This window comes from Hemicordylus capensis, chromosome 16 (genome assembly GCF_027244095.1).
Source record: "Hemicordylus capensis ecotype Gifberg chromosome 16, rHemCap1.1.pri, whole genome shotgun sequence".
NCBI lineage: Eukaryota > Metazoa > Chordata > Lepidosauria > Squamata > Cordylidae > Hemicordylus > Hemicordylus capensis.
Genome location: NC_069672.1, coordinates 17,333,000 through 17,390,101, shown reverse-complemented (window position 1 = coordinate 17,390,101; position 57,102 = coordinate 17,333,000). Strand labels below are relative to the sequence as shown.

At 56.2% G+C, this 57,102-nt stretch overlaps 3 protein-coding genes and 1 long non-coding RNA gene across 24 annotated transcripts; 1 reads left to right on the top strand and 3 right to left on the bottom strand.

Annotated features, from left to right (window-relative positions):
- Positions 1–10,300: 10,300 nt before the first annotated feature.
- On the bottom strand, positions 10,301–20,332 carry LOC128338342 (uncharacterized). Of its 8 annotated transcripts, none has more exons than XR_008312582.1 (7): positions 20,169–20,332; positions 15,234–15,325; positions 14,514–14,655; positions 14,011–14,116; positions 13,834–13,927; positions 11,330–13,747; positions 10,301–11,151 (listed from the first exon to the last, which is right to left on the bottom strand). It is a non-coding gene; the product is annotated as an uncharacterized LOC128338342 (long non-coding RNA). The 8 variants fall into 8 exon arrangements; XR_008312579.1 differs by lacking the exon at positions 15,234–15,325 and having other exon boundaries at positions 11,330–11,419; positions 11,476–13,747; XR_008312577.1 differs by lacking the exon at positions 15,234–15,325 and having other exon boundaries at positions 11,330–11,404; positions 11,476–13,747.
- A 1,279-nt stretch (positions 20,333–21,611) lies between these two features.
- ZBTB17 (zinc finger and BTB domain containing 17) lies at positions 21,612–36,400 on the bottom strand. Of its 8 annotated transcripts, XM_053281435.1 has the most exons (16): positions 33,458–33,489; positions 32,915–33,005; positions 32,355–32,561; positions 31,444–31,635; positions 30,496–30,654; positions 28,457–28,579; positions 27,289–27,527; positions 26,168–26,310; positions 25,502–25,802; positions 25,286–25,373; positions 25,067–25,183; positions 24,443–24,563; positions 24,048–24,178; positions 23,714–23,929; positions 23,084–23,173; positions 21,612–22,202 (listed from the first exon to the last, which is right to left on the bottom strand). In XM_053281435.1, the coding sequence occupies exons 3-16, from the start codon at positions 32,557–32,559 to the stop codon at positions 21,922–21,924; spliced, it is 2,406 nt and encodes an 801-aa protein (XP_053137410.1). In that variant the 5' UTR covers positions 32,560–32,561; positions 32,915–33,005; positions 33,458–33,489; the 3' UTR covers positions 21,612–21,921. The 8 variants fall into 8 exon arrangements, with proteins under 8 accessions (XP_053137410.1, XP_053137413.1, XP_053137412.1 ...); XM_053281438.1 differs by lacking the exons at positions 32,915–33,005; positions 33,458–33,489 and adding an exon at positions 36,264–36,400; XM_053281437.1 differs by lacking the exons at positions 32,915–33,005; positions 33,458–33,489 and adding an exon at positions 33,907–34,260.
- On the bottom strand, positions 36,316–42,064 carry HSPB7 (heat shock protein family B (small) member 7). Of its 5 annotated transcripts, XM_053281451.1 has the most exons (5): positions 41,931–42,064; positions 41,188–41,362; positions 39,491–39,587; positions 37,629–37,762; positions 36,316–36,605 (listed from the first exon to the last, which is right to left on the bottom strand). In XM_053281451.1, the coding sequence occupies exons 1-5, from the start codon at positions 42,041–42,043 to the stop codon at positions 36,420–36,422; spliced, it is 705 nt and encodes a 234-aa protein (XP_053137426.1). In that variant the 5' UTR covers positions 42,044–42,064; the 3' UTR covers positions 36,316–36,419. The 5 variants fall into 5 exon arrangements, with proteins under 5 accessions (XP_053137426.1, XP_053137428.1, XP_053137429.1 ...); XM_053281453.1 differs by lacking the exon at positions 41,931–42,064 and having other exon boundaries at positions 41,184–41,305; XM_053281454.1 differs by lacking the exons at positions 41,188–41,362; positions 41,931–42,064 and adding an exon at positions 39,764–39,782.
- A 219-nt stretch (positions 42,065–42,283) lies between these two features.
- Positions 42,284–52,916, top strand: LOC128338683 (chloride channel protein ClC-Kb-like). Of its 3 annotated transcripts, XM_053281441.1 has the most exons (19): positions 42,284–42,793; positions 43,684–43,812; positions 44,240–44,368; positions 44,594–44,733; positions 44,969–45,046; positions 45,370–45,448; positions 45,906–46,031; positions 46,499–46,583; positions 46,690–46,791; positions 47,598–47,682; positions 47,774–47,950; positions 48,457–48,526; positions 48,715–48,825; positions 49,136–49,349; positions 49,652–49,785; positions 50,772–50,872; positions 51,054–51,137; positions 51,471–51,557; positions 52,696–52,916. In XM_053281441.1, exons 1-19 carry the CDS (start codon positions 42,613–42,615, stop codon positions 52,741–52,743), a joined length of 2,160 nt encoding a protein of 719 aa, XP_053137416.1. In that variant the 5' UTR covers positions 42,284–42,612; the 3' UTR covers positions 52,744–52,916. The 3 variants fall into 3 exon arrangements, with proteins under 3 accessions (XP_053137416.1, XP_053137419.1, XP_053137418.1); XM_053281444.1 differs by lacking the exon at positions 43,684–43,812; XM_053281443.1 differs by lacking the exon at positions 51,471–51,557.
- Positions 52,917–57,102: the final 4,186 nt, after the last annotated feature.

Below are 57,102 nucleotides of genomic sequence, written 5' to 3'. Positions count from 1 at the left end.
CTAACCCTAACCCTAACCCTAACCCTAACCCTAACCCTAACCCTAACCCTAACCCTAACCCTAACCCTAACCCTAACCCTAACCCTAACCCTAACCCTAACCCTAACCCTAACCCTAACCCTAACCCTAACCCTAACCCTAACCCTAACCCTAACCCTAACCCTAACCCTAACCCTAACCCTAACCCTAACCCTAACCCTAACCCTAACCCTAACCCTAACCCTAACCCTAACCCTAACCCTAACCCTAACCCTAACCCTAACCCTAACCCTAACCCTAACCCTAACCCTAACCCTAACCCTAACCCTAACCCTAACCCTAACCCTAACCCTAACCCTAACCCTAACCCTAACCCTAACCCTAACCCTAACCCTAACCCTAACCCTAACCCTAACCCTAACCCTAACCCTAACCCTAACCCTAACCCTAACCCTAACCCTAACCCTAACCCTAACCCTAACCCTAACCCTAACCCTAACCCTAACCCTAACCCTAACCCTAACCCTAACCCTAACCCTAACCCTAACCCTAACCCTAACCCTAACCCTAACCCTAACCCTAACCCTAACCCTAACCCTAACCCTAACCCTAACCCTAACCCTAACCCTAACCCTAACCCTAACCCTAACCCTAACCCTAACCCTAACCCTAACCCTAACCCTAACCCTAACCCTAACCCTAACCCTAACCCTAACCCTAACCCTAACCCTAACCCTAACCCTAACCCTAACCCTAACCCTAACCCTAACCCTAACCCTAACCCTAACCCTAACCCTAACCCTAACCCTAACCCTAACCCTAACCCTAACCCTAACCCTAACCCTAACCCTAACCCTAACCCTAACCCTAACCCTAACCCTAACCCTAACCCTAACCCTAACCCTAACCCTAACCCTAACCCTAACCCTAACCCTAACCCTAACCCTAACCCTAACCCTAACCCTAACCCTAACCCTAACCCTAACCCTAACCCTAACCCTAACCCTAACCCTAACCCTAACCCTAACCCTAACCCTAACCCTAACCCTAACCCTAACCCTAACCCTAACCCTAACCCTAACCCTAACCCTAACCCTAACCCTAACCCTAACCCTAACCCTAACCCTAACCCTAACCCTAACCCTAACCCTAACCCTAACCCTAACCCTAACCCTAACCCTAACCCTAACCCTAACCCTAACCCTAACCCTAACCCTAACCCTAACCCTAACCCTAACCCTAACCCTAACCCTAACCCTAACCCTAACCCTAACCCTAACCCTAACCCTAACCCTAACCCTAACCCTAACCCTAACCCTAACCCTAACCCTAACCCTAACCCTAACCCTAACCCTAACCCTAACCCTAACCCTAACCCTAACCCTAACCCTAACCCTAACCCTAACCCTAACCCTAACCCTAACCCTAACCCTAACCCTAACCCTAACCCTAACCCTAACCCTAACCCTAACCCTAACCCTAACCCTAACCCTAACCCTAACCCTAACCCTAACCCTAACCCTAACCCTAACCCTAACCCTAACCCTAACCCTAACCCTAACCCTAACCCTAACCCTAACCCTAACCCTAACCCTAACCCTAACCCTAACCCTAACCCTAACCCTAACCCTAACCCTAACCCTAACCCTAACCCTAACCCTAACCCTAACCCTAACCCTAACCCTAACCCTAACCCTAACCCTAACCCTAACCCTAACCCTAACCCTAACCCTAACCCTAACCCTAACCCTAACCCTAACCCTAACCCTAACCCTAACCCTAACCCTAACCCTAACCCTAACCCTAACCCTAACCCTAACCCTAACCCTAACCCTAACCCTAACCCTAACCCTAACCCTAACCCTAACCCTAACCCTAACCCTAACCCTAACCCTAACCCTAACCCTAACCCTAACCCTAACCCTAACCCAACCCTAACCCTAACCCTAACCCTAACCCTAACCCTAACCCTAACCCTAACCCTAACCCTAACCCTAACCCTAACCCAACCCTAACCCTAACCCTAACCCTAACCCTAACCCTAACCCTAACCCTAACCCTAACCCTAACCCTAACCCTAACCCTAACCCTAACCCTAACCCTAACCCTAACCCTAACCCTAACCCTAACCCTAACCCTAACCCTAACCCTAACCCTAACCCTAACCCTAACCCTAACCCTAACCCTAACCCTAACCCTAACCCTAACCCTAACCCTAACCCTAACCCTAACCCTAACCCTAACCCTAACCCTAACCCTAACCCTAACCCTAACCCTAACCCTAACCCTAACCCTAACCCTAACCCTAACCCTAACCCTAACCCTAACCCTAACCCTAACCCTAACCCTAACCCTAACCCTAACCCTAACCCTAACCCTAACCCTAACCCTAACCCTAACCCTAACCCTAACCCTAACCCTAACCCTAACCCTAACCCTAACCCTAACCCTAACCCTAACCCTAACCCTAACCCTAACCCTAACCCTAACCCTAACCCTAACCCTAACCCTAACCCTAACCCTAACCCTAACCCTAACCCTAACCCTAACCCTAACCCTAACCCTAACCCTAACCCTAACCCTAACCCTAACCCTAACCCTAACCCTAACCCTAACCCTAACCCTAACCCTAACCCTAACCCTAACCCTAACCCTAACCCTAACCCTAACCCTAACCCTAACCCTAACCCTAACCCTAACCCTAACCCTAACCCTAACCCTAACCCTAACCCTAACCCTAACCCTAACCCTAACCCTAACCCTAACCCTAACCCTAACCCTAACCCTAACCCTAACCCTAACCCTAACCCTAACCCTAACCCTAACCCTAACCCTAACCCTAACCCTAACCCTAACCCTAACCCTAACCCTAACCCTAACCCTAACCCTAACCCTAACCCTAACCCTAACCCTAACCCTAACCCTAACCCTAACCCTAACCCTAACCCTAACCCTAACCCTAACCCTAACCCTAACCCTAACCCTAACCCTAACCCTAACCCTAACCCTAACCCTAACCCTAACCCTAACCCTAACCCTAACCCTAACCCTAACCCTAACCCTAACCCTAACCCTAACCCTAACCCTAACCCTAACCCTAACCCTAACCCTAACCCTAACCCTAACCCTAACCCTAACCCTAACCCTAACCCTAACCCTAACCCTAACCCTAACCCTAACCCTAACCCTAACCCTAACCCTAACCCTAACCCTAACCCTAACCCTAACCCTAACCCTAACCCTAACCCTAACCCTAACCCTAACCCTAACCCTAACCCTAACCCTAACCCTAACCCTAACCCTAACCCTAACCCTAACCCTAACCCTAACCCTAACCCTAACCCTAACCCTAACCCTAACCCTAACCCTAACCCTAACCCTAACCCTAACCCTAACCCTAACCCTAACCCTAACCCTAACCCTAACCCTAACCCTAACCCTAACCCTAACCCTAACCCTAACCCTAACCCTAACCCTAACCCTAACCCTAACCCTAACCCTAACCCTAACCCTAACCCTAACCCTAACCCTAACCCTAACCCTAACCCTAACCCTAACCCTAACCCTAACCCTAACCCTAACCCTAACCCTAACCCTAACCCTAACCCTAACCCTAACCCTAACCCTAACCCTAACCCTAACCCTAACCCTAACCCTAACCCTAACCCTAACCCTAACCCTAACCCTAACCCTAACCCTAACCCTAACCCTAACCCTAACCCTAACCCTAACCCTAACCCTAACCCTAACCCTAACCCTAACCCTAACCCTAACCCTAACCCTAACCCTAACCCTAACCCTAACCCTAACCCTAACCCTAACCCTAACCCTAACCCTAACCCTAACCCTAACCCTAACCCTAACCCTAACCCTAACCCTAACCCTAACCCTAACCCTAACCCTAACCCTAACCCTAACCCTAACCCTAACCCTAACCCTAACCCTAACCCTAACCCTAACCCTAACCCTAACCCTAACCCTAACCCTAACCCTAACCCTAACCCTAACCCTAACCCTAACCCTAACCCTAACCCTAACCCTAACCCTAACCCTAACCCTAACCCTAACCCTAACCCTAACCCTAACCCTAACCCTAACCCTAACCCTAACCCTAACCCTAACCCTAACCCTAACCCTAACCCTAACCCTAACCCTAACCCTAACCCTAACCCTAACCCTAACCCTAACCCTAACCCTAACCCTAACCCTAACCCTAACCCTAACCCTAACCCTAACCCTAACCCTAACCCTAACCCTAACCCTAACCCTAACCCTAACCCTAACCCTAACCCTAACCCTAACCCTAACCCTAACCCTAACCCTAACCCTAACCCTAACCCTAACCCTAACCCTAACCCTAACCCTAACCCTAACCCTAACCCTAACCCTAACCCTAACCCTAACCCTAACCCTAACCCTAACCCTAACCCTAACCCTAACCCTAACCCTAACCCTAACCCTAACCCTAACCCTAACCCTAACCCTAACCCTAACCCTAACCCTAACCCTAACCCTAACCCTAACCCTAACCCTAACCCTAACCCTAACCCTAACCCTAACCCTAACCCTAACCCTAACCCTAACCCTAACCCTAACCCTAACCCTAACCCTAACCCTAACCCTAACCCTAACCCTAACCCTAACCCTAACCCTAACCCTAACCCTAACCCTAACCCTAACCCTAACCCTAACCCTAACCCTAACCCTAACCCTAACCCTAACCCTAACCCTAACCCTAACCCTAACCCTAACCCTAACCCTAACCCTAACCCTAACCCTAACCCTAACCCTAACCCTAACCCTAACCCTAACCCTAACCCTAACCCTAACCCTAACCCTAACCCTAACCCTAACCCTAACCCTAACCCTAACCCTAACCCTAACCCTAACCCTAACCCTAACCCTAACCCTAACCCTAACCCTAACCCTAACCCTAACCCTAACCCTAACCCTAACCCTAACCCTAACCCTAACCCTAACCCTAACCCTAACCCTAACCCTAACCCTAACCCTAACCCTAACCCTAACCCTAACCCTAACCCTAACCCTAACCCTAACCCTAACCCTAACCCTAACCCTAACCCTAACCCTAACCCTAACCCTAACCCTAACCCTAACCCTAACCCTAACCCTAACCCTAACCCTAACCCTAACCCTAACCCTAACCCTAACCCTAACCCTAACCCTAACCCTAACCCTAACCCTAACCCTAACCCTAACCCTAACCCTAACCCTAACCCTAACCCTAACCCTAACCCTAACCCTAACCCTAACCCTAACCCTAACCCTAACCCTAACCCTAACCCTAACCCTAACCCTAACCCTAACCCTAACCCTAACCCTAACCCTAACCCTAACCCTAACCCTAACCCTAACCCTAACCCTAACCCTAACCCTAACCCTAACCCTAACCCTAACCCTAACCCTAACCCTAACCCTAACCCTAACCCTAACCCTAACCCTAACCCTAACCCTAACCCTAACCCTAACCCTAACCCTAACCCTAACCCTAACCCTAACCCTAACCCTAACCCTAACCCTAACCCTAACCCTAACCCTAACCCTAACCCTAACCCTAACCCTAACCCTAACCCTAACCCTAACCCTAACCCTAACCCTAACCCTAACCCTAACCCTAACCCTAACCCTAACCCTAACCCTAACCCTAACCCTAACCCTAACCCTAACCCTAACCCTAACCCTAACCCTAACCCTAACCCTAACCCTAACCCTAACCCTAACCCTAACCCTAACCCTAACCCTAACCCTAACCCTAACCCTAACCCTAACCCTAACCCTAACCCTAACCCTAACCCTAACCCTAACCCTAACCCTAACCCTAACCCTAACCCTAACCCTAACCCTAACCCTAACCCTAACCCTAACCCTAACCCTAACCCTAACCCTAACCCTAACCCTAACCCTAACCCTAACCCTAACCCTAACCCTAACCCTAACCCTAACCCTAACCCTAACCCTAACCCTAACCCTAACCCTAACCCTAACCCTAACCCTAACCCTAACCCTAACCCTAACCCTAACCCTAACCCTAACCCTAACCCTAACCCTAACCCTAACCCTAACCCTAACCCTAACCCTAACCCTAACCCTAACCCTAACCCTAACCCTAACCCTAACCCTAACCCTAACCCTAACCCTAACCCTAACCCTAACCCTAACCCTAACCCTAACCCTAACCCTAACCCTAACCCTAACCCTAACCCTAACCCTAACCCTAACCCTAACCCTAACCCTAACCCTAACCCTAACCCTAACCCTAACCCTAACCCTAACCCTAACCCTAACCCTAACCCTAACCCTAACCCTAACCCTAACCCTAACCCTAACCCTAACCCTAACCCTAACCCTAACCCTAACCCTAACCCTAACCCTAACCCTAACCCTAACCCTAACCCTAACCCTAACCCTAACCCTAACCCTAACCCTAACCCTAACCCTAACCCTAACCCTAACCCTAACCCTAACCCTAACCCTAACCCTAACCCTAACCCTAACCCTAACCCTAACCCTAACCCTAACCCTAACCCTAACCCTAACCCTAACCCTAACCCTAACCCTAACCCTAACCCTAACCCTAACCCTAACCCTAACCCTAACCCTAACCCTAACCCTAACCCTAACCCTAACCCTAACCCTAACCCTAACCCTAACCCTAACCCTAACCCTAACCCTAACCCTAACCCTAACCCTAACCCTAACCCTAACCCTAACCCTAACCCTAACCCTAACCCTAACCCTAACCCTAACCCTAACCCTAACCCTAACCCTAACCCTAACCCTAACCCTAACCCTAACCCTAACCCTAACCCTAACCCTAACCCTAACCCTAACCCTAACCCTAACCCTAACCCTAACCCTAACCCTAACCCTAACCCTAACCCTAACCCTAACCCTAACCCTAACCCTAACCCTAACCCTAACCCTAACCCTAACCCTAACCCTAACCCTAACCCTAACCCTAACCCTAACCCTAACCCTAACCCTAACCCTAACCCTAACCCTAACCCTAACCCTAACCCTAACCCTAACCCTAACCCTAACCCTAACCCTAACCCTAACCCTAACCCTAACCCTAACCCTAACCCTAACCCTAACCCTAACCCTAACCCTAACCCTAACCCTAACCCTAACCCTAACCCTAACCCTAACCCTAACCCTAACCCTAACCCTAACCCTAACCCTAACCCTAACCCTAACCCTAACCCTAACCCTAACCCTAACCCTAACCCTAACCCTAACCCTAACCCCTAACCCTAACCCTAACCCTAACCCTAACCCTAACCCTAACCCTAACCCTAACCCTAACCCCTAACCCTAACCCTAACCCTAACCCTAACCCTAACCCTAACCCTAACCCCTAACCCTAACCCTAACCCTAACCCTAACCCTAACCCCTAACCCTAACCCTAACCCTAACCCTAACCCTAACCCTAACCCTAACCCTAACCCTAACCCTAACCCTAACCCTAACCCTAACCCTAACCCTAACCCTAACCCTAACCCTAACCCTAACCCTAACCCTAACCCTAACCCTAACCCTAACCCTAACCCTAACCCTAACCCTAACCCTAACCCTAACCCTAACCCTAACCCTAACCCTAACCCTAACCCTAACCCTAACCCTAACCCTAACCCTAACCCTAACCCTAACCCTAACCCTAACCCTAACCCTAACCCTAACCCTAACCCTAACCCTAACCCTAACCCTAACCCTAACCCTAACCCTAACCCTAACCCTAACCCTTAACCCCGCACCCTTAACCCGCACCCTTAACCCGCACCACTAACCCTAACCCTAACCCTAACCCTAACCCTAACCCTAACCCTAACCCCCTAACCCTGACCCTAACCCTAACCCTGACCCTAACCCTAACCCTGACCCTAACCCTAACCCTAACCCTAACCCTAACCCTAACCCTAACCCTAACCCTAACCCTAACCCTAACCCTAACCCTAACCCTAAAAGGAAGAATCAAACCCTAAAAGGAAGAATCAAACCCTAAAAGGAAGAATCAAACCCTAAAAGGAAGAATCAAACCCTAAAAGGAAGAATCAAACCCTAAAAGGAAGAATCAAACCCTAAAAGGAAGAATCAAACCCTAAAAGGAAGAATCAAACCCTAAAAGGAAGAATCAAACCCTAAAAGGAAGAATCAAACCCTAAAAGGAAGAATCAAACCCTAAAAGGAAGAATCAAACCCTAAAAGGAAGAATCAAACCCTAAAAGGAAGAATCAAACCCTAAAAGGAAGAATCAAACCCTAAAAGGAAGAATCAAACCCTAAAAGGAAGAATCAAACCCTAAAAGGAAGAATCAAACCCTAAAAGGAAGAATCAAACCCTAAAAGGAAGAATCAAACCCTAAAAGGAAGAATCAAACCCTAAAAGGAAGAAAGAATCTCTTCGAGATAGGTTCTGCACCACCATTCCCTACCGCTGGAATTGGAAAACCCTTGATCCCAACACCCACTCCTCAACCATCCATGACAGATGATTGAGCTGTGGGTGCTGGGATCAAAGATTTTCCAATTCCAGCAGTAGGAGACAGTGGAGTCAGTAGAATAGCAGCCATACCTGGTTTTTCACTCCTATCTGTGGAGGAAGGCCTTTGTGCAGTCCTTGTTTTCACCTCCCAAGACTCCAGACATTGATCTTTTCTTTTGAAGTTTAGGGGAAAGGTTCTTGACACACATGCATGTTTAAGTTACAGTATCTTTGCAGCTCCATTTTAGCAGTATAACTTCAATCCTTGGCCAAAGAATTAACTGCAAGGCATAGTCCTCCTGTCAGTTAATACATGAACCCCCCACTACCCAAGAGGGAAAACCTAACCAAGCAATGAAGTATTGTCACACCTGTCAGTGTGCTGATTATCTGAGCTCACAGCACATTCCACTGGATGACTGCATGTGTTGCAACTGCAACAACCTTCCTTCTGCTTTGCACAGGAATGAGAGTCCACTGGCAGATCTTCTAATGTGACAGTGAAAACTTACCTCACTCCTACAGGATTGGTCCAGCTATGTACTTCTCTGAAGCTGCAGAATACTGCTGGAAAATCAACATGGCATTGCACATTTCCAAGCAACACTATTTCTCACCTACTTTAGGAAGAACCAGGAGCAACATTATTTGAAAGTTCTTATATGACAACTTTTCCTTTGAGCACACTTCAAATGATCTCCAACAGTAAAGCTCAGCAGCTTTGGAGTAGGTGTCCAACAAGGGTAAAACTGAAATACAGTGAGCTCTTTCCATTTCAAAGTCATACACCTCTGGCAGAGGAGATACTTTGCTATGGATCCCTAGAAGACACACATTCAAGCAGTGAGAGTTGAATTCCAGGGCACACCCTTGGCTGGGAAGCTCTCATTAGCATTCTGAAAGATACACAAGGTGGAACCAGTGGATCAACTCCCATCTTCTAATTGAGAGATATGCTACCTTCCAGCACTCTCAGTCTGTCAGGAATTGCACAAGATACTTCAACAGAATCTATAATGTTTAAGACTCCAGAGTCCTGACATCTCCCTCTGGAAGCAGGAGGCTGACCTTTCTTCCTGCCCTAGATATTTATAGAAACTCACCAGCCAAGACTCTGACAGCAGACAAGGGAAATTGATCACCTGTTTAACAAGCAAGGATCCACTGTTAGGAAGTGACAAAGCAGCTGAGGACCGTGAACATTTTGACAGGAGGCTCTGGAGCATGCCAGAGTGAAGATAACCATCTTGACTGCAAGTCAACCAACCACTCCTCCCTTGCCCCCACCCTAAAAACAAAAACATTTCCCTCCCCAAGAATCCAGCCAATCAAGCGAGAGTCAGGAGACTGAGTGGATAGACAAGAACCTCAGAGCACACCGCTGCTGTCAGAGGCAGGTGAGGAGCAGTGAGACGGCAGGTAGGCTTTGACAACTGTCAAGCCACCATGACTGGCTTGTCAGTCACAGAGGAGGCCACACTAAGCAGCAGCAGCCACCATAGTGGGGGGCAGAGGACACCAGTCAGAATAGAAACAGACTCAATAGGACAGGTAAAGAGGGAGGAGGAGCAACAGTGACCGGGACCATGCTCCCAAATAAGGAAGAACAGTATCCAAGTGATGGTTGTAACATGTAGAGACAGAAGAGAGAAGAGAAATGAAGCATCAGATACATCAGCAAGAACACCAAAGGAAAGCCAATGAATAGACCGACAGAGGCAGTCAGCAGGAGCCGGTAGGGTAAATGAAGCCATTTCTAAAAAGGGTGGAAGAAGGCAAAGAAACAAATTCCAGGAACAATTCAAACTAACTAAAACCTTCAGATACACATCTTTATTACAGTCAAAGACCAGGAAGTTAAAGCCACATCTACTTTAAAAGCTTGGGTGAAGAAATGTGTCCAATGTCTTAAGTAGTCTGAGATGGGGAGGCTCTGATTTCTGCAGGGAATGGATTCCAGAGTCTCAGCGTAGCCCCAGACAAGGCCCATCCCTCAGTGGCAGCTGGTGCTTCCTCAGATGGGGGGGGATGCTAGGCAGGGCAGGTGATGGATAGAGTCACAGGTAGTCTCACTTGGTGGAAGACTAGATCCAGTGTGCCTCTTGGGGGCACACCCTCCCTCTTTATAAGCCCCAGGGGCACAGCGTCTCTCCTCTCACAGGAGACTCCAAGACAACACTGATGTAGTTAGTGGCCGGAGATGCAGATTATTAGGAAAGGAAGACCACAATGCTGACCAAGGCAGCAGAGCCAAGGCTGAGCAGTGTCTGTCTTCTGGCTGTCCCGGCTGGGCAAGAGGGGTGCGAGGCTGAAGGAAAGTGTCAGTCCATTCGAAGCAGGCAAAGTCAGAGTTTGAGTGTCAGGAGCGGAGACATCCAAGAGCAGGGGACAGGAATGGGAAGCAAGACATCCTGCAAGGTGTTTCTGCCAACAGTGCAGGCGAAGAGAAGCCTCAATACAGAGCCAGCTACAACACAGGCAAGGGGTTTTTGAGGGCGTCCATGCTGGCCTGCTAGTCATCTCGGTCAGAGCTGGGTTCGTGACAAGATCCAAACGTCAAGCATGTCTGCCACCAGTCACAGAGGTTTCTTGTGTCCGAGAATCGTGTTGCACCTGAGGCTGTGGCTGCACCAATCGTTTCTGCCACTTCTGCAGCTACTCCTCTGCAACTAAGAAGCAATGGACAGAGAGGGTACATCTGTCAGATGGCAATGAATACTTATCTCTTCTCAAGAGTGCGCCAAACCATTTAGATTGAGAAATAAAGTTTTTAAAAATGGATTCCTGTCCCCATAGGGCCCACAATCTAAACACTCGGGAGTTCCAAACCATGTCAATCATACCTACCATCGGGCACAGAGAAGATGCCCCTACTGATTGAGACCCTGGTACTGCTTCTTTCCACACCTTCAGAACCTGCTCCTGAAAAACAGATGTCTACAATGCTCATGTCACAACAGTGAAGACCAAACACTACCTGTAGAAATCCTTACCATCACCACCAGCAGGGAGGAGCTTTCCAGCAGTCTAGCTGATCCTGCTGCTCCCAAGACTGGGATTCCATCACGTCTTCTTTCTGCTCAGACTCAGAAAGCAAAGCATAGAGAGGCTTAGACAAAGACATGTGGCTTTACAGCTCCCAACTAGAAACCCAAGGGGTGGAGCATTGTGTTGTTCACACTGTTCTCTCAGCCTGATGCCACCTGTGGGCCTCCTGGATGTAGCACCAAAACAGAAATGCAATATCAGAAACATCGTCCATACTGTAGTGGAAAATCATATTAGCAGTAGCAAAGACAGCTGCAGAACCACCACAATAAATTTGATACCATGAGGGGGAAAATTAGAGCTTGCCCTTCTTAGGGGTAATGTATCTGGTCCAGCCATAAGCAGCGCTCCCTTTTTCTTCAGGGGAGGCCCACAAAGAAGGAGGCCCGTCATCCAGTGCCTCAGTTGGCCACCCAAGGCACTGCTGAGAAGCCCCTTCTGTTGCTGAGGCCATAACTAATTTAGTAGCCCAATTATGTGGTATGTCCACAGATAATTGTGAATAATGGTGTTCAATTTGCAGAGCAAGTCCTTTCCCAAAAGGTTTACAGAAGTGCTGTCACATTACAAACACATTTTCACATACAAGAGCCCAACCTACGCAGAGGCGGGTTGTGAAACTGTGAGCCACTATGGCCCTTTCTCACTGCATTGTCAGTAACATTCAGTCAAACATACTGTGCCAATATTTACTGGAGGATCAACAACATTTCCCTTTACAGAACAAGACACAGACAACCAACAAGAAGCCAGTTCCAAAAGTGCTCAGCTGAGTTAACATGTTGGGGCCCTGGGAGTTTTCATCACGGCTGGCCACTGCGCCAAGGCCCCATGGCTGATGGACATCATGGGCACTCCTTTTCCTCTCCTTTGTTTCCCCTGTGAACTGGCTGGTCACAATAATGGCAACCGTTTGAGCTCATGGCTGGTTAGCCTGGGGACAGAACTTAGCCTTCGCTGCCTCACTCCGTTCTTGGCCTGCTTCTTTGTCCGACTGAAGTTCCTCCCAAGCTGCATGGATGTGCCCCGTGCTGTAAGCTGCGAGCTGGTGCTCACCACTACCCCAGTTGTTCTGACTGGCTGAGTTTTTTCTTGGTATGCGCTGGTATCCAATTACAGAGCTGGGCTCCCGGATCCAAAGAGAGGGGCCGGAGCAGTTTTTTCACTACGAAAGAGTGTCTCGCTTTGGAAGACACAGATTTTTCTTTGAGGAAAAAGATGAGCTTATAGCCATATTCTTCAGAGGGAGTCTTCAAAGTCAAAGAGGGGGAGACCCAGCATGAGGGTCAAGGCAGATAGCAGCAGGGTGGCCTTATGCTTCACTCCTGGCTGAGGGAGTCCAAGGGGCTGGCTGAACAAGCTGCCTAGACTGAACAGGCTGAAGTTGCAGGTTAGGATTTATTGGTTTGTTGTGGTGGTGGTGGTGGTGGTGGTGAGGACAACGTGCCACCCATCCAACAAATCTGGCGGGGAGAGGCAAACCTTTGCTACCAATTCCCTAGCCAGCTGCAGCCCCATGACAGAAGGAAAAGAGTGCACCAGCGTGGGCAAAGAGGGCAGGGCCTGTGCAGAGAGAAGCAGAGTCACCAAGAGCTGTGGCATAGCAAGTGCGGTTGCCATCCTGATCACCCCCTTCACCGCTGCCCACCTCCTCATCCGACAGGTGCAGATAGCTCCTGAGGTGCAACAGCATCTTAGGATCAAAGCTTCCAGTGCTAGGAAACTAAACCATCTGGCTCCACTTCTGCATGTACTGGGTAGATCAAGTGCCATAGCATTGGCACACAAATCCAACTGGAGAGTCTGTCCCTGGACACTTTGATTTCCACCTATCGTCACTCTGTGGTGTTCCCCAAGACTGACAAGTAGGCCGAGGCTCCATGCGGTTCACCAGCCGGAAACAACCAGACACTTAGCCTATCAGCTGGCAGATCGGGCTGTGATGGTGTGAAGTGTCCCTCAACCCAGAAACACAAGTGATAATTTGTGTTTGGCATCAGTGGCCATTCAGAGAACTAGTTCACCATCTCACTCGATACAGCAGCATACTAACTGTGTGCAAAAGGCATAACCCAAAAATGGTTATTACTTTCATAACAGCACTTACATTTATTGCCAACTATCGACGTGCACAGGCCTGGACCAGCCAGAACCTGGTTTTCCTTCATCATGGACCACACAAATTCTTCCCATCACTTCCAAGGCTGCCCTGCAGAACTGACAGGCAAATGGAGACAGATGAGCCTAGTATGCCCATGCTACAAGAGCAAGCGCCAAGCATTACAAAGAAGAACAAGACATACCACCAGGAGCCGACTGCCAGAGAGAGAGAGAGAGAGAGTGCTGCTGAGGGAGGCACCGTGGTCTTGCTTCTTTCAAACCCTTCAAAGCCTGCTCCTGCAAAAGAGACCAAGGTTACGTCCATGGTATGTGTGCCACAAGAGAGAGATCTAAACACTTCCAGTCAAAATACATATTACCAGTGGCAGGGAGGAGCAGAGCTGGTTTCTGGCATTCTAGATGATCGTGCTGCTGCCAGGGCTGGGCCTGTGCTAGTTCTTCTCTCTGCCCCTTCCGGGGCTCCTCCTGAAAAACAGAGGCTGTTGTGTCCATCATGGATGCTGCACAAACCAAATTCAGGACACTGTCAGTAAAAGTCTCTACCACAAGCTGCATCATGAGCATTTCACTTTATTGGCTGGGCAGTGGGTTTGTTTATCGGGGCTATGGGTTAGTTGGTTTATCGGGGCTTTGGGTTTATTGGTTGTGGTGGTTTATTTGGGAGGCTTCAGGTTTATAAGTTGGTTTATTGGTTGTGTGGTTTATTTGGGAGGCTTCAGGTTTATAAGTTGGTTTATTGGGGCTTTAGGTTTATTTATAGTGGCTTGGGTCTCTTGGTTGAATTATTTATTGGGTGTATTGGTTGTGGCAGTTTCTTGGGGCATATTGGAGCATTTCCTTGTAACCTTCCATGGATACTTACATCAACAAGTGCAGCATATCCAATCTCTTCAATACATACAATGCAGAGAGTTGAAGACATTCACGGCAGCATTCTAGAGCCAGGTGCTGCTCCCGAGAGCAGACTGCGCTACTGCTTCTTTGCTCACCATCGAAGGCTGCTCCTGCCAAAGAGATGGAGGTTACAGCTATGAAACACATGCAGATTTAACAGGCATAAACCGTGCTGGGGCACAAGTAACCACTTGCACACTAAAGACTACTGGGACCAAGAATGGCCACTCCCCTTTTGAATTACCAAAATGCAAGCAGTTACTCACATCTGCCTATAGTGCTTATCTGAACACCAGTTCTGGCAAGGCTGGAGGGGCTGGTGCACCACACAGAGAGGCAACAGTATGGCCTGAGGGTTGGGGCGGTAATAGCTAACTTGGTTATGGAACTCTGCTTATGGGGGTTACTGGAGAGCCAGCGTGGTATAGTGGTTAGGGTTGTTGTGAGGAGAAACTTGAGTATGCAGTACACTGTTCTGGGCTCCTTGGAGGAAGAGCAGGATATGAAATGTAAAAATAAAATAAAAAAATACTGGCCCTTGCCTACCCACAGGGCCATAGACAAGGAAAGGCTTTTAGTGCTGCTAAGCTATCTTCTCCCTAGTCCACAACAGAGAATTGTCTTGCTTCACCCACTGCCAGAAGTTGACCTTGCTCTCAAGATCAGGAAGCACACGCACACCCCTTACCTCTCTGCAGAACAGCACAGGAGGCCACCCTTGTCCTCCAAGGTTCTCATGGATGGAACTTCCAGTCTTTCAAGGCAAAATACTACAGCCACCTATGGAGGGAGAAGCACTTTGTCCCTTTGGGTCATTTGAGCTTCTCTGCAGGAGGAATAAAGGCTCCTGATCTGGTTTTTGGCAGCAGCACTCTAAGTGAAGGCAAGTCTGGGACATAAATTACAAACTGAAAAGTGGGGAGCCTTTAAAAGCTACACAGGAAGGCACCTGCAGTACAGTTATTATTATTATTCGATTTCTATACCACCCTTCCAAAAATGGCTCAGGGCAGTTTACACAGAGAAATAACCAACAAATAAGATGGAACCCTGTCCCCAAAGGGCTCACATTCTAAAAAGAAACATAAGATAGACCCCAGCTACAGTCACTGGAAGTACTGTGCTGGGGGTGGATAGGGCCAGTTACTCTCCCCCTGCTAAATAAAGAGAATCACCACGGTAAAAGGTGCCTCTTTGCCCAGTTAGCAGGGGTCAGTACTCCTTCCCTGCATCCCAACATACATTTATTCCAATGCTTGTATAGGCAAAGAAGGACAGTTGTCCTCTGCAGAACTCACTCATGAGACCCTCATCTCTGCTGCAAGCCTTGGGGCCATCTGAAGGATCCCAAGCCACTGTGGGCACCACTTGGAAAAGCAGAACACTTGGCTACCAGCCTAGGGCCCCATCCCCAGAACTCCCTGAAAAGAGACAAGCTTTTTTGAACTGGGTAACTCCCAATTCTAACCTGACATACAGAGTGAAGGCCTATGAGCATGTAGACACAGTACAGTTGAAAGCTTTTTAGTGTTGGGACTTTTTAGTGCAGGGTTACAGTCCTACGTTCTGACCTTGGCCAATAAGGATTTAACATGGGGGAGCACGAGAAAGACCTGGTTTGTTCTAGCTTTAAGTACTAGATTCAAGAGATCAGCAGTATGACCACCAACACCCCTTCAATGGAAAATGCTACAAAGGGAGCAACAAATCAGTGTTAGCTGCTGATTTGGGGGCAAACTAGAAAGATTGTCCTCTTGCTAGATCAGAGTCCTACATTTGAGACATGCTGGCCAAGAGTTACTGGCCCAAGGTAGCTTAGTAAATCCCATGCCTGAATTGGTATATTGGCCCAGTGCTGTACAGTTCTCAAGATATTGTGCCACACTGGTCCAGCATCCACAAACCCCTGAAAGCAAAGACAAGGCAGAGCTTCATTAAGCACCCAGAAAACTGAGCTAGACGTCTTAACCCAATTACCCAGCCTTTCAGAATTTAGGACAGGCACCAATCCCCAGAGCAATACACAGACATCCACACCTTTGTGGCTTTTGCAGTGAACATTGCACTGCTTCATGGCCAAGCTCCGGTGCTACCAGGCTGTCAGTGGATTTTGACACTCACAAACTGGGATGGGAGAAGAGTTGTCCTGCACCTTGTCCCTTGATGTTAGGAGCAGCAGAGACAACCAGAGGAGTAGCAGACTGCAGCATTTCTGAGCTTAGACTGACAGGCTGGTGAACACACACACACACCTACTGCAAACCAGCTTCAGCTGCACTGCCCTCCCTCCCTCCCTCTGAGGCCAAGACTTTTGTCTGCCTTACAGCAACAGGTTCTGCTATGTCCTGATGCTAACTGAGCACCCAGTCAATGTAGTAGGACTAAGTCATTCCAGTCGAAAGAGTGTTGGGAGCATGGTATGAAAATGCACTACTGGTCTCAGGCATCCCGAGTTCACAAGACAGGATAAAGAGAGCTATGCAGACCAGGCTATCCTGTCCTTCCTCTAGGCAGTCCACAATCCTCACAAGATCCCTGTTAAGCGGGCTGGGCAGGAGCCACTGGCCCAGGTTAACCCAGTGAGTGTCATGGCTGAAGGGGTCTCCCCACTCCTACGCCACCACCAAGCAGCTGCCTCAATCCCATCCATTAACTGGTTAAAGTTAAGCCAACACCACAAGCCAAACCACCAAGCAGCTCTTTGGAAAAAGCCACTGAAAAAACAGAGGAAAGGAAGGAGCACATAACTATGTTTGCCAACAGAAGCAAACCCAAGACGGCCAAACGGCACTGACCACCCGAGCCACACCACCACACTTGCAAACACACCCAGACTGGAGCTGCACTGGGCTCCTCCCCACTTCCCCATCCCATCTCCACCTGAACGCTTCTTGCTAGAGGCCCTCTGCAGCTTAAAGCCGCAGTCACCTATTCTGCAGCTGGAGTGACATCCAGACTATGAGACTCTATAGGACTACTCTAGAACAGCAGTCTGGGGGTGTAGCTAGACACTGGGCAAGATGGCTGCTTAGCCCAAAAGCTCTTTCCCATGCCAGGATTTATATAAGAACTCAGCAGGCCCAACTGTTAGCAGCAATACTAAAACAGAACAAGCTGTGTGATAAACAAGTCACATGGTTACTAAAATGGAACCCTAAACGTTGATGTTGAAAGCAAAACAGCAGCAGCAGCAAAGAGCCTGCCAAGCAGCATGATGGCCTCCAAAATGGCAACAGCGGGAAAATCACAATTGAACAAGGATACAGCTGATCACAATGCTGTGCAAGATCCTGACTTAGCAATCCTTGGGGCAATGAGGAAAAAAAACTATCAGCACTGTGGGCCACAGCACTGAAACCCTTAGAAGAATAATGCATCAGGAAAAGGATCACCAGTTTAGCTAAGTGAGTCAGTGATGGATTAGATTCCAGTTATGCATCTATAAAATTAAAGGGGATAACTCTCAGCAGTGGGTGGAAATGGAAACATCTCCTGAACAGACAATGCTGCCATCAGAATAGTAGAGAGTTATAAGGCAATCAATCAATCCTTAGCTCAAAGGCACAACGTGTATGGGGGAAATGGCTTAACAACCCAGTGCCACCTTTACCACCTCTATCACACAGCATCTTCTGATCCCTCAAAATAGATCAATTTAAAGGAGGGGGGAAATGAGAACTCTACATAGCTAAGGACAAAGGTGAACAGACTCATTCACAGCTGAAAAATAATGCAGATGAGGTTAACTGTAACCAATTCAGTTTGTGTCCAATCAATCTGTAGGATCACAAGCACTCAGGCATCCGATTTTACAGATCACACAAAACCAAGAAGATGATCGCTAGTATTTATGGTTTACTTAAATACTCCTTTAATTGGGCTGAAAGCTGTAAAGGAATTAGACTTAAGACAAGTTTATCCTTGTTGGTCTCTGGTTCAACATTTATCATGCAAAATCAACCTCTGCCACAGTGACAGAAAATACTTTAACATTAACTCATCATTGGCATTTGCCACTTTGCAGCTCAGTAGAATATACCAATACTGGGATACAACTTACAGCCAGATCCCCAACTAGCTTTACTAGGGGTACAGTCAGAAGATGATGCAGTTAATTATGAAGTCTTCTTGGCCTATAGCTCAACACTGGCCAGAACAGAAGAGCCCTATCACTGGAAAGATCCAGTATTGCCCTCCACAGAGCAACAGTACATATGTCTGGGATATTGCACTGACATACAAGTTAATAAAGCTTCAACTTTCTCGAGGGCCTTCCACCTCAGATTATTGCATTAGCCACTGGTATTCTCTTGCAACATATAGATTCATGCATATGTCCTTCATGGTTCTACTAGACATTTCACATTTTGGAAAGCTGAAATAGGAATATTTTGGAGCAGGAAAGGCCTAATTTCTCTGGCTTCTGGGAGAACTCAAAGCAAGTGGAGGCAAACCTGGACATCAGACTCATTTCTCTGCTGATTCTTGGGCTGAAGTGATCAGATCCTCTACTTCACACAACCCTTGCAGCTAAACTCAAGAGTGAAACTCCTGGCTTCCTAACAGCAAGTCTCCCTGTTGGCTGAAGCTAATGAGCAGGCACTTGGAATTGACCCTTCAAGAGCAAGTGCCAACTCCAAGTGGGCGCCCTGTGAGACAGGCAGAGGGGAGATAGTTCTCTGAGGCACTTTTTCCTTGACAAGCACAGAGGACTTCAGTAATGTCCTGCACAAGCAAGACAAATCCTTACATGCTCTCTCAACCAACATTAGGCAAAGAAGCAAGGCAGCTGAGATCACAGACTATTGGAGCAGTTCAGGGCTGGTGTGAAGTGAGCCCATGGCTCTTTAATTCAGCCATACTCCTGAGAAGACATCACAGCCGGCCTCCCCTTCTCCTGCACAGGCCCATCAGGAAAGATACCCCAAGGACCCAAGCAAGCTCTTTGCCTTTAGACTGGAGATCTACCCTGATGTGTTAAGACAAGATTTGGCCAATCTGGACCAGAGACTGAGGTGGGGAAGCTGCCCGCTCCATTCCTACAAGTCACTGTGACTGAAGATGGAAGGTCAGCTTCCCTTTCAGAATCGATGGCCCTGCAGCAACACTCAGCCAGCACACCAGGTACGACAAGCCTTTCCCCCTTACTGTAGGAGGAGATTTACTCAGAGTATGGGGAATGGGAAGGGAGCGAGCAGACTAGGAAGTTCTTCTCTTGACTTAGCTGGGGAGGGCAGGCACACTCCTGCTGATCCTGGGGCGTCTTCTCATGGCTAGACCCAGGTAGGGCTGCCCTACTGGCATATAGCCAGTCATGAGAATGACCTTTGGGGCAAGACTAAGGAGTGGAGGGAACTGAAGAAACACCAGTACTTCAGTTTTACTTGTTAGAACTTCTAGGATAGAAGCTTTAAATACTAAACTCAGTCAGAGAAGTTTAGTGTTGGAGCTTCTAAGTAGGCAACAATGTTCTGCTCCAGTATCATGCCATGTCCAATAAAGACAACAGGGAGACTGCCAGTCAACATAAAACCAGCAACCCCTTCAACAGGGTGGAGGAACCAGATAAAGCAGAGACTCAGTAGGATAAGCCCTTTTAAAAGTAACTTAGAAATATAATTACCTTGCAGGATCAGTGAAGAGATCTTGTGTTCTCTGTCTTGCAATAAAAGCCAGCTAGTCAGCTGCTTCAGAAGAATCCTCAAGCCAGACTCCAACCCTCCCTGAGCTGGCTCAGGCTCACCACTGCCCACCACAAGCTCTGTGGCAGAACTGCTGAAGTTGTGATGCACCACTGTGAATGGAGAGCTTATGTACTCATTGAAAGGCCCGCCCCTTCCTCAGTTTAGCCCTACTCCCGAGGAGGCCTCAGCAGACAGGAAGGGGCGGGGCTATGACTCTTTATAAGCCCTCAGTCAGTTCACAGGCTCCCTTTGCTGCTCCAGCAACTAGACCTGTTAGGAGGAAAGCTGGTCTTGATCAACCAGGTAAGGTCTCTGTGTTTGGTTAGCTCTAATCTGCTGTGTTGATCCTTTTGCTGCCAGGGCTGATGGGGAAGGAAGAGGGAGCAGAAGCCCTGTTGAGTTTGTGGAGTCCCCGGGCTCTTCTGAGGGGCGGTATTGGGGATCTGGTGTCTAAGTAGAGGGTGGACTTACCTTCTAATAGGCTTCCAAAGGTAGTCTGCCACCAGTCAATGGTATAGTCTGCTGCACTTTTTTTAATGACTCTGTATAAGGCAGCATCCTGTGTTCCATTCCCATTCCTGTAGATAACTGAAGGTCTAGCTCTTCTTGGGAGAACAGAAACTGCAGGCTGCTGTTGGTGCTAACACTGAAAGGGCCTGTTCATTCCCCTCTTTATGCCACTCCAAACCAAAGGAGACTCATTGACTCATTGATGTACAAGGCACAATTGCTTCTACTGCCTACTATTTGCAACAAGTTTAAGGGGGGAAAGAGGACCACATCAGGCAGTGGCTCAGAACTTAAAAAAACCAGCAATCAAACTAAGGCTGAAAAATGCAGTATGAGAGACTGTTTACATTGCATGTTTTTCCAGAGTGTACAGGTCAACCTCATTATCCAAAGATCCCATAACTATTCAGAGAAACTGCCTCTGCACAGGGAGTATCAGCTGTAAGCCCTCCTGATAAGTCACCTTGTGGGGTCAGGCCAAGGCAGTTCCCTCTCACTCAGCAGCAAAAAAAGTTCCTCAAGCAAGCATAGACTATGTCTGCACATGGAGGCTCTATGAAGGAGCTGCCACCCAAGCAGGAGGAAGAGTGTCCCTGCACTGTGGCCATAGGGCTAGGAGATGCTTATCTGATGGGGAAAGTTAGACCGAACTACAATCTGGGCAGCCTTTGCCAGTCTTCAGGAGGGAGGAGGAAGAGCCAGAAATGCCAGGATGCCCATGGTAAAACAAAGTCCTCCTCCATCTCAGCCAACTCTAAGGGAGACCACTGCCTGTCAGCAAAGAGTTCCACCCTCCTAACCCTAACCGTCCCCCCGGGAAGAAATTAAAATGCAGATACAACCAGTTTCTGAAGAAAGTGAGTATGCATGCCTTTTAGAAAATAATGGCATTTATTTTTTTCTAAATATTAACACAGTTGTAGATTCTTCCAAGTACAGAAATAACTTTTTTTTACATCAGTATTCTGTAGCACAGTCTCCTTTAAATAGCTGCTTGCAGTGGAGCTGTAGCAGTCCAGGGGAGGGAGCATAGGCAGCTGTCCTTCAGAGCCAAGCCCCTCTCTTGGCGGTGGCTGCTGCTGATTCCGCCATCACAAAGTGGGCAGACCCTGCTGTGGTCTTCAGCCCAACACTTGCCCAAGGCCAGTTCGGTCCCTGCTCCCCGAGGGTGGCCAATGCCTCTCATTCTGCAGAACTTTGGCACTCTGTGGCCTGCGGCATCTCCGCCAAAGGTGTCTGTGCCTCGGCTCCGTCCCGTGTCCGGAAGAGCACCTCTCCTGCAGGGATCACCTGCTCAGCCTGCCAGGCAGTGGTAGCTCCATACTGCTGATAAAAGTCTGTGTCGGCCTGGAACATGACCAGGGCTTGCGCCGTGTGGATGCGCACGTGCTGCGCCAGGCCACTGGCATCCAGGAACTTCTCTCCACAGGAGTCACAGACATAGAGGATCTGAGTGTCGGGGTCTGAAAGGAAGGCCAGGAAAGGCATGGTCAAGCCAAGGTCCGCAAGGAGAGGAGAGGATGGATGACAGCCGGGGCAAGACTGGTCCTGCCTTATAAAGACAATCTTCCCATTTTCCCTTTTTTTTTTATTTAAGAAAAGTGTATGTGTGTGTGTGTGTGTGTGTTTCATTTATTCATTGTTAAATTTGTATATCGCCTTTCATTAAAACAATCTCAAGGTGGTTCACATAGAAAAATTAAAACAAGACTGTAAAATCTAAATTAAAATATTAAGCTAAAATCTCAGTCTCTCTCTCTCTCTCCCTCACACACACACACACGCGAATATGATTATATATTGAATACATACACACATATCCAGTGTATAGGGTGTGTGTGATTATATATTGTGTTGCCTTTCATGCTGCTGCTTTTCTGTACACCCCGCTCCATCATAACGGTCTCCATTTAGAGCAGAGAGGCAAGACAATTCTCAGAGTGTTTTCTGAACTGCGACCTGAGGAGCTACCGATGCCCGTAGAGAGCGGAGACTTAAGCAGGGGAGTGGACAGGAGCTGCCACGAAGAAGAGCGAGCTCCTCCAGTCACCCTTCTCTTCTTCCCAAAAGCTCCCTCTAGCAACAACTGCCTTTCAGTCTTGTTGAACTCTAGCTGCAAAGGCCAAAACGTGCTTTAAAAAACCAACACTGATTTTACACTACAATTTGATTCCCTGAGGTCAGAAGCTTTTTGCAACTTTTATGTTACCAAAAAAATATAATGCTTTGTAAACTTGGCCCAGTATCAATGTGGGGAAAGAAAACCCCAGAAATGAGGGTACACACTGAGCCTGAAGGCATTCCCAGAAAAAGATCCACTTGGGCCTGGATGTGTAGAACTCACCAGCTTCCTGCACTTGCTTCACTGCCTTTGTGATCTCTGCCTTGAGCGCTTCTGTCTCGTCTGCTGTGACAGGTGCCGCTACGGGGACCACTGTGGAAAGAGCCGCCCAGAGTCAAGCACTGCAAGATAGTTCCTGAGGGCAGTGAGGCCCGGCTGCCTGCTCCCCAACCAGCCCCCCTTCGCTTTGTGTGGACAGCAGCTGAATAGGGCAGAGCCAGGAGGAGGATGGCCGTCCCAGTGGGAAGAGTTCTGAAGAGGACGGGGCAAAAGGAGACCGCTGCAAGCAGTGAAGGGGCCAAGTTGGAGGATAAGGGATTGCTCAGGAGAAGGGAAACCAAAATGCATCGTGAAGAGCTCCAAGAAGATTTCTCTAAACAGTGTGAACGGGCAACACAAGTGTAAAGTCACACAGACTGGGACAAGGAATCCAGACTTCACACCTACACTGAAGGGTTTTCTTTTGCCAAGGAAAGGATATGTAGAAAGAAGGGACGAGCAGAATGGAGAGAGGAAAGCCATGGAAAGCAGAGGTCCCCACTTACGTCCGCCGAGGCCTACCAGGAGCTTAGCAAAAAGGGAAGCCAAAGCCCTCCCCAGTATGCCTGGCTGCAAGGGACCCCCACCGCTCACCTGTGAGCTGCGTCACTGCAGTGGCTGCCAGTGCTTCTGTGGCAAGGGTCACCATCTCCTCCGAGGCCACGGTCACAATGTTGAGCTCATCCCCTTCGCCGTGTTCCAGCAGTTTCATGCCGGCTTTGCCCTGGTGCACGGTCTTGACATGGGAGCGGAGATTGTCCACGCGGTTGAAGCCCCGGCCGCACTTGTCACAGAGAAAAGGCTTCTCGCCTGCATGGAGTCCAAGGGCTGGGGTGAGCAGTGTGCCCGAGGCGCTGCCTGGCTCTGCTGCTTCCGGGAGAGCCAGCTCCACCCCACCCCGGCAAGAGGGAAGGCGCTCCGGACCCACCTGTGTGGATGATGATGTGCTTGGAGAGGTCGCCCACGTTGACAAAGGCCTTGCTGCAGACACTGCACTTGTGTGGCCGGATGTTGTCATGGTGGCGGATGTGGTTGGCCAGTTGGCTGGACTGCACAAATCTGGGAGTGGGGGCGACAAAGAGGGGAGCACTTGCTATCCCAGGAGGCTCCCAGAGAGGGCGTGCACGCACACACACACACACACCCCGCTCTGTCACAGCCCGATGGCCTGAGGCTGCAGCTCTGCAGGAGCAGCCCAGCAGCCCCCTCCCAGCCATTTGGGGCCAGACGTTAGATCCTGTGCTGAGGGCCACCACACACGGCACAACTCCGCTCAGAGGGCGAGGTCTGCAGCGCCAGGAAGGCAGGGAAAGGGGGCCTCACCTCTTGCCGCAGCGTTCGCAGACGTAGGGCTTCTCCCCGGTGTGCTGGCGCACGTGGGCAATGAGGGAGCTGGCCTGGGTGAAGGCCTTTCCGCAGACCAGGCACCGGCAGGGCTTCTCGCCTAGGGAGAGGCGGAGGGAGGGAGAGGAGGCTGGCGGCAGCCCTCCTGCCACTGGACGCAGAGAGGAGCTGCAGCCAAGCCGCAGTGCAGGGCCTCTCTGCACGCACACCAAGGCCAGCCTCCGCCGGCTGAGACTGGGGAGCAGCCTGGGGCCAAGCCAGGCCTTCGCTCCTCCTCGGGTGGGCGGGCCAGACCGTCTGCTCCGGCGGCTGGGAGCGGCTCTCCACGGCCTTTCCCCTCCCTGTCCCCAACGGCCCTCTTCAGCGACAGATGCTGCGGGGAGCGAAGCTGGGGCCTCCAGCACGCAGAGCAAGAGCGGAGTCGAGGGGCCTCTGCTGCTCGTCCCGAACCCTTGGCCAGCCGGCAGCAGGGCTCCGAATGGGCAGCAAGGCCGGGCACCGGCTCCCTCGGGGACCCCCAGGGGCAAGCCACGACGACTCTCGGCCCTCTGGGGCTCGGCCGCCTGGGCTCCTCTGCCTCCGTCCCCCCAGGGCGTGGCTCACCCGTGTGGATGCGGACGTGGCGCTGCAGCGCACCGGGGTCGGCAAACTGGCGCTGGCAGTGCACACAGATGTACGGCTTCTCGCCGCTGTGGATGCGCAGGTGCCGCTTCAGGTTGCCTGTGGAGGGGGGGGCAGGCATGAGGCGCACGGAGGGGCCGTGGGAGGGGCGGCCTCTCTGTGGGGTGCAGACTGAGCCGCTGCGGTCCAGCAGGAACCTACCTGAGGTGGTGAACTGCTTCCCACACTCCCGGCACTTCAGCGGCCCGTCAGCAATGTGGATCTTCAAGTGGGCCTTGAGGTTCCCCACCTGCCGGCAGACGCGGAGAGAGACTGGCGATCAACCGGGGGGGGGGCACACACACACGCCACGCCAACCCCCCGCGCCAGCAGAGGGAGCCCCACCTGCGCCCACGGCCCCCCCCCCCACACACACACCTGGTTGAACTTCTTCTCGCAGTGAGGGCACTTGTGCTCCTTGTCCGTGTCGTGGGTCTCCAGGTGGCGCATCTTCGATGTGGGGTCCGAGAAGGAGCGGCCGCAGTAGTCGCACTGGTAGGGCTTCTCCCCACTGTGCACCAGCTGGTGGCGCTTCAGGTTGCCCGAAGTGGTGAACAGCTTGCCACAGTCCTCGCAGCGGTACTTGGCCTCCCCCGTGTGGCGCTTCTTGTGCAGGTTCAGCAGGCTGATCAGGCGGTAGCTCTTGCCGCAGTCCTCACAGCTGTAGGGCTTCAGGGGGCTGCAAAGGAGGGCGGAGGGGCTCTCAAAATGGCCACTGCTGCAGCCCCCCCTTCCGCCCCGGCTCCCACTCAGCAGAATCCGAGGGCCCTCGACCCGTTGGGAGGATGGACCGGACCCACCCCAGGGAGCACTGCAGTTCCTCTGGCGACCGGACTGTCCGTGGCGGCTGCAAAGGGAAGTTGCCGCCTCAGAGAGAACCTCCCCCCGACAGCCAGCAGCTGGGAACTCCAGAGGGGGCTGTGGGGGGAGCTCCTCGCCCCTGGCCTCGAGGGGCTGAGCGCCAAGCCCCCCCCCCAGGCAAGGACCTGGTGTGCACTTGGGGAGGGGCCCCTCCACCCCTGGCCCCGCAGGGCCCCCTCGCACCTGTGCGTTTTCTCGTGGGCTTTGCAGGCGGCTGGGTCGGAAAACGCTTTGCTGCACTCGTGGCAGGAGAAGGGCTTCTCCCCCGTGTGGATGCGGATGTGCCTTTTGAAGTTGCCCGTGTGGGTGAACTCCTTTCCGCAGTCCTGTGGGGAGAGACAGCCTTGCAGGAGGGGGCCTCATCCAGCCCCACCCCCTCCGGGCCTGGGCCCGCCTCGCACAGCCAATCTTTTCTACTCTGAATGGCAGCAGCGGAGTGCAGAGGGTCGAGAATGGGGCCATTTCCCAAACATCTGGCAGGCAACAAGAGAATGGAGAGGAGCAGCAAGGAGATCTTGCGAAACACGCCCTGAGCGACCAGAAAGAGAGCCCACTTGGATGGCGTCACTCCGTCACTTGCCCACAGGAGGAGGGTGGCGGCAGCAGCAGCAGCTACCTGGGTCTCAAACGCTGCTGCTTCGAGTCTTGGGGGTGGAAGCAGGAGCGCTCTGGCCCTGGGCAGCAGCAGCAGCAGCCCCCTCCTCACTGGGTCATCCGCAGACCCCTCCTCCATCCAGGTGAAGGAGGGGGCGGCCTGTCCTCCGAGGCGCTGCCCCAACAAGACCCTCTCGAAATGGCCGCAGAGTCCTCCGTGGAAGGAGGCGGTGAAGCTGGATTGCTCTGGACTCTCCCCGCTCACAGCCCAGCAAGCCTCAGAGCGAGGGAAGCCGCACCACCCTGAGATCAACCGCCCAGGAAAAGGTGGCCAGCAGGACTGAGACGCTCTCCTGCCTTTTTAAACCCCAGGCGTTTCTCTCCTGGATCAAACGAAGGCATGTAAAAATACATATATGTTGGGGAAGCATACAGGACATAGACCGCTTTCAGGTGAACGCAGATATTTGCAGAGAGAGCCAGAAGAGCCAAGAAGAGAATAAGGCCTCTTCTCACTGCTAGGGACTCTGGCATCGTAGCCAGAACAGGCCCTCCCGTCAAGAAGCTGCTGCTGCAGAAATGGGTTGCGCAAGATCTTCTCCATGCAGGAAAACTATTCCACAGAGCTGTTTGTTTCTGGTCGGGTGGGGAGAGTTTCTCCCCACCATCTTGCATTTCCTCACAGAGCTCCTCACACAACTAACCCTCACCTCACACTTGTGCGTCACCGACCCATAGGCTTTCGACTCTGTCCGATCACTGTACGTTCCGGAGCGTAGCAGTCGGGCCTCCCCTGCATTCTCCTGCCCCGAGTCGGTGCCCACTGACGACTCGGTCTCCTCGGGAGCGCTGCCATTGGCCAAGTCTGCCAGGGGTGGCTTGGCATTTGCCTCTGCCTCCAAAGGCGGGTCGTCGTTTTCCTCTCGGTCTTCAAGCTCTACCTCCATCTCTGCAGGGAGTTTAAAAGCAGAGAGTCCTTGAAAGCAGGGAAAGAAAACCAGCCGGAGGGCAAGAGCTGAGACGGGGCCACGGTGCTGGCAGGGAAGCTTCCCGCTTCATTCCACGGGAGGTGGCCTCCCCGCACACAATTCTGAGCAAGGGCTCCTCTTAGCTACCACAGTGAAATTGGTTCACACCCACTCTTGGAAAGTATAGGAGAATCCCCACAAAACAGCTTGGCTATTATTCTATTAGCATTTTAGATCCACTTTTGCATCAGTACAATGTCTTCAATAGAATATACGGAACACACTAAAAAGAAGAACATTCACAAGGCAAGCAGCTCATCTCAGACCAGATACCTGGCAAGATAAAAAAGGGCTTAATAATCTGCCAGAAAGCCTGCAGCGTGGGGGTTACTGGTGGAAGCACCATGGAGGGGCCACCACCACCAAGACCCTGCTCATGCACAGCAGCAGCCCCGAGTGATGGATCTGTCAAGATAGACACCTACAGAACTGAGCAGTTATGGTCACCTCTGATAAAGACATCACTGGGGCAACAGAGCCTGATATGGCTTGCCTTCCTCTGGTTTAATAACAATCTTCTAAGTGAATAGTCATGTGCAGCTAGGGACTTTTAAATGGCCGTTTTCTCAATATCTAGTGCTTATGAGGATTCCCCACCACCCACCAATCTTCCCTTCAAACCAGCACACACGACTCTGCTGCAACTCTCAAGGGCAGGGAAGATTTTCCCAGCCAGCCAGCAAAGGTCTCATGGAGAGGAAGGCAGAGATGCTGACAGTGTCTGCAAAGAGCAGGACGCAGAGACCCCCGGAAGCAGCAGAAAGTGGTGGGGTTGGGGGGCGGGGAGAGAGGGCCCTGCTTTCTCCTCCATGGTTAAAAAGCAACCGGCTTCCCGCATCAGCCCACTCACCAGCCTCCGTGGTCCTGGCAGGGAGAGGTTTCGTAGCAGGGCTGCCTTCACCGGGAGAGGGACCTTCTGGCTGCAGGTCCTCAGGGAGACCCGAGGAGTCGTCTTCCATCGCCTCATCTGCAGCTGGAAAGAGGTGCGGGCATAAACCCTTCAGCACAATAGATAAACAGCGAGAGGGAGAAGGTGGGAGGGCAAAGGAAGCACAGTCAGGAACTGCAGGTTTCTAATCTGGACAGCTCCCATCCAACAGCAGGGAGCAGGGGTTCCCTAGCTTTGCGTTGGAAAGCAGCTGGCCACAGCCCTCCTGAGAAACATCCATTTGGCTTGGATTTCCTCCTCTGGGCCTCCCAAATCCAAGGATTCCTCAGCATTCCCTCAGGGCTGCCCCATAGCCAATGGGCCACATTTAAAACAATTAACCCCGTTTGCTGGAGACCTGCCATTCTGAACCTCTTCTGTGTGTGGCACCCAGGTGGGGAAGAGATATTCTTGTGATTTGGAGAGGGGGGAGGAAAACCCTTTTAACAAGATCATCTCTCCATGGGGAACTCTCTGCTACTCCCATACTTCACCGTTAAGAAGAGTTTTTGGTTTTCTAAAAATTATCTGGAAGATGTTTGTAGAGGACCCACTCACAGCTGGTTCTCTCTTATGCACATCTCCCCCTTCTTAAAAAGTGTTAACTGGATTTTCTTCATAAATACTGAAAATGTCAAAAATCCACAGACATATAAACAAATATTTCCAGTTTAACGTGTGCACGACTTCTGCTCCAATACTGGTGGGAGGGTGACTATGTTCATCTACTAGATTCAAGCTCTCTCTCTCTCTCTGCTGTGCCTTGTCAGTTCGCTTCCCCGTCTCTGGCATTTCCGCTGCCACTCCAAACCTGAGGGGCAGAGCAGGGCCTCACAACTTTGGCCCACCACCTGTTCTTGAACTACAACTCCCATCATCCCTAGACACTGTGGCAATATTATGATGGGAGGAGTAGTCCAGCATCTACAGGAGGGCTGAGGCTGAGCAGTCCTGGGTTCTAGGAAGGCGTTCCAGGACTGTGCCTGGGCAATTTTTGCTGCAATTAAGATATCACAAAATGAAGCTTTTAAATTGCATTTCCATATTTTTAACAGCTGCTATCACACTATTCTTGACAGATCCAAAGTGGCTAAGAGCACGTAACAAAATATTAAAACACAAAATTAACAGCAACAAGAGATCTGCAGAGAGAGCACCTCCCTCTTCACAGCCCGTCATCGCCTTCCCAGCAGCGCTAGCAGTAGAGACTTCTGAATGCAAGTTCAGCATTCCCTCCCCCCCCACCCCCCAAGAACAACCACCCTGGGTTCAGCTGGTACCTTGAGACATATCAGGGATATGACCCTGAACAAGGTGTAACCATCCCCAGCAGAGAAGCTCCACGCCAGCTAACCGGCTCTGAGTCATCCAAGAGAGGATTCTCACCATCTCAGCCCCAGAGACCACCCACACAACCTATGAGAAAGCTCTGTGGGGCGGGGTCATGGGGGGAGCTCCATCTTGCCAGGGGCATGAGCTGCTGTAAGAGGAACTTGAGGTTCTGTGATCCCCAAGCTAAGAGAGGCAGACGTGGATCTGGTTTCACTGGAGCGCTGTCAGGTAGGGCCACACAAGATGCCTTCCCAAAAGCTCTTGAGAACTTGCCTGCTGGATTTCCACAGATTTTATTGTGATATGCAAATTACCCAGAGCTGCAGTGATGGCGGGGGGCGCATGGAGAAAAAACTGAGAAAAGGTATAAAGTGCCCACTTGCTATGGAACAAAATCTGCAAAGCCCCCGATGTTACCCTTAACAAAGGCCTCAGGAAATGCAATTCCAGAACACATTTTTGGCTGGCAGAGGAAAGTCTGCATCTCTCTCTCAGGGCGGCCCTCGTCCAGCTGCCTCCCAGAGCCCATCTGCCCCTTCCATGTCCAAAAGCCCTGCAGAAAAGACACTAACAAGCGCCCCACGGGGGGGGGGACCCGCCTCCCCTCCCCTCCCGTTCCCAGCACCTACCAGGCTCCTGGCCAGCCTCTCTGCTCGCCTTCCCCTCGGCTACTGGCTCCTCTGCAGGGGCGCCCAGCGTCCCGCCCTTCTTGAGGGAGCAGGGGAGCACCTCGGGCTCCCGGGGGGCTTCTGCTGCCTCTTTGTCTTCAGCAGCCATCTTCTCCTGCCCTGGGAAAGAAAGGGGGGGGAACAACTATGACATGCTCCCACCTCTTCACTGGACTTCACCGCTAGGCTGCAGCTATGGAAAGGTGCAGGGTGGCCACTGACTCTCTCCTTCTGGCTCTCCGTCTGTAAAATGGACACAACGGGGACCACCCTGCAGGGATGTTGTGATGACAAAACCCACTCTCCAGCACTTGTGTTCACGGGTTAAAACAAGTGCTACAAAAATGGCAAGGCTATCGTGACTAGACCAAGGTGCGTGTGGGGAGGGGAGCAGAGGCTCTAGTGCAACCCCACTGGACAGGAGCCAGCCAGAGGCTTCTAGGAGTCCACAAAGCAGGAGTGCTTGCCTGCAGCTTGCCCCCAGCAACGGTGGCTCGGGGGGCGGGGGGGGGGGTGAACCTGTGGTCTCACCAGACTGGGAGCAACAGGGTGAACAACCCTCCACGAGCAGAGGGAGAACTGAAGGAGGTGTGGCCAACGCTGCAACTCATATCCAGAGACAGAGTTGTCTCTGGGCTCACAGGAGCCTCCCATTCATCCATCCACCCATCCATTCCTTGCTGTTCTCAAGAGGCGCGGAGTTTGGGAGTCACTGGCCAGACTGCTCACCTTCAGCAGTTTTGCCAGAGGCTGCTCTGGTTTTCCTAAGCTATGAGGCCTAGCCACTTACTTTTTTAAAAAAGGGAACCCAAATGCTAGAAAGCTCCATTCTGCGCCCCATGCCAACTTCTATAGTGCTTGCGTGGCGCAGAAACCAAGAGCAACCCTGGGCACAAAGAAGCACCATACCAGCCACAGGCAGAGCCTCCGGTCCTTCTCCACCGCTGTCCTCCACCGCTGCCGACAGGGAGCGCAGCGTGTTGCAGGCGTTGATGATCTCCTGCATCTGGAGGAAGCCGGCCACGGCCAGGACGTCGTCCACAGTCTCCAGGCTCAGGTTGAGCTTAGCCGTGTACATGAACTCCAGCACCTGCTCCAGACCTGCGGGCAGAGGCGGGGCATGGCAGGAGCAACCCCCACTGGGTAGGCAGAGCAAGCCTCAGGAAATCTTCTGGGACTCATCTAGTCCAACAGTCTTGTTTCCAACAGCCCTCTCCTATTGGTCTTCAACATCTGGCACCCCAAGGAAGACTGCCTCTACACTTGGAAGCTCCACTTAGCTACTATAGCCAATAGCTACACAGAGATAAATTAGTGTACACGGAAATGCCTAACCCTTTTTAGCAACATCCGAGAAGCCCTGTTGGATCAAGCCACCATCCTGCTTGCCACAGTGGCCAGCCAGACGCCCCCAGGAAGCCCACAAGCAGGGCTGGAGGGCCAAAGCTGTTCCCTGCTTGTCCCCAATACTGAGCACTGGAAGGCAGCATATTCATTTTAAAGAAACATAAAAAAGGATTGAGTCATTGTTGCCCTTCCTTTAAAAGAGTGATCTTTAGGGATGCAGAAGGCACCAGGTTCCATCCCCGGAAGCACCCATTAAAAGGATCCAGTAACAGATAGTGGGGAAAGTCACTGTCCAAGGCCCCAGAGAGCTGCTGCCAGCCAGAGCAACACACTGGGTCTGACTCAGCAGAAGGCAGCATCAGATGCTCAAGGCGCAGGGAGGGCATGGGGCGGCGGGTGGGGGGGGCTCCCCCACGCTACCAGCCCAGCTGCTCCCAACCTGCCACCCGCCCCCAGAGCCTCTCCTGGCCCACCTGCCGCGTTGCTGATGTCCAGGTGCACCACGTCCTTCTGGTCCACGAAAAGCATCTTGAAGTACTCGCTGCAGGCGGCCAGGACTGCCTTGTGGGCCTTGAAGTCGATGCCGTCGACCACAAAGGTGCAGTCACAGAGAAGGCCCAGCTGGCGCTGCTGATTCAGCTGCTCCAAGACCTGCTTGCTGTGCTGAGGGAAGTCCATGGCTGGGGGTGGAGGAGGAGGAGAGGCACGTCAAGGCCTTGCAGGGACCCCGAGGCGGCCCTTCCTTGGCCAACACACAGCAGCTGCCCGTGGAGGATCAGGCCTGCGGCTGGCAACCCGCTCTTGACTCCCCTGGGCCGAGTCTCCGTTTCTCCTCCACGGAGCTCAGGGGGCTTCAAAAGACTCGGACCTCTCACCTCCCACGGCACCCTCATTGCAAACCTGAGAGATACGTTTGGCTATCGCGCCCACCCGGATGATTTCGCTGGCCTGGCATCACCCACTGAGCTTCATAGGCAAGCGGGGCTTGCAAGACACTTGGGGCAGAGACCTAACTTCTTCTATACCAACTTACGGTATAGGCACAGAATTCAAATCCTTCACCATCGTGGGCCAGATGGTGCTTGGGTGACGTAAGGTGTGCTGGTTGGCTTCAGCCCACCGCTCTGGAAAGGCAGGGCAACAAGGTTTAAACTTGTTGGGGGGCTGCAGGGACTCCTGCCCCACACAGCAGGGAGGGGGGGGGGAGGCCTCTCAGGGCAGCAGCAGCTGCTGCAAACAAGGCCAGGTGGGGGTGGGGGCGCCCCGAGGCTCTCCAGCTGTTCTTGGACTACAACTCCCATCATCTGCAGCCACTGCTGTTCCGAAGGCCTGCCCGAGAAGAGGCTCCTTCGGGGCGGGGGGGCCTCGAGGGCCAGCCTGGGCGGGGGCGGGGAGGAGGCGGCAGCAGCCCCTGAGCCTCCCTCCCGACTTCCACCCTGCCCCACGTCGAGTGGGGGCCCTCCGCGCCCCAGGCAGAGCCGACCCACCCCGGCCCCCCTTGGCGCCCGCCCCCCCCCACGGCCCCAGCCCCCCAGGCCGGCCCCCCGGGCACCTGCTCCTCAGCCCCGGCCCTCACCCAGGCGGCGCCTGCCCCGCGGCCTCCGGTGGGGCAGCCCCGGCCCCCGCCGGCTCCCCGCCCCCACCCTCGCCCCTCCCCCACCTGCCATCGCTCGCGCGTCACATAATCCCGGTCAAAGAGTAGCAGCGCTCAGAGTGACACGGAACAGACAAAGGGCGCCGCCATCTTGGAGCCGGGCGGAAGCGGCGTCGCTCCTGGCACCGCCCTCGCACATGCGCGTGGCAGGACCACCGGCCTGCGGGCCTCTTTCCTTTCCACTTTGCCCCCCCCGCCTTTCGGCCCTGTGCGCACGCGCTCGCTCGCTCTCTCGCCCAGCCAGTGGGGAGAAGGCGGTGGTGAACAGAACCACGTCAACGTGGTCCAAGCGCTCGCCCCGCCCACTCTGGCTACATGGCCGCCATGACACCAGAGGCAGCGGGAAACAAACGTGTTGCATTTAGACCCACCAAGCAGCACCCGGCGGTCGAGATGATGCCTGGCCGGGCAGCAAGCAGCAGCCGCCAGCCGGGCTCGGGCCAAGGCCCAGGAGGCAGGGCGGGCGGGCGGGCGGGCGCCGGCGGGAGAGCAGGAGCAGGAGGAAGAGCGGCCGCCGCCGCGCCGGCCCGTCCATCCCCGCTGCTGCTGCTGCTGCTGCTCCGTGTGTCACCCTCGGCGGCGGAGGCTCCTCCTCCTCCTCCTCCTCCTCCTCGCTTTCTCCCCGCCCGCACCCAGACATGGAGAGGGCGCCGTGACCTCCGCGCCGCCGCCGCCCTCCGTCTCCTCCTCCTCCTCCTCCTCCTCCGGACGCCCAGCAGGCTTCGGGGGTCTCGGGCTGCGGCGAGGCGAGCAGCCCCTCCCAGAGCCCCTTCTGCACGCGGCCTCCTTCCCTCCCCTCCCCCTTGGAGACCCGCCAGGGCCTGATGCCAGCGCAGCACCACCGGCCCCCACCCCCCACCCATCCCCCAGCCCGGCCCCCCCGCTCCAGCCCTCCCTCTTTTCTTCATTGTTCCCCTCACTCCGAGGGGTGGCTGGGGAGAGGCGCAGTCATAGCCCCCCCCCCCCCCGCTGTGCCCAGCTCAGCTTTCCATGAACAATCATAGGGAGCTGCCATCTACTGAGTCCGACCCTGGGTCTATCTCGCTCAGCACTGCCTACACAGACTGGCAGCAGCTTCTCCCAGGTGGCAGGCAGGAGTCTCTCTCAGCCCTGTCTTGGAGCTGCTGCCAGGGAGGGGACTGGGACCCTTCTGTTCTTCCCAGAGCGGCTCCATCATCCCCTGAGGAGGGGAATCTCTTGAGTGCTCACACATGTGGTTTGGGGATGCTCTGGGTGGGCCTGAGCTGCAAGCATGGCCTGGTTTGCGGCTGCAAGGCACAGGAGCGAGCGGCTTCTGCCCACAGGCGTCTCTTGGGGGGAGCGGCGTTCCCCTGCCTGGGGGCTGTGAACAGGAGGCTGCTTCGGATGCTCCAGCCTTCCCTCCGTTGGGGTCCTGCCAGCATCCCGTCCCCTGTCTGCGGGGTGGGGGGGGGGCACACCAGGTTGCTCCAAGCTGCATTCAGCATGGGTTGCAAGCACAGCCGTTCCCCAAGGGTGGTGGAGCCCCCCGCCCAGAGAGGCTCCAGGGGGAAGGGAGGCCGCTTGCCTCTGCCGGCCCCCCCCCCCGGGAGGTCCGTGTCAAGGCTTCAGAGCCCTCCTGGTCTCCTCGAGTAGCTTTAATGGGAACGAGGGTCCTGCTTCTGGCTTGTAGGACGGCCTGCTGCAGGCAGAGGAGATGCTGCAGGCCCCTGGCGCAGGCAGGCGAGGCTCATGGAGGGATCCAGGCTGCGGAAATGGGGGGGCTCTGCCTCCGAGCCGGTCCCTCTGTGCATCTCAGAGAAGCTGGAGGGGGCGCCCCTGCCCCCAACACGCCCCCCCACAGAGCTATTGTAGTGTGTGTGTGTGTGTGTGTGTGTGTGAGACTCAGTTGACCTCTAGACTGGCCACTGCTGCTGCTGCTGCTGCTGCCCTTTGTCAGGAGGGCTATTTGCAGGTGGGTGACTCACTCCTTCCAAACTGCTGGCCCTCAGCCTGCAGAGAATGGCGCTCTCGGTCTTGCTACTCGGATCTCCCGAGCCCCAAAGCTCCCCCAAACCGAAGGGCATTTCGGGAGCCCAAATGGTGGGGAGGCCACCCTGAAGCACACACACACGTCTGGTATTTGGCCTCCCCCCCCCCCCGCAAGATGCCCACTTGTGAATGCTGTTGGGGGTGGTGTGTGGTGGGGGGAGGCGAGAAATACGGGATTGGCTCAGGAGGCACATCAGAGGCTTGCCTGACTGGCAGGACCCTGGCTGGGTCTGCTGATTTGCACGAGGTCCCTCCAGCCATGGAGACAAGCTGCGAATGCCACTCGGAGCACCCTGGGCTGCCTCCCACTCCGGGCAATGCCATCCCAGGGCTCCTCTGCTCCACCACTGGGCAGCTGGTGCCTGCTTGCAGACCACACACAGACCCTGACTGGGGAGAGGCCGCCTCGACTCTCACCTCAGGCCCTCTGCAGAAGCGGCCAGAGTCCTCTTCCCTGCCACGGGGTCTCGGGGGGGGGGGGGGCTGATGGTGGACCACAGCTGAGCGTGTGCAGTGTGTGAGTGACAGACTCTCTCTCAAGAAAAGAGGATTCCCGCTTCCCCCCCCAGCACAGAATGACCTGCCCACTGCCAAGCAGGCTCACTGCTTTGGGGGTGGGGGGTGGACGGTGGGGCAGGGAAGTCAGAAGGAGCCGGGCCCCCCAGCCCTGCACCCAGGCGACCCCCCGCTGGCCCCAGCCCGCCTCCATCCCAGTCACCTGCTCAGAGCCCCCCACTGGCTAACGACCACCGACCGCAGGAGCCAAGGAGTGGGGGCCAATCCTTTATAGCCAAACAAAGGCCTCGGTTCCGTACAAGGAGAGCTCGCTCCGAGGCAGGGCAGCCCCTCGGCTCCACGCCAGGCTCCGGGGAACTCAGATTTTGATTTCAGTCCGGAAGGTCTGCTGGGCATGCTCCGTGTGCTGGGCGGGGCGCTTCCTCGCCTTGATGGTCAGGGCACCGTCCACGCCCAGAGCGGAGGTGACCGAAGTCGGGTCCACGTCTTCCGGCAGCTGGCACTTGTGGGTGAAGGTGTTCATGATGGTCCCGTCGGCTGCCAGCTGAGTGGGGAGAGGAGTCAGGAGTCAGGCTGGCCCGACCAGCTCGGGCGCCTCTCGACTGACTGCCAGCAGCCCCCCGCCCTACCCGGAGACCCAGCCTGGGCCCGTCTGCTGGCCTCACCGACTTCACAGGGTTCTTGTGAGGAGAAACTTCCGTCTGTAGTACACCGCTCTGGCCTCCTTGGAGGAGAGGAAGAGCGGGGTATAAAATGTAAAATAAAATAATAAATAAAATGAAAGCAGGGGCTCTGCCACCTTCCAGCCAGGAGGGGCGTGGCTGACAGACTGCCATGGGGGGTGGAGGGCCCCACCCGCCCTTCCCTTCCTCTAGTCCATGTCCTGCCTCTCCCACGTGGGCTGCCCGAGGGTCAAGCCCCTGCCAGGCATGAAGTTCCCGGGGTGCCCCTGGCGGGAATCCTGGCCTCAGGGGCCGGCCCTGTGCGGAGAGCAACCCCGTCGCCCGGCCCCTCCGCCAAACGCACACCGGACAGTTCCTTAGCCTAGAGGCGCCCCCACACACCAGAGGAGTGGGGCGGCGAAGGTCACGCCTCTTTCTCAGCTGCCTCTCCGGGCGTTTCGGGAGATGAGGCGCCCGAGCAAGAATGCCTCTGTGGCCGGAAGACGGCGTTCCCCGCTGGTGCAGGACCCACACAAGGCCAGCTCCCAGCAGGGGGCCGGGGCCTCGGGGCCGGGTTGCTGGAGCCCCCACTGTCCCTGGGGGGCCAAGACACGAGGCGGCAGCATCTCCAACCCTGAGCCGGCCGCACCAAGGCCTGACGGGCGAGGCCCTGCAGCAGCACAACCAAGGCCTGGCCCAGCTGCCTCTGCCGCAGGAACGGCCACGGGGTCCGCGTCCAGCTTAAGCCAAGAGTGGCACTTCTTTCCAGGTGTGTCCCAGTCAAGGGCGGGAAGGAGCCCTGAGCCGGAGCGTGTCCCCCGGGGGCGGCAGTGTCTGCTCACCCCGCTGGCAACTGGCTCCGTCTGTCTGTCTCCAGCCACAGAGAGCCACAAGGCTGCTCTTACCTTCTCTGCACGGACTTCAATCTGGTTTTTCGAGGTGGTAATGATGATGTCCTCGGGGGAGAAGTCACGGACGTCCACGGCAAACTGGTACGTGTCCCCCAAGGTCTTGATGTTCCCCATGTTGCCAGCGCGGCCTGCGGGGAGGAGAAATGTCACCCCTCCGGAAGGACTGCTTTCCCTCCTGAGGGAATGCTCCCTTCCCAGGCGGGGAGGATTCGGCTGCCTGAGGCCTGCTGCGCCTTTGCGGCCCGTCAGTCCGTAAGGACGCGCAAGGGAGACCCAGATCCCACAGCCGGCCTCCCCTGCACTCCGTGGGGAGGAGTCGCCCCCTGCAGCCCCAGAGCCACCACGCCACGTCTGGCAAGACCTCCATTCCTGGACGTTCCCTGTTAAGAGGCTGCAGCCGCTAGACACAGAGCAGTGGAAGGTCACTGAGGACACCGCCCCCCACATCTGCCAGAGGGGAGGCTGGCCCCGGAAGCCACACGCCAAAAACCAGCACGCCCACCTGCTCCCATGCGCCCAGGAATGGGCTCAAGGGGATGCTCGCAGTGACGTGTGGGCTCACCCCCGCAGGGCCAGAGCCGCCAAGACCATTTGCCCCGTGTGCAATTATTAATTAGGGTGTCTCAGAAGGGCCATTCTCAAGGGCCAGTAAAGCCACCGTCAGCAGAAGTCATGGCTTGGCCAGAATCTGAACTCCCACATGCCCGGCCCTGGACCCCCATCCCGAGCCCACCGTCCCCTTTTCCGGGTTTAGCCATGCTTTGGACTAACGGCTTGCTTTTGCACATCGCCAATTGCCCCGAGGTTGACTGCAGCCAGGGCTCCCATCCCCAGCGTTCCAGGCCGGGATCAGGAGCAGAGCATGTGCAGAGAGCCCTGCCTTTCACAGTGGGTGATCGTAACTAGTCCCCAGCCACCGCCCCCGGGAGGCACCAGGCTTCTGAATAGACTGGAGTCCCAGCACTGATCTCCTCAAGCCACGGAGAGTGGAGTCGCTACCAAACAAGCGGGATCATCACACAGGGAACACAAGTGGTTTGAATCCCCGCTGGTGTCTTTCCCAGAATAGGAGACGTTCCTATATCGGGCAGCAGCGATATGGGGAGGTGCTGGAAGGCATCCTCTCCGACTGCGCATGGGAGATGGCAACGGTCAGCGCCTCCTGTGTCCTGCCCAAGACAACCGGGGGCCTCTGGGGCTGCCAGGAGCTTCTTACCTTTCAACGACAAGCAGCCCAACCAGCACTGCCTCCTGCTGGCAGCGTCTGGAGGAGCAAGCAGGGCGCTCAGAGATGCTGTCGGCTGTGCCGAGAAGCCCTCTGAGGATGCGCGACTGCTGCGCCCCACCAGGCCATGCGGCCGACCCCTGCTCTGCAGGCGCAAGGTCCCAGATTCCGACCCTGCCATCCCCGTCAGAAGGACCCCAGGCAGGCAGAGGGCGGGGGGGGGGGGAGTCTCGCCTGCTGCTGGTCTGAAGAGGCCATTCTGGCACCGGACTCGGCCTGACTGGACGGGGCTACAGCTTCAGTGCAGAAGCCTCTAGGATCCCATCCTGAACCTCCCCAGTCAAAGGAGCGGAAGCAGCAGGGATGGGGAAGGTCTCTCCCCCCACCCTCCCCCAGAGAGCTGCTGCCAGTCAGAGCGGACAAGCCTAGGCTAGAGGGACCAGCTCAGTAGAAGGCTGCTTCCTACGTGCAAGGACAGCCCGTGACTTGGAGGCAGCTTCAGAGAGGAGGATGCCACGGGGGGGGGGGGGCGGGGGGCAGCATCCCTCCCACTCAGGTGGGGCCCAAGCAGAAAGCTTCCTAGAACCCTACTCAGCCAGCTGCTCCCAGCTCCCAGGCCGCCCCCACTTGCCTGTGAACGCCAAGGGCTCGCTGCGTGGCCTCATGAACCCTCCGAAATCCTCGCCGAATATCCCGTGGGCCTTCTCCATGGGCTGGGCCCGGCTGGGCTGAAGGCGAGAGGATGAAGACGGAGCGGCCGTGAGACGGGGAGCACTTGGGGGGGGGTTATGCGTGGGCTGGGAGGGGGGCCGTCTCTGGGAGGAAGGAGACCGTCTGCCCCGATCCGGGGGGAGGGGAGGGGAAGCAAGACGGGCTTCCTCTGGAGGGAGGTGGGGGGTGGCACCTGCTGGGCCCCGTCTGGAAGCTGCCCACAACCACCGCTTGGGCACTGCGGGGCCACCCCGGCCAAGGCAGAGCTTATAAAGGGCCGGAGAGCCCTCCAGGGACGCCTCCTCGGGCACTTGTTGACGCATCTAATTTTAGCCGGTTGTGCATCGCCCTGATGTGATCCTGGCGGAAAGTTTCCCCTAAGTGGAGACTCCAGACAAATGGGGTGGGGGCGGGGGGGGGGCTGACCTCGTGGCTGGCATTCTTGCCTGCCTTGACAATAACAGCTCCGCTGGCAACAGCGACAGCCTTCCAAAAAAAGAAAGTGAGTGTGCCTGCCAGGGAGGGGAGCCAGGGGACACAGAGAGGGAGGGAGGGAGGGAGGGTGGGGTGGGGTGGGGGGAGGACGCAGAGTGGAAAATTTCAGACCTGCCCAGGTAAGAGGAGAGGCCACAGGGGCCCCCAGCCAACCTCCACCTGCTTTCCCCGCCCAGGCAGCCCTCGGGAAAGAGGGGAGCAGCTGCCGCTCGGGGCAGGCGGGGGGAGAACTCCCACGTTGCACACAGAAGCCCCCCCCCGCCCGTTCAGTCCCTGGCAGCACCTCCAGGCGGGGCGGGGGGAGGTCCTGCCCGAGACCCCGGAGGAGGGCTGCTGCTGCTAGCCTGTGCAGACGGGACCAAGGGCCGGCCCAACGGCAACCCGCTGTTTTCCTGACACCCGTCTTCAGCAGGCTGAAATCCAACAGGGGATGCATTTGCCTGCAACACACCTCTCGGAGGAGGGCAGTGAGAGGGCAGCTCAGGCTTTGAGCCCCTCGCCCCTGTTGAGCGTCTGCCCGCTCTGCCTCACTGCGGGCCCAGTGCCAAGATGCCCAGGCAGGGCCCTTCCCGCCCAGCATGCCTCGTGGGCGATGGGAGGAGATGAGCCAGCAGGACTGCTCAGGAGCTAAATGCAGCTGCTGCCCCCCCCGCCCCCCAGGGGCCGGCCCTGAGTCACCGTTGGGCTCCCCCCCCCATCCCGGAGGGCTGCCAAGCTCCCTCCCGCCTCCCTCCCAGCTCTGCTGGGGCCCCAGAGCCCCGCCTGCCTCCTCCAACCGCCCCCCCCCGTTGCATTTGCTCAGGGGCACATTGACAGGCTGTGTGTGTGTGTGTGAGCTCCACCCGGCTGCTGGGGGGGGTCTTTGTGTTGGTCCCCTGTGGCTGCCCACCCCCCACGGGGACTTGCCACACCCTGGGCCTGACTGCAGCAGCTCAGGACCCCAACCCTGGCAGACTCCTCCTTGGGGAGGAGAGCTGGTCTTGCAGCAGCGAGCATGAATTTGCCACGGCCCCCTTTGCTATGCAGGGTCTGCACTGGTTTGCATTTGGATGGGAGACTGCATGTGATGCCAGCACCGTGCGATTCAGGAAGGGGGCCGTGGCTCAGAGGAAGAGCACCTACCTGCCTGCCTGCCTGCAGAAGGTCCCAGGCACACGGCTTCGGCTTGGCTGCGTCTCCCAGAGAGGGCTGAGAGAGACTCCTGCCCGCAACCTGCACAGTGGTGGGCCGCTGACTAGACGGGCTTCCTTGGGCCTGATCCAGCGGGGCTGTTACCCCTGGAGAAGCCGCTGTCAGCCTGTGTGGACAATACGGAGCTAGACGGACCAAGGGTCTGACTCAGCAGATGGCCTCAGCCGCCTCTGTCCCCATTATTAATTTGGCCCTTTTATATACTGCCAAAAGCCATCTCTCTAGGCAGCTTAGACAACCTTGAACAAAAGCAGAGGAGGGGAGCTCTGCCAATGGCCATTCGCCATGATAGCTAAAATGGAACCTCCATGTTCAAAGGCAGTCTCCCTCCACATCTCCCATCACATGCGGGGGCGGCGCACAAGAGAAGGGCGTCCTGCCTTCCTGCCGGCATCAGGACGGCAGCCCTGACGGGGCCATCTGGGTCTGGCCCAGCAAGGCGCAGTCTTGGGTGCCTGGGACCGAAAGGCTTCCCGTCCAAGGACCGCTTCCTTTCCCTCCCTCTCTGGCTGAAACCTGCGTCTGGTTTGCTTGGCTGGTTTTATCCAGCATGGGCCTGGCGGGCTTTCAGCAAGGGCATTTCCTGCCGGCCCAGGAGCGCCTGCAGACAGCTAGAGGTCACAGGAAGGGAGGGTGTGGCAGGGAGGGAGGACAAGCAGCCAGGTGCGTCTTACCTGGCCAGGACAGGTGCCGAGGAAGAAAGACGGGACTCCGGAGGACCTCTCTCTGATACTCTCTGAGGGGTGAGTCTCTTAAGAACACAAGACCCCAGGGACGGGAGTCCCATTCGGGGCCATTCCACACCCAGGGCTGTTTCTTTTATGACTGCTGCTTTATTGTGATGTCTTCCTTTTAACTTGGTTGCTCAGAATCTGATTTGTGTTTTGCTACCTAAACTGCCGCAGCCTCCTATCGTAGTGCAGGAGAGGAGAGACTCCTCCGACACAGGCGTTGGGTTCCTTCGGACTGCAAGCCCAGAAGCAGCGCTCCAGTAACTTTGGATGTCTTTTATTCAGTGTCTATATCCAGCACTGTATAAATTAACAAGAAGAAGGGTCTGATTAGGATTCATGCCTATTTAGGTCTACATGGCAGTTCTGAGTCCTAATTCCTGGGGGGAGGCACTTTGAAGATGCTCAGAGTTACCCTTTCCTTCTTGCTTTACAGATTGGGGAGATGAGTTCCAACAGAGCATGGCTTGTTGAATTAAAGCCCCAAACTTTAGCATAGGGACGCAGGGTGGTGTGTGGCAGGGGGCTGCCCCCTTCTTAACACCCTCTTTGTAGGTTAGGTCTGCAGAGCCCTCTGTCGTTTGCCTCAAGCTGTTCTCAGATTAACAGACCCTGGCTTGAATGGATGGTTCCCCCCCTCACTTGCAACAGGTTCCGCAAGCCCAGAAGGCAAATGGCCACAGACAGGCCAGGGAAAGCCTGGAAGGGGAAAGGTGGACTTGACGAGGAGGAGGAGGAGGAGGGGACAATTTTGGTGCTGGAAAAAAACTGGCGACCCTGTCCGAAAACGCGGAGGAGGGTGAGAGGTAAGAGGCGCTGGCAGGAGGTGGGGACCCTCTTGCTCCAGAAAGACCCTGGAGATTTCTTGGGCTATTGCAGAAAAGGACTAGCTGGCAGCCCTTCTAGGTGGAAGTATGTGTCTGGGGAGAGTGGAGTATAACTGGAGGATAACAGCTCTGCTGATAAAGAGCTCTGTGGCTCTCAAAAATCTGCATATTCTCACTGCCCCATCTTCACCCCGCCCCACCAACACACACACATGAACACACACAACCACATAACTTGGCATTTTAAAGCAACCTAGAGGTTGCTGCTCCGTTTTTCTGGATGGTGATGGGGTGGAAATCTCCCAGGCTTGCATTCCAAAACCGTGATGCAAAAATTGATTTAGTGAATTGACAGACAGGGTGAGCAGTTCCTGCCACCCACCCAGCCTGGTCTGTCTGGCAGTTTTAACATTCTGCTCTGCACGGCAGGCGTCCCAGGACTAATCTACATTTCCTACCATCCCCAAACGGTGTGTGCCTGCTGGGGGAGCGGGGAGCCAGCCCATGTCCTTGGGTGCTAAACGGCTTGGAAACTAATCTGAGACACCCTCGGAATCGGGTGGACTTCGTGATCCCGCCCTGAGGAGGGGAAGAAGTTGCACATTTGCCAGGGAGCTCCTTGGGGCTGAGGAATGCCGATGTTTCTGTTGCCCTTTGATTGGCCACACCACAAGAAAAGGCAAAGAGGAGTCTGTTTTCGGGACACAAACGTGTGCATTTCCCAAGGAGATTAAGTGATTTTAAAGCAATCCAGCTTTAGGAATGGAAATTTCAAAGTGCCAAGACCACTCCCAACTTGTGCCCAGGAAGGCAGGATCCTGACGGTCTCCGGGGGCCCGACTCACCCGGCCCTCTCCCGCCCCCTGCAGGCTGCCTGGAGGGCATCAAGCGCCAGCTCTTCCGTGTCGGGGACGACTGGTACTTCCTTTTCGCGCTGGGGGTGATCATGGCTCTGGTCAGCTTCGCCATGGACTTCACTGTCTCCAGGGTGGCCCACGGTAACCATTTCACAAGCAGAGTTCTCGTCACCGAGGCGCCGTCACAACGTCCGCCTCCAAGCCCTGCACGGTCTCGGCTTTCCCGCATGTGCTCCGGTTCTCGATTCGGGAGCTGCTGGGTTAGGGTTGCCAGAGGAGGAGGAAGTGAAGTCGGGAACGTGGGAGGAGAGAGCCTGGACACGGATAGGGAGACAGACGCTGTGTTTTTAAATGGAGTCCCCCAATACCACAACGGATCATGGGCAAATATTTTGCCCAAAGTGATATTTATATTTATTTGATTGGTATACCGCCTGCTTCCAAAGGCTCTCGGCAGTCCACAAAAGTAAAACCAACCACTGAAAACATTCACCGATGACTAAAAGCCAGGCAGTTAAAGAGAGAAACAGATTTCCACTGCGCCCTGTTTTCTGTTCTACTATTCCAGCCCACATGTGGCTCTACCAAGAGATCGGGGATTACCTGGTGCTGAAATATCTCTCCTGGACGATGTACCCCATTGCTTTGTCGGCCTTCTCCACCGGCTTTGCACAGAGCATCACCCCACACTCTGGAGGCGAGTCTGGGGGCAGCAGGGGCTGGGGAAGGTGGGGGCAGCAGAGGGGACTGGGGCACTCTTGCTCGGGGCTTCTGGGTCATCCAGAAGTGGCCCAGACTGGGGTGGAGGAGGCCACTGTGGCCATGAAGGCTGCAGTTCAGCGGGCCTGCCAAGGTCCAAGGGAAGCTCTCTCAAGGACGAGGGGCCCCCCTCACCCCTCCTTGTCCCGCGTGCCTCTGCCAGGTTCCGGCATCCCCGAGCTCAAGACCATCCTGACCGGGGTCCTCCTGGAGGAGTATCTGGCCATCCAGAACTTTGGAGCCAAAGTCGTGGGGCTCACCTGCACCCTGGCCTGTGGGAGCACCATCTTCCTCGGGAAAGTCGTAAGTGCCCGGCTGGGCTGGAGGCCACCCAAGGAGGAGCCGCCTCTTGGGGCCCCGACTTGCATCATGGCCCTGCAGTGCAGGCCGCCGGGTGCCCAGCTCCTCCCCTCCAAGGCCTTCGCGTGGCCCTGGCCTTTTCCGCAGCTGCTGCCACATCCCGAGTGCTTTCCCTTCCAAGAGAGCTGAGTGCCACAGCTGCACCCGGTGCTCAGCGCCCCCTCTCCCCACCTCCCAGGGGCCTTTCGTCCACCTCTCCAGTATGATCGCTGCCTACCTGGGAAGAGTTCGGACCAGCGTCTCCGGGGACTACGAGGTAAGAGGCCCAGGCCACGGAGCAACCTCCCGGCCCCTTCTTCGTGGGGAGCAGCTGCCGTTGCTTTGGAGCAGAGGGGAAAGGCTCCTCCAGGTCCCCCAGGGCGCGGAGAACACCAAGGGGAGTCTGGCCCCTCGATGGGTGGGGGGAGGGAGGGAGGCAGGCAGGCAGGCAGGTCCCCAGGGCCGACTGCTGGCCACGCAGCGGGAGAGGAGGCCCTCCCCGGCAGCCAGCCTGCCAGTGCCAGGGGACGCCCGTCCAGCCCCCCTTGGTGGGGTTTCTCAGCCACGCCCCACGCCCCGTGGGCTCCCCCCCCCTTGCAGGATAAAAGCAAGCAGAACGAGATGCTGGTGGCAGGAGCAGCTGTGGGTGTGGCGACCGTCTTCGGGGCCCCCATCAGCGGTGAGTGTGTGGGGCACATGGGACGCCACCCCAGGGCGCCAGAGGTGCAAAGGGACACACCCAGCCGGGGGGAGCCAGGGTCAGGGAAGGCCACGCGATGCGCCCCATCCCCCCCAGCCGTGGCCCGGGGCAAGGGGCTCGGGCTGGGTCCACAAGAGCACGTGGGCACGTGGGCCAAGGCGGGTCCAGAAACAAGCCCCACGGCCCTCCCACCAGAGCGCTCCAGGCGCTTTGAAGGCTTGCTGGCCAGCCTGGTGAGGAGCGTGCAGAAGACTTCTGGGCAAGCGCACGGCTCTGAGAGAGAGAGAGAGAGAGAGAGAGGAGGCGGCTGGTGCCCCGAGCGGGAGGCCGGCAGGTGGCTTGCCTGCTGCTGCTGCTGCTGGCGGTGGCCTTCGTGGCCTCCTCGTGAGCAACTCCCCCGCCGCCAGTCACACAGGGCCTGGCCTGCCTCCCGCAGGGGTCCTCTTCAGCATCGAGGTCACGTCCTCCCACTTCGCGGTCCGGGACTACTGGAGGGGCTTCTTCTCGGCCACCTGCGGAGCCTTCATGTTCCGCCTCCTGGCCGTCTTCAACAGCGAACAAGGCAAGCCGGCCGGGCCGGGCGAGGGGCTGTGGGTGGCAGAGGCCCCCTGCAGTCTGGGGGAGGCGCCTTCCCCAACCGGCTCCACGGCGTCAGGCGCTGGGCAGCCAGGAAGGCGCCTGGCCAAGCTGGTGGCCCAAGGTCAGGGAGGCCACGCCAGGGAACAAAGGGCACCCCCGCGGGGAGAGGAGGCCGGGAAGCCGCCCAGCCTTCCTGCTGCGGGGGCAGCCGGTGGGTGATCCCGCGGGGCAGGGCTGACCTGGAGCCTCAAAGGCTTAAGCAGCTGCTGCAGTGCAGAGTCCCGAAGCGGGTCTGGCATCCTGGCATCCCGAAGGCCACAGCCTGGACGCGTGGATGCCTGGTTGGGATGGAAGGCCAGAGGAAGAGCCGGGCGAAGGGGGGCGGGAGAGGAGGGGAGGCCACGTCCGCTGCCCTGGCAGCTCCTCTCTGCACTCCGCCCCCCTCCCTAGAAACCATCATGGCCCTCTTCAAAACCAGCTTCGAGATGGACTTCCCCTTCGACCTGCCAGAGACCTTCCTCTTCATGTTCCTGGGGTAAGCAGGGCAGAGGAGGCTGCCTGCACCGGGGTGGGTGGGTGGGGGCGTGGGGTGCCAGTGGGGAGCGTCACCCTCCCGCCTCGGCGTCTCCTCCCCTCTGCAGTGGCGTCTGCGGCGGCGTGAGCTGCGCCTACCTCTTCTGCCAGCGCTGGTTCCTGGGATACGTCCGGAGGAACCCGTTCACGGCCAAGCTGCTCGCTTCGGAGTAAGCACCTGGGTGGCAAGCAATGGGCCCTGTGCCGGAGGGCAGAAGAAACCCGCTGGTCTGGGCCGGCCATCAGGGCCCTGGCACGCCCCACAGGAGCCAGCTGGCCAAGTGGCTTTCAGCCTCTCTGCCCTGCTGGGTAAAGCAGAAATCCTAGAAGCCTGCCTCGCAGGGGCGCTACGAGGGCCAGCGAGCTAAAGATAATTAAATGCGCCATGCAAAGTAACGAGCAGCAGGCACCACCTTCCTTCCCACCCTTCTTCATGGAGTGATCTCATGCCTGCCGCCGCCACCGCCTCCTCCTCCACAGATCTGTGACACGCTGCAAATCTGGCTGAGTTCTGACTAGGCGGGGTGGAAAGCCACGGAGAGGGCCCAAGCCAGGCTAACAAAAATAAAAACAGACGATATCGGAACAAGCACAGTTTGCACAGCAGAGATGCTTTTTCCTTTGGGTGGGGGACAACCAATGTTTGCCAGCATTGCGGACACCACACACACACACACGGCCTTAAGTTTCCCCAAGTGTTATGCAGAACTGTACTCAACCATTCAAGCGGCACAGAAGTCTTTGTTGCTTCCTGCCTGATAGAAGAACTTCTGTGTCACCCCTAAAGCTTGCAGACTTCTCGGCCAGCAAACAGAGGCTCGGAGAAGAAAGGCCCGCGCTCCTTCCCTTGCCACAAGGGAAAGGGGCTCCAGCCGGAGCCCTGCAAGCCTGAAGCGCTGCCCCAGACACCCCCTGCCTCCCAGGCCTGGCCCCGCCATGTCCTCAGGCCCTGACGCCTCTTTGCTCTGCTTTCCAGAAAGCCCCTCTACTCGGCTCTGGTCGCCCTGCTGCTGGCCTCCGTCACCTTCCCACAGAGCCTGGGACAATTCATGGCCTCCAAGGTAAGGGCTGGCAGTCCTCCTCCTGCTGCGTCCGTCCATCCGTCCGGAGCAAGGTCTCCCCCCGCTCAGCCGGCCTTCCTCCTCTCCTCAGCTGAGCATGAAGGAGCTCCTCAACTCTCTCCTCGACAACCGCACCTGGGGCGTCCTTGCCCAGAATGCATCGCTGGTGGCGCGGCCTCTTCAAGTGGACCCCAACAACCTCTGGCTGGAGTGGTGGGACCCCCACATCACCATCTTCGGCAGCCTGGTGGTCTTCCTGGTGATGAAGGTAGCCCACCTCCACGTGTGTGTGTGTGTGGGGGGGGGTGTCTGTGGGGTCTGACGCAGGCAACAGCGATGGGGCCAGGGCTGGCTCTTCTCTGGGACGGGGGACCCCTCGCTCCCCAGAGGTGTGTAGAAGGGTGCGGAGGAGTTTCTGGGGAGGCTCTGCTGGCTAGTCTGAAGCCCGGCTCTTCCCCAGGGCTCCTGACCATCGCCCCACAAGCCCTCCTGGTTTCTGGGTCCTGCACGAGGCTGCCTCCGCCTGGCCTCTTCCCTTGGCCCTTCGGATCGCTGGCTTCCGTGCCTCCTCTGCTGCAGCAGAAGGCTTCTTTCGTCCCTACCCCTGCCTCAAGTCGCGTTCCTGCCCCAAGAAGAACAAAAAAACACCCCCCGTCCTTCATGGGTGCAGCTGGGCTAGTCATCAGCCTTCCATGACTGACTCTTTGCTCACAGAAGTTGGAACGCTGATGAGCAGTCTGTGACCTCAAGTTATGTCCCTCTTTCATCTTGCAGTTCTGGATGCTGATCCTGGCCACGACTATGCCCATGCCTGCTGGATACTTCATGCCCGTCTTCGTTTACGGTGGGTAGCCCCCCCAAACCATCCCTCTTTCTAGAAGTGTCTCACTTTCGGTGTCAACTGTTTTGCTGACAGAGAGGAAGATGGAGACGGACTGTGGTTAATCCAGTCTGAAACCAGTTCAGCACACACAGGGAGGATCAATGGCACCTCCTCAAGAGCAACCAGCTTGGCTGTTCTCTCCCATACAGGGGCTGCCATCGGGCGGCTGGTCGGAGAGGGGGCCGCCTTTCTCTCCCGCCGGGGCCTGACATCGGAGGGGGGGACCAGCCCCATCACTCCCGGAGGATACGCCCTGGCAGGTGAACCTGGAATGCGCTGGGATGGCGAGCAAGGAGGCCGGAGCCTTGGCAAAGGGCCCCTTCTGCCCCACCGACTGGCTCAGGGGCTGCTGCTCCTTCATCCTGGAGGGATGGTGGTGCCGAGAGAGGGCGAGGAACGGCCAACCGAGGCTTCCTCGTGGCACTAGCCAACCTGTCCCCTGGGAGAAGCCAGGGCAGTTGCGCTGGCAGGGGACGGATACCCGCTTGCCGTGCGACCCTGTCCTCCGGCAGCCGCGGGCCCACCCCCCCACCCCGAGGCAGCCAGTTGACCTTTGGGTCTCCCCCACAGGGGCAGCCGCCTTCTCGGGCTCGGTCACCCACACCCTCTCCACGGCCTTGCTGGTGTTTGAGATGACGGGCCAGATCGCCCACATCCTGCCCGTCACCCTGGCCGTGCTCATCGCCAACGCCATTGCGCAGAAGTTCCAGCCCTCCTTCTACGACGGCACCATCATCGTCAAGAAGCTCCCTTACCTGCCTCGCATTCGGAGCAGGCACATCGGGTGAGCCAGACCTCGCGGGGTGGAGGTGGAATCCTCCTCGCCGTGCCCTGGACTGTGGGAGGTTTGGAATTGCCAGGAGGGTGGGAGCTGTGCCCTTTAATCCCAGCTCTGTGGAGCGGACTATGGACTAATACGCAGGGCAAGCGCACTCCGCACATGCTCGGAGCCTCTCTTGCCATACATATTTAGAGGCTCCAAGCAGATGCTGGAAGACTGTCAGGGAAGGAGAGGGCAGAAAGTGGACCCCTCATCCCTTTTTCGGGGACCTCGGCTGCAGCTGAGGCCTGCTCTCCCTCCTCCAGCTCCTACAAGGTCACCACACAGGAGTTCATGAACAGAGAATTCACGGCCTTGCCCAAAGACGCCACCTTCCCAGAGATACTCAGAGTGGTCACCTCAACAGACGACGCGGAGTTTCCGGTGGTGGACAGCGCTGGTACTGCAGCTGGGGGGGGGCACAGGGGGGCACGATCCCCTCCACCTAGTCCTGGGCACCCAATTTCCCCCTCTGTCTCCTCCCCAAAGGCCAGGGGCTCCCCGGTGGGCCTGCCCTGAAGTCTTGGTTTAGCTTCTCGCCCTGCAAGTGTGTGTGGACACCTGCACAGCCAGGCAGGCAAGAGTGAGGCGATGTCCCCCCACCCACTTCCGGTTTCCCTCACTCCTGGTGTGCTGAGCAACACTCTAGCCCCGGGCAGGGATTCGGGGCGAGAGTGTTGTGCACACGCAGGCTACTGAGGAACTGGACAGCGTACAGGAGTCTGCACACACGCACATGTTTGTGTCTGACTGGCTGCAGGAGTGAGCCTGAGTCCAGACCGCCCCACACGCGGGGGGTGGGGTGGGGAGGGGAGTGTGCTGCCTTACAGGCACGGAACACAACCCGGGGAGCACTCTCCACATATACAGATCTGTGCGCAGCTTGCGCATGCATCGAGCATAAGGTTTGAACAAGGCTAACAGGAATCATAAAAGCAAAAGCAAACAGAAGACATATGCATTTTTAAAACACTCAAACCGGACATCCACACTGCGGTTTAAACTCCCATGTGAAACGCCCCTTTCTGCAAGTATAAAGTGATGCAGATTGTGGGGCAAAAATACCCAGCTTCACATATACACAGATGGGGTCTGAGCTGTCAGTGACTGGCCAGGAGAGGGAGCCATGGGGCTGGCTTTAAAAGGGGCTTAGATAAATCATGGAGGACAGGCCTCTCCATGGCTACTAGACTAGTGGCTGTGGGCCACCTCCAGCCTCAGAGGCAGGGTGGCTCTCCGTCCCAGCTGCAGGAGAGGGGGCATGCGCAGACCTCTTGCCTGGGGGCTTCTCAGAGGCATCTGGTGGGTCTCTGGGGGAAACAGGAGGCTGGACTAGATGGGCGTTCTTATGATCCAAGCAACTCACCTCCATCTCTTTCTCCGCAGAGACTTTGATGCTGGTGGGAATGGTCCAGAGATCAGAGCTGATCAAATTTCTCCAGACCCATGACGATGCCAGCCTGCCCCACAAGGAGCGCGGGGAAGAGGTGGGTCACGCACCCTGAGAAGTCCCTGCAGCGGAAACCGGAGCCTCTTTCCAGGGAGACGCCACCCCACGGCCACTTAGCGGGAGAACCCCCCTCCCGCCCACGCCACCCTCCTCCTCCGCAATGGCCGCGGCTCTGGACAGCAACACTCGCCCTACAAGGAGCTGTTTTTCTCTTGCAGTCTCCATCCTGCCGGAGCCTGGGCTACGGTTGCGTCATCAGTCCGGTGACGCTGCAGCTCTCCCCTTGGACGTCTCTGCACCAGGTAGAAGGAGGGCGAAGGCTGCAAGGCATATATATGAGAGGAGAGAGAGAGAGAGAGAGAGAGAGAGAGAGAGAGAGAGAGAGAGAGAGAGAGAGAGAGAGAATGACTAACCACACGGGTGGAGGTGTGTGGTGCGTGTCTTGGCCCTCTTGGGGCTGCGCTTGGCACACAAACAGAGCACAGCAAGGTGGACGGCAGCCCTGAAGAGACGGGGCCCCCGCGGCCCCCAAGGGAGCGGGAGGGCTCGCTCGTGCTGAGGCCGGGGGCCAGGCAGACCGAGGCCACTCCCGGGAGCCTGTTTCAGCTGCCGTCCCCGCCCTGCTCTCCCAACAGGCGCACAACCTTTTTGAGCTGTTAAACCTGCAACGCACCTTTGTCACCCAGCTGGGAAAGATGGTTGGGGTCGTCTCCAGGAACGAGGTAACCAAAACTGGCCCACCACACACTGAGCTGGGAAGGAAACAGGCTGGAGGCCTCTTTCTCCTCCGGGCCCCTCGGAAACCGGCCTCATGCATCTGTTTGGGCCACAAGGTGGCAATGGGGACTGGGAGGCAGGCAGAGTTGCAGCTGCTCTCTCCTTAATGATCGAGGAAGTGGGGGGAGCCCTTGCCTTGCCGTGGTCAAAAAGGAATGCAGCGCGAGAAAGCGGTTCCCTCTCCCCGAGAAGCGTGCAGTCAAGACAAGGCCCAGGGCCAGCACCAGCCACGGGGAAGGTGCCATGCTGGGGTGGAGCGCGACCGTGGCTCTCCCTCTGCTGAACAGAAGGGACACCCACCCCTTCCCCGCTGCTGACTGGTTGACAAGCATTTGCTTGACCAGAAAGGCATCCGTGTAATCAAGAAAGGCCTTTGTAAAGTGTTGTCTAAAACAGAAGTACTTACAAACGCTGGCGAGGACAGATCCATCTTAGGAGCCTAGGAAGCTGCCTTCTACTGAGTCCGGCCCTTGGTCTGTCTAGCTCTGTGTGGTCTACCCAGACTGGCAGCGGCCTCTCCCGGGTTGCAGGCAGGAGTCTCTTTCTCTCCGCCCTCTCCTGGAGATGCTGCTGCCAGGGAGGGAATCTGGGACCTTCTGCATGCAGACTCTCTTCCCCAAGTGGCCCTATCCCCTTGGGGCGAGGGGGGGGCGGCGGAATCGCTTGCAACAGTGTCCACACACACGTAGTCTCCCCCTTCAAATGCAAGCCAGGGCGGGCCCTGCTTGGCAAAGGGGGCAACTCACGCTTGCTAAGTTGCTACCAGAAGACCGGCTCTCCTCCCTCATCATTCTCACAGACTGTCTGTCCCTCTAAGGCATGCACACATGTGCGCGCACACAAGTTCTTTGATGTCCACCCAGTTGATTTTAGATCTTGCGCAGGTTGGATCAGGAAGTGTTCGGGCACATGCTGAAGGCACACTGCCTTGATACTGCCCCCCCGAACAAAACTCATTCTGCGCACAGATGGAAGTGGGGAGGGGGGGAATCCTGGCTGTGACTGTTAACCCAACCGCTTAGAGCAGAGCCCTGCTCTCCGTGTTCATTCATCCAGCCTCCCCGCTTCTCCCTTTCTCTTCAGATCAGGAAAGCCATCGAAGACCTGGCAAACCCCAAGACCACCAAGTAAGCAAGAGGGACGACCCCCTCCCTCCCTCCCTCCCAGCTCCTGGGGAGGGGGAGATGCTGGCACAGCCACCCACTCAGCTGTCTGCAGAGGACCTCACTGGAGCAACCGCCTGCTGCTTGGGCTTTGGACCTTGGAGTCTGGCTTTGTGTGCAAATTAAAAACCTACGTTCCAATCCTCTCGCTCCTGGAGAACAGGCGCGTCAGCCACGTGGCGGGGAGTACGGGGGTCAAGGGGAGCCGGGCCAGGAGCGGAGGGCCTCGGCCCCCCAGCTCTGCACCCAGAAAGAACGTCCCTCGCCCCACCCTGTGTGGGGCGCATGTGCAGCTGGCATCCCAGACGGGCACATACCTGGCCATGCCACCAGGGGTAACGCTTCCTCCACCAAGCCCTGCTTGACGAGCCTCCCAAGCCTGCGCGCAGCGGAGGGAGTCGGGGTCTCTGAGCCCAGGGGGGGAATCCAAAAGCACGACCCATTCAAGTGCCACCAAGCGGTGAGCAAGCTTGCAGGTGTCACAGAACTCTTCTTCAGGCTGGCTGTCGAACAAGAGGGAGAGAGGAACGGTGGGCCTCATGGAAACTTCCCCAAGTCTGCCGCTTAGAACAGCTTCCGTGGAGTGACCCCACGTTCCAGCAGGAGGGAACTCCGACCTCCCGCCGGCTCCACACCAGACCTCCTCCGGCCCAACAGCCTCCAGAGGGGGCAGCCCAGCAGGCCGCCTGGCTCTCGTCCACTTCCAGGGGCAAGCCACACCTCGAGCGGCCACGAATGGCATCGGAGGCAGGGAAAGGGGGCTTGCCCTGCTTGCAGGGACACAGTGGAGGGGGCTCCACCCAGTCAAGGGGTCACTGCTGCATGCCAGGCACACGCGGGGGGGGCGCTGGGGGCTCCATCCCCACTGCCCTCCCCCAGGGGGTGGGGCAGGAGTGCTGCCCGGGCCGGCCTCCCCACCTGGCTCTCACGCTGCAGCTGGCAAGCGCATTCCTTGCGCTGGGTTACATCACACATCAGAAGCAAAGCAGGAGCGTAAAAACACGACCAAAAAAAAAAAAAAGCCCAGCCAGTGTAATAAAATTTTGAATAGGTTTTATTTATGGTCCAATATATATCAAGCGCAAACAGGCTACATATTTTACAAGCCCCCTAACGCCGCTGGAGGGGGATGAAAAACAACCTGTGGGGTTTCCCCCGCCCCGTGGGCTTGTAAAGAGCAGCCCCGCGGTTATTTCTGGGGACCACGAGCAGCAAGAACAGGGGCCATCCAAGAGAGCCTCAAGCTTGAACCCACACAGCCCCTGGCGGCTCTCCCTCGTGGCAGAGGCCACGTCGGTCGTGGACTCCCAAACAGAGGACTCTCTGATAGTTTGCCCGCGGGCCAGAAGAGTGGGCCCGGGCTGCCTCGAGACCTCCCCACCAGGGCGGCCTCCCTGCCTCTCACGCGCAAAAGATTCCCTGCTGCAGAGGAGAACTCGCTCTCCAGCCTTCCTCCAGGCAAGAACTCAGATAACCAGAAGCAGACCAGACGCGATTAGGCAGAAGCAGAAACCCCAACCCCAACCCCAGCAGCTGAGAAGTGGCCCTTCCGAAGCAAGCTGCAGTGGGTCAGCTGCCCCCCCCCCGCTCCGCCCCATACTCTGGATGAGGGGAGAGGCTAGCCTTTGGCCCTGACGGATCCCACAGGATTGGCTTCTGAGGAGAGGCCTCCAGGAGCAACGAATCTGCACCAAGAGCTCTGGGAGGGAGCCGGGCTCCAGGCGCCCCCAGGAGACACGGCAAACCGTCACCGCCACAGCCCTTGGCTTGTCACCATGGAAGGAGCCTTCCAAAGCCTGCAGACTGCTGGGTGACACAGCCAGCCCCACGCCCTGCCAGTCTGAGGATGATGGCCTCGATCCGCACAGGAGCCGGCACAGGGCAGTCTCAGCCTCGCCGATGGCAGGGAGATTGCAGGGACGGCTGGTTTTTCATTTCTCCCTTCCCAAGAAAGGCGGCCACCTCTGGGGAACAGGCAGGGTTAGGCTTAGGCTCACACATCGCAACCGCACACAGGAGTGCGGCAGGGATGGGAGAGTCCCCAGGACCTCGTCACGCGGCCTCAGGGGCACCCCGACGTCAACACGATTACCCGGAGCGGCACCAGCCACGGATTAGGGGGTCACACCCTTGAGATCTGCAGTGAGCCGGTTGGGGGGCTCCCGCAAAGCGCTGGCCAACACACACACACACACACACCTGCTCTCCCCAAGAGCCGCCTATCCCTCCGGCCACAGACTGGCTAAGCTACTGAAAAGTGGTGGCAGAGGGCCAGGACCAGCTCCCCCCCACCACCGGACGAATCCGGACTGCAGCCAGCCTGCCCCCCCCGCCACGCACACGGCCACACTGGCAGGGCCACTCCCACCATAAATCCAGGAAGCAAAACATCTGCTGCCTTTATCAAGCCCATTAGGGAACATCTGGCTGCCCCCCCCAGCACACACACGCACACCAACGCAAACCGAGGCAGGCCGCCTGCATGGACCCCCCTCCCTCCCTCCCTCCGCGCCCAGCCTGCCAGGACGCACAGACTTGCCCCAAAGGGCACAACATGCAGAGGAGGCCCCTACGGCCCAGGGGGGCTCTCCAGCAGAGATGCCGTCCCCAGCATGGGGCATCCGGTGCCCTCGGGGACTCGGGCGAGCCCAGCTGTGATCCCCCCCGGGAGGGTGGGGTGGGGGCTCCAGTGTGGCGTGGAGCGTGGCCCCTGGCAGCTTGGGGAGCCAGCACCGGCCACCGGCCACCAGCCCCGGCCTCGACTCCTCCGCCTGCCCGGAGTCAGCACTTGCCCTGCTGGAGAGACCAGCCCTCCTCCTGTTCGGGGCGCAGCTACCTGCGCGAGGGGAGCTGGAGAGGCTTCCGCACAATGAGGCAAGCCTTATCTGCTCATCAGACGCCGCCGCCACCACCTTTCTGCTCAGAGCCAAAGGTAATGAGCCAGGACGCGCCGGCAGGGAGCAGATCCCTCCCCTTGCCAAGCAAGTTCAAAGCAGGCCAAGGTGCTGGGGGAGCAGAAGGGGGGGGGCTCTGCAGGGGCCTGGCCTGAGCAGCAGGGCTCCCTCTCCTAACCCCCCAGACCCCTGCTGCTGGGGCTGGGCCAGGGACAGAACGGCTGCCCAAGTGCCACTGCTGGGCGTACAGACACCCGTTCCCCCTAAGCTAGGAAGCCTGCAGAGGGTCGCAGCTCCCCAGCAGCGCACACAGCCTGCAGTCTACGGGGCCCCTGGCTCCCTCTGCTTGCTGCCAGGCCCACCATGCACTCGGCACCGAGGCTCCACTGGCACGTGGCCCTGTGGCCACTCGCCGGCCAAATCCCAGCGCGGAAGCCTCTGCTCCGGCTTCTTGTCAGTCCATGCATCATGAGACTGGCAGGGCCAGGGAACTGGAGACGGCAGCAGGGGCAGGGCGGGGGGGCGGGGGGAGTGTGTGGCTAGCTCAAGAGCCCAACGGCTGACTCGGCATTCTTTGTGCTTTCAGCGGGAGAGTCATTTTCCTGTCCTTGGCTCCTCTGCAGAGACCTCCTAATCCTTGTGCCTGCGGTCATTAACGAGAGACTAGCCGGGACACCAAAGTCATGCCCAGAATGCTCTAAAGTGCCTGGAAGCGCCGGGAGGTTTCATTGGAAACATTCAGTGCTCGCCACCAGTGGAGCCTCCTCCCTGGACCGCTTCACAGCCCAGCCCGCTTTCCAAAGGAGGAGGGGGGCCCCGCCTTGGGGCTGGGGCTGGGTCCCTGCAACGGGTTCTCCTGGCCCAAGGGGCCTTCACCAGACGGGGCTCTGTCCGGGACCCCTTGGCAGAGGCTGACCGCAGTGCCAAGGCAGAAGCTGCTTCTGTCCAGTTCACTGGAGGTTTTGGAAGAAGTCGGTTGCATTCAGCCAGTGCTCGGAGCGGGGATACTCCGGTTTGGATGGCTTAAGGGCAATCACGACAGGGGCGCGGGCAGAGATGGGGGTGGCGGCGGCAGAGGCAGCCGTTGCCCCGGGGAGCTCAGGCGCAGACCCCCGCCGCGATGCAGAACGGCTCCGGGGCCTTTGCTCCAGAGCGGGGCGCCGCCTGGATCTGGCGCCCCAGAGCCACGCGCAGAGTGTCCAGGGCAGCTCAGCAGGGTCTCCTCCGCTTTACCTCCCCTGTGCCAATGCATCTCCCAGGCACCAGCCCTGGGACTCAGGGAGAGCCATGGCTCCTCCCGCCCAGCAGGAAACAAAGACTGGAGCCTAGCGAAATACAGACACCGGGCTCTCGCTTCATGGAAGGGTGGGCCCACTTCTTCAAGGGCTGCTGCACCACCAGACAGGAATGCTTTGCCCGAGTTCATGGGCTCT

Coding starts and splice junctions, on each gene's coding strand:
- ZBTB17 (XM_053281433.1), bottom strand. Junction 25,374..25,501: donor GCGAGAAGAAGTTCAACCAG/GTGTGTGTGTGG, acceptor GTCTGCCGGCAG/GTGGGGAACCTCAAGGCCCA. Junction 22,203..23,083: donor GAAGCAAGTGCAGGAAGCTG/GTGAGTTCTACA, acceptor CCTTCCTTTCAG/ACCCCGACACTCAGATCCTC.
- LOC128338683 (XM_053281441.1), top strand. CDS start 42,613: ATGGTTCCCCCCCTCACTTGCAACAGGTTCCGCAAGCCCAGAAGGCAA. Junction 44,369..44,593: donor CATCACCCCACACTCTGGAG/GCGAGTCTGGGG, acceptor TGCCTCTGCCAG/GTTCCGGCATCCCCGAGCTC. Junction 44,734..44,968: donor CCATCTTCCTCGGGAAAGTC/GTAAGTGCCCGG, acceptor CCCACCTCCCAG/GGGCCTTTCGTCCACCTCTC.
- HSPB7 (XM_053281450.1), bottom strand. CDS start 39,893: ATGCGTCAACAAGTGCCCGAGGAGGCGTCCCTGGAGGGCTCTCCGGCC. Junction 37,763..39,490: donor CGAGCCCTTGGCGTTCACAG/GCAAGTGGGGGC, acceptor TCCTCCCCGCAG/GCCGCGCTGGCAACATGGGG. Junction 36,606..37,628: donor TTGAAGTCCGTGCAGAGAAG/GTAAGAGCAGCC, acceptor CTCCCCACTCAG/CTGGCAGCCGACGGGACCAT.